General features: G+C 40.7%; 3 long non-coding RNA genes across 5 annotated transcripts; 2 read left to right on the top strand and 1 right to left on the bottom strand.

Annotated features, from left to right (window-relative positions):
• Window positions 1–2,018: 2,018 nt before the first annotated feature.
• Window positions 2,019–3,567, bottom strand: LOC140610387 (uncharacterized). Its single transcript, XR_012012057.1, has 3 exons — window positions 3,391–3,567; window positions 2,978–3,148; window positions 2,019–2,561 (listed from the first exon to the last, which is right to left on the bottom strand). It is a non-coding gene; the product is annotated as an uncharacterized lncRNA (long non-coding RNA).
• Window positions 3,568–15,442: 11,875 nt separating this feature from the next.
• Window positions 15,443–32,110, top strand: LOC140610381 (uncharacterized). 3 transcript variants are annotated; one of them, XR_012012054.1, is made up of 3 exons: window positions 15,443–15,518; window positions 30,531–30,644; window positions 31,421–32,110. It is a non-coding gene; the product is annotated as an uncharacterized lncRNA (long non-coding RNA). The 3 variants fall into 3 exon arrangements; XR_012012052.1 differs by having other exon boundaries at window positions 15,453–15,712; XR_012012053.1 differs by lacking the exon at window positions 15,443–15,518 and adding an exon at window positions 26,494–26,906.
• Window positions 32,111–40,779: 8,669 nt separating this feature from the next.
• Window positions 40,780–53,076, top strand: LOC140620519 (uncharacterized). The gene is made up of 3 exons (XR_012020280.1): window positions 40,780–40,979; window positions 42,773–42,926; window positions 51,681–53,076. It is a non-coding gene; the product is annotated as an uncharacterized lncRNA (long non-coding RNA).
• The last annotated feature ends 19,013 nt before the right edge of the window (window positions 53,077–72,089 follow it).

Below are 72,089 nucleotides of genomic sequence, written 5' to 3'. Positions count from 1 at the left end.
ACAGACCATCAGTGAAATAAATCATGTGTTTGAAGACTATTTAGGAACATGATTTTTTTTCTCTTTTTTAACTTTTTATTACACAAACAATGCATATTCATTTAAGAAAAATCATCAACTATAGGTAATTTAAAATACTTTTTTTAAATGGCACCTACAATATCACAACCTAAAATTAAATATTGTTAAAACAGATATTTATATGAGTATATACTGTAGTAATGTATATATATATACTCTATAAAATACATACACATATGCACATACACGCATAGGTACATCTACACTACACAAAGATGGTCTCATAGTGCATTTACTGCTCTGTAACCTACTTTTATCATTTAACAGCATATTGTAAACAACTTTCCATGTCAATAATTATGTTTATGCAGCATCAAAACAGACTGCAAGAGCAGAACCGCAAGCCCCCCCAAGCCCTCCAGACCACCATATTATATTCCTGTTTCTATCCCTTCTTGAGGCCAAGTGGTTTGGAGCCTATCCTTTGCTTTCTTGTCCCCTCTGCCTAGATGCCCCATCCCCTGCCCTTTTGTCTTCATCCCTTAGGCTGGTGGAATGCCTCTTCTTTGCTTTGCCATAGAACTGGGGACTTAGGGACACCTGGGTGGCTCAGGGGTTGAGCATCTGCCTTTGCTTCAGGGCGTGATCTTGGGGTCCAGGGATCGAGTCCCACATAAGGCTCTCTGCAGGGAGGCCTACTTTTCCCTCTGCCTGTGTCTCTGCCTTTCTCTGTGTTGCTCATGAATAAATAAATAAAATCTTTAAAAAAAATAAAAATAATTTAAAAAGGACTGTTTTGTGTATTTTCAAGACAAGTGTTAATTCTATGTTGTAAGTGAAGATGGCTGAACCTCAAAAGGTTTAGGATCTCTGAACTGCCTACATTCTTAAATTTGGGGAAGTTTTATTCTAGAAAAATCAAGGCTTTTAACTTTAAGCTTTAACCACCTCTCTTGTGGACTTGAAGCATATCTAAATCCCGCCCACTAGCTTCTCTGTTTAACATGATTGTGTGCTGTTGAGAGAAACAGTCTTTTCCAAATCCTCCCACTCCTTCCTCCTAGTGTTTATCTTGATCCTGACTTTCCCTCGCCACGCCCCAAATAGCCACATGCAAGGGATCATTCTAGAATACGCGTGAGGAGTGCAGACCGCACTAAAGTATGGCAAGGACATGGGAAGTTCCTTCTTTTATTTTTTTTTTTTAAGATTTTATTTATTTATTTATGAGAGGCACACAGAGAGAGAGAGAGAGAGAGAGAGAGAGAGAGAGGCAGAGGGAGAAGCAGGCTCCATGCAGGGAACCCGATGTGGGACTCGATCCTGTGACTCCAGGATCACGCCCTGAGCCAAAGGCAGGCACTAAACCACTGAGCCACCCAGGGATCCTCAGAAAGTTCCTTCTTAGACATATCTGTCCTTCCAGGACCCTAAAAATTCACAGGAATGGAAAAATAGCTGGGGATTCAAACCAGGTCTAGCTGGGTACATGCTATAGTATGAGGGGAAAAAAACAACAGAAATGAACATGCACAATGGCAAAAACACTTTCAAAAAAGAACTTCCATTTTATTAAATCAGTTTGCTGCTCTCTTAAAATCATAAATTCTAGGAAGAAGCCAGTAAGTTGTTTCTGGATGAGATTTTGATTCTTTTAAGGGTGAATGTGAGCATAATAAAATAGAGAAAAGAATAAATTAAGCTTTCCAAATCTAGTAAAGCTGGGGAAAGCAAAAAACACAGCAAAAATGCAGAATGATTTGACCCCAGTCAATAATGTAGAAAATTTAGATGGTATTAAAAAGTATATACAAGATAAAAAGTACCAAACATCACTAATGTCACAAATTTCCAAGTGACCAAGATCCTATTTTATGTATAATTTTTTTAAATTTATTTGTTATTGGTGTTCAATTTACTAACATACAGAATAACCCCCAGTGCCCGTCACCCATTCACTCCCACCCCCCGCCCTCCTCCCCTTCTACCACCCCTAGTTCGTTTCCCAGAGTTATTATGTATAATTTTTAAAAGTCCACAACTGTCATGTATATGGACAATGAGAGAAGCCCAGCCGTGGGCTTTATTTCAGCCATGGCTAAAAAGAGGTGCGGGGTTTCATGGAGAAACTGAACAGAGACCAATCATAAGGTCCAGATGGCATAAACCCTTAGGTCTTAAAAAAATTAGATAATAAACCTATTGAACTGTTGCCATTTTCTTTATAAGTCAAATAGCAGTACAATCCCTAAATGCCTTTCATATGAAAGATTTTTGTTTTGTTTTTCTTTTCCAGTCTTTTAATACAGGTTGAAGAAAATTTTTCCCGAATGAGATACAGTACTTGCCAATAACCAGCATCCATCCGAGATCCAAATCCAGAAAAATTATACAACTTAACATGCAGTCAGGGTAAAGCTTCGAAAAGTGATAATGAGATTCCTCCAAGTTGGACCCGTTTCCAGGTTCTCAGGGAAGGCTGCTTTACCATGCGGTGCATCGTTGGCTCACACGGAGGAGTGTACACAGGACAACATTGGCTGGAAAGAACCGGGCTTGGTGTCAGGAGATCTGGGGTCAGTCCACTCTCCCCATCCACGAGCAGGGCGAGATTAACCTCTCTGTATTTGTCATCCTGAACTAGCCCGGAAAATGAGGCCTATTGCGCCACTCACATGGAATCTGAAAGTTATAAAATGCCATCAAAACATAAGCTAATGTTATCATTTTTTGTCTGTTACTATTCTGAGAAAAATCCTAAGATTCTGGGAGTAATGAAAATGATTTTTCCCCATGCCAGGCAATCTAAAACTTATGCTGGAAAAAAAATGTTTTGAAAGTATAAAAGATAATACCGATTACATTAATGATAAGTTTAAGACATCATAGTGGAGAAAACTATCATTGATTATTTGCTGGGTGCCTGACCCTATGCTTAGAGCTTTATGTACATTACCTGAGTTTTCATCCAATGAAGTGGAGTGATATCCCAGCCCCATCCTTGCAAAGGGAGTCTCTCTGAGACTGAGTTGCATATCTAAGATCTCATCAGTGGGTGGGTGGAACAGGTAGGCCCCTCCCCAGGGTGTCTGCATCCAGAAACTGCCCATTTCAGTGACTCCAGGCCCTGGCACAAAAGACAGAAAGATAAACAATGCCAACAGAAGGCAGTGACAACAGGAGAAGCCCTTATACTGATCATGGAAGTGGAAAGTCAGTTAAAACAGAGAATCAGAAAAATGATCCCATGTAAACTTTAAATACTTTAATTTAAAATGCATAAATATGAATTCGTTTAATAAAGTCAGTGTTTGAAAGTTGCTTAGAAAAAGAAACACAGCTTTTGGAACATATCTTTGAAGCACTTACATTTTTTACACGTCATATTGTAGTTGACTACGGATTCAGTTCAACAAAGTCCTCCCAGGGGCCCTTTGCCTTCTGAAGGATGAGATCAGGCCTCTAGATTTGATATCACACATCCTTTTCCATCTTCTTCGTTCATTTTTTGATTTGTCTGTGTTTGTCATAGCCTGAAGGCCTTCTTCCCTGATGCTAAGTTTCAACTGCAATAAATAGGAATCATTAGTTCATTGTTACATATCATCTCTCTGTAAATCATTGGAACCGCCAATTTGTCTGGGATCGGTTACTAAACCATGTTCTTAATTATTCTCTTGTAGTTCAGAATTTTTCCAATATTGTCAACCTCAGGCAACATTTTTCTCTTCTCTGAGATTTAGTAAATGTTGAACTGGGAATTTCACTCCCCACTAAATGCAACATTGAAAAAAAAAAAAGAAAAAATCTCCTTTAATGTAAGCAATTTTTAATGATTATATGTAACCTCCAGTCTTGTCTCTTATTTCTTCTAAAATGAAACTCCAATATTATTTTTTAAAATATTTTATAGCCCCTTGATCCCTAACTTGGAACAAAGAAATGTATTCTGTTATAATAACCTGGCATTTATTTAAATCTCTTTCTTTACTGTATTCATAACCAAAACATTAAGAAGCAGTATTTTATACCATAGACCTCCAAAGTTTTTGCCAGTAATACAAGGCAAGAGAAATTTTACCATAGTTAGAAAATTTATATTCCATATACGCACATGCCACACTCACACATACACACAGAGAGGAAAACAAATGTTCATGAAATACCTTTACAACATATAATGCACACTGATATTTTCTATTCTACTTTATTCTATTTTATTTTATTTTTCTAAATACTTTTTCCAGTAAATTTTATGACCCCTCCCCCAAGAATCAAGACCTACAATTTAGAAAACATTGATAAAGAATTGACTTTCCAGATGTCTGTTTTCTTCAAGTGTTTCCTCACAGAATGTATAAATTTATGGGGAAAAAATCAATTTATAGAATAATTCTGGGTCTGTCTACACTGATTTTTGTGAAGAGTATCTATCTCAAAAAGCAAATAATTTATATGTCTTGAATCTTGGAGATTTTTACTTTTTGACAACAATAAAAAAATCAGAATTTGGAATTTCAGCAGTATTGCCACAGGCAGCTGCTGAGAATCTTTACTTGGATTTTGTATATACTGGTAGCACTTGCTTCACCTTTTCCACCATGGTTTCTCGAAAATGTCTTATCAGTTAGAACTGTTTCAATTCTATTGGACAATTATTCCCTAAGAAAACTTTCCCCATTGATAAGTGACTTTAGCTCCTCTCTAAATTTTCAAGCAGCAGATTGATCCGTAGGTAATTTGTGTCCCCCAGGGCTCAATGCTGGGTAGCATGGCTTTTTCCTATGTATAAGTCATCCATCAATTGCTGTAAAGCTTTCAGTGCAGCCAATCTTTTGGTATGGGTCCAAGGCCTTTTCTGTAACTATTGGTCCATGAATTGGCATTCTGTGTATTCTTTCTTGCATATATCAACTCTGATTGGTTTTGTTTTTTTTCAAAGTAGAACAAAAATTTAAACACACTTGGAGAGCCTTATGATTACAGAACATTTCTAAATGCTACAGTGCTCCCTTGAACATTTTTTTAAGATTTAAAAAAACTTCTTAGTAATCTCCACACCCAACATGGGACTCAAATCCACAATCCCAAGATCAAGAGTCACATGCTCTACTGACTGAGCCAGCGAGGCACCACTGCTCCCCCCTAAACTTTTTTTTTCCCCCCTAAACTTTAACAGTTAATTTACCACATCTCATTTGACTCTAGTTCCTTTTTTTTTTTTAAGATTTTATTTATTTATTCATGAGAGACACACAGAGAGAGAGACAGACAGAGGCAGAGACACAGGCAGAGGGAGAAGCAGGCTCCATTCAGGGAGCCTGACGTGGGACTCGATCCCGGGTCTCCAGGATCAGGCCCTGGGCTAAAGGCGGCGCTAAACCTCTGGGCCACCAGGGCTGCCCATAACCAATTCTTGATAAGCATACAATTCATGTAGAAGCATTAGTGCACATAGACTACAGCAAGAGGTCTACTGGCAATGAGCATTCAGAGTGCAGTTTACAGAAGAAATGGAAAGCATTGAGCAATCCAAGAGTAGGTAAAGGGGATGTGGGTTAAGAGGGCTCCTCTGTCCCACAGTAGAGATAGGAACAAAGCCCTATGGGAAGAGGTCACAAAGGTCCCAAGACAAAAATTAAAGTGTTGCAACTTAACTTAGGAGGTGCAAGCCCAGGGTGGTAAGGGCTCAGGGAGAAGGGGGGATGAAATAAGGAAAGATACTGAGCAGCACAATGCAATAGAGCAGCTACCACTAAGCAATATGCCAGAGACATAGCTGGCAACTCAAGAGGCATGTTTACTCACCAAGCAAGACTTCTCGGGAAATTTTGCAGAGAAACTACACCTCTGAACAACCCAAGAAAGGGCAAAAGGAGCTGAAATTTATTGACCCTGCTCCTTTCTCTAATTGTTGGCTTTCTTTACTGTAAGTCACCCCACAGTGAGTTGTTTCCTCTGTACATCAGGTGCATCTCCCAGGCCCTCAGCATCTAATCAAGCACCTGGATCCCATACCCAAACGGTAGGACTTTATAGTCTCAGTCGCAAAAGTCTGAAAGGGGAGGGGTACAGCATGTGATGCATGAAGGTGACGCAAGTTCAGAGCTTCAGCTCAGACTCCAACCACTCAGGGATCTCAAGGATATCAGGGAAGGAGGAGATGACATTACCCAGAAAGTGTGCAGCTGCATGAGAAAGATGGAGGTGCTTGAGAGAATTTGAGAAGGCATACAAGGTTCATGAGCAACACAGAAAGCTTGAGAGAAAACTTTACATTTTAAAGGACAGAGAATCAGAGTCAGGACATTCCTGGAAGAAGGAATGGTACATTTTAAAGGATCCAATGAGAGGAAATAGTGTGACTTTTTTAATGGAGTGCAAAGAGTAACATGTGGCTGGCATATGGGGGCATACCAGAGTATGAGAGCAGAGAACACTCAGCATGTTGGATGATGGCAGCCCCACCACACTACTGATTTATAGACAATTTACAGTCAACTGAAACCCCCTACATCGTTATCTTTTTCCCACATCCGGGCCCAACGAGCACCCAGGCATCCTGATTCCTAGTTCTCATCCACTACACTACATGCCCACTAGCGAATATCCTCCCCATGAGAGCGGCGCTCAGAGAGAAGATGGAATACAGATAAGGCTTAGAGAAAATAAAACTGTTCATTTCTCCCAAATAATGCAGCCTACATATTTCACAGAATTAATGTTGACAGAATCCACAGAGTTTAGGGAAAAGCAAGAGCCAGAGCTCACATGATTTCTTCCAGCCATTTCAGAGCTCGCAATTTCTCTGCCATTGGTAACCTACCGTGGAGAATTCATTTCATGCCTGTCTACTCTGGTAAAACTTTGGAATGAATTGAATTGTTACAAAAAGGTGAAAATTAGGAATGCCAAGAGTCATTTGATGCAGCTAATTAGCAGTCATCATCTCTACAGTTTTGCATGTGCTCTTGACTTTCTTTACCTGTAAACTTAGTTTCTGAAGTTGTGTCTGATCAAAGAATTGTGAGAAACCCCTTTGCCTGCTGTCAAGGAAAAGGTCTTGTCTCTCTACACTGGAGCATTAGAGAAAAATATTCACTTTCAAGTGAGCTTTCTATTATTAGAATTATTTTGATCAAAATAAAAACCTGTAAGCTAGATTTTAGTTCAACTACGTGCTGGGTGTGAGGGATGGAGAAATGAAAGAAATGGACCTGCTCTTCGAGGTCCAGGTCCAGGTCTTCCAAACTCAGCCAATTGTGCAGAGTTTCCACTGCATTAATGTTCCTCTATTTTACTACAATAAAAAAAGTTGAGGGGAAAAAAGTCCAAGTTCCTCGTGTGAGTTGGCAATGCCCTACCTCTCTGACCTTGTCTCTACATATATTGCTATCACTCAACACACCACCTTAGTGGTCAGCTCTCATTTCTTTGAACCCATCATGCTTGGTCCCACCTCTGGACTTCTGCATTTGCGGTCCCCACTGCCTAGAATGCTCTTTTCCCTGCCCCTCTCTCCACCCCCCAGCTCTTTCCAAAACTTGGCTCCTTCATGACAGTCATATATTAGCTTGAAAGTCACCTTCTCAACAAGTCTTCCTCTGACTCACATATATCAGTTGGGATATTTTCAGTAACAAAGAAGACCTAGGAGAAATAGTGAAAACAAAGCTTTGGTAACTCACACACACAATATATATAGCACGAAGGAAGGACTGTTCTGAGGTTGGATAAATCAGTGGTGTTGAGACTCCATCAAAGACCTAGGTCCCTTCCAACTTTCCACTCTGAACCTTCAGCAGGCCAGCAATGTTTCCTTTGGGGTCACAGATTCCATATATCACGAAGACAGGATGGTGTTTAGTGAACAAGATACAATTTCTTTCCATGCAGTTCTTATCAGCAAGAAAAACCTCTATCAGGGTCCCCCCAACAGCCACCTCTCTGACCCCACTGGCCAAGGCCTAGCTTTACTCACACTAATCACCGGCAGGAAGGAAGAAACAACCACAATTGACATTGGAAGGGGTCATACTGCTATGATGACCAGAGGTTAAGCGCCCAGAAAAAAATCAAAGTTGTGCCAGCAAGTACAAGGAGGGAGGCAGGTTGGAGCAGAAATAGCTTCAATTAAAAGACAACCAGCAAAAAAATAAAAAATAAAAACAAATAAAAGACAATCAGCAGTGACTACAATATCCAATCTCACATGGTCCCAGGCACACATTCTCTAACACAACTGACCTTTTCATCTCGTATAGAACTGAGTTTAACCTCATATTACTCTTGTTCACTTGTTTGTTTATTGTCTGATGCACCCATGCAAATGTAAGCTCCAGGAGGGCAAGAGCCTTGACCATTGATTGCCTCACCAGTCTACTCCTGGCACCAGAACAGTGCCTGACAGGTAGTGTCACACAGAGAATATTTTTGAATTAATGTATGCATGAATGTCCACATACATGTCCATTTGCCTTTGTACCCTTTGTGGTAGTTTGATATTCTATTTCACAAGCAGAAACATCCACCAAGACTAAAGCACTTCAATACCTATAACTTCAGAAGACAGACACTGAACTCATATAAATTGTATTTCCTGTTTTCAACAAACTTTCACAGAACTCAAAACAGAACGCAATACTTTTCTCTTAAATTTTGCACCTTCTCCAGGATTCTCTGATTCCATGATACCACATCCCATCCAGAAGCCCAAGGAAGAATCTAGGTGTCTTATGCATTCCTCATTCTCCCTTACTCACCCTTACATCCAACAGTCAAGTCCTGAGGAACTTGAAAATCCATCCCCTCCTCTCAATTCTCACTGTCACTGTTTTAGTTAGGTCATGTTAAATAAACTCTAATATCCTTGCCAACTTAACTTTCTATGATACTTTGACTCTTATTTCCTTATTTTCCAAGGCTCAGCATTAAATAAACACAACTATCAGAAAAGGATTGAGTTCATTATTATTTTGAATTACCATAATATCAAGAACATACATTTCTGTTTTTTCCATCTTCACTAAGATTACATTTGAGAGGACAGGGAGGAAGAAAAGACAATTTAAGCTATTATTTTAAATGGCCATTTCTTAGCAGTGGAAGAAAAACTAGAACATAACTCAGAGGTTTTAGCTTGATACTCAGCCAATTGTGCAGAGTCCAATCCTGTAAAAAATCCATCAATATATAAAATAAATGAAACAAAGATAGTCCAACATCTTTTATGATTTTGGGATGTTAGCCATGGAGAACTTTTTGCTTTCAAACACATATCATAATTATTGAGCTGATGTTAAAGAAAATTTATGGACAACATGTGATACCTCCTTTGGTCTTCCAATCAGAAAATTCCATCTATCCTCTGAATTCCCAGAACACTTGATATGGTACATTCATTCTCATCCTCTCTAGTATATGTTAAATTATTTCTGACTTTATTATATCGCCTTTACTCACCTGTGAGCTCATTGAAAGCAAAGCCTAAGTGTATTAGGGAGTCTTAACTCATTGGGGTCACATACATGAAATAATCAGTCTCTTTTCCAATCACTGCTTTCAGCCATACTCTGTTGAAACCCTCTCTTCCATCCCTTGATGACACTTGGGTATAATACATAACTTCGTGGTTACTTTTAGTAATTAAAAGTCCTCTCTATTTTAAAACTTCAATTTCATCTTAGATACAAAGTTACTCTCCTCTGTCTTGTGGGCTGGACATGTGGTTTGAGAGAATTTGAAGGTGAGGGTATTCCATCTAATTTTTCACTTCCTTCCTTTTCTCCCTCAAGACAGACTTTTAGCTCTTCCATTATTGAAAATAGGGAAGAAATGGGGGGAACAGGGAAAGAGCAAATTATTCCTTACTTAACTAAATTTGTTGAATTATCTCATTATATTTGTTGCTTTCAACCATAGATGCCCATTATATGGTGGGCATCTATGTGCTGACTCTCCTGAGTGCCTCCCTCCAGGGCCCCATGAAGTCTTCCCTTTTGCAAAGCACAGATCTCTTCTGTGGGAAACCTGGATTGCCTCTCGAGTCTCCCACTCAGCTTCCACTGTTGCTGCAGTCTCCCTACTGGTAAATGGCCTGCGTTGATCAATCCCAGCTTATTGTGCAGCATTCTCTCAACCTCCAGGAAAATCACAACTTGGGGCACGCCAAATGATGAGAGCACTGATTACCTGGTTGCCAGCCTCTCTTGAACTTTGCCAACTCATTCCCATTCCTTTTTCTTCTGCTCAAGAGTCAAACCCATAACCCAAGAATAGGTATAACTAAGGACCAAGATTACCATCACCACTTCTTGTGGCTGGCCCCAATCTTACAAGCCTATCACTTGACTTTGAGGGGCGAGGGGTGGAGCAGTCACTTCTCACTTGAACACTCTCCATCAGCAAAACTTATAGGCTCTCTCCCTTCTTCCTCCCCATCCTTTCCTCTGTAATCTGAGTGAGGAACCAAGGAGTGGTTTTGGCAAGATCTGTCTTGCCGACTATGAGGAATGCTAGCAGCTCTCTTTAGGTAAAGAGAACCACTGTATCTTTGCCTTCTATTCTGGACTCTAGGTGGTTCTTCTGTAGCCACAGGAAGAAGTCCTGCTCAACATCCTCTCCCACGTATAATTCTTTTACTGCTGCATAACAGATTGCCATAAACTCTGCAGCTTAAAACAGCATACATCCACCATTTCACGGTTTCCATGTGTCAGAAGTCCAGGCATTTTATCTTGGACCTCCACTTAGATTCTCAGAAGGGTATAATCAAGGCATCAGCTGAGATCCATTTGTATCTGGAGGCTTGACTGGTGAAGAATCTCTTTACAAACCTACTCGAGTTGTTACCAAAATTCATTTCCTTGCAAGTGTATGCCTCGGGTTCATGTTTTCTCACTTTCTATCATCCAGAGGCCAGTCTCAGCTTTTGGAGGCCACCCTCAGTTCCTTGCTACACAAACCCTCTGTAGATCCTCCCACAAACTGCAGATTACTTCTTCAAAACTAGCAGAAGTATCTTCCACTCCAGTCTGCTCAAACAGAGTCTTACATAACATAACACAATGATGGGAGAGACTACAACATCACCTTTACCATATTCTGTTGTCTGATGAAGTCACAGGTGCCACCGACGCTCTAGGGGAGGGGATATACAAGGGTATAACTCACTGAGGGCCACCTTAAGGCATATCCACTGCACACAGATTTCCCTCCTTCCTTCAGTATGTAGACAGCCTGATATGTGCAAATCACACCATGATGAGTGAGACGAAAATGATTAAGGCAAACTTCTGTCCTCAAGAAGGTCATATACAAGTGGAAGACAGTTCCATGAATGGCTAAATTGTAGCTTGTAATAAGTGCCTGCATATAGTTATGTATAAAGCACCTGCTGGAGCCAGGAGCCCTACTTTTACAGCATGAAGAAGGGAAAAGTTCATGGAGGAGGTACTGTTTGCATAGGCTTTTGAAAGAGGAGGGGGAGGAGGTGGAGGAGGACCCACAACATTTAGCACAGTACTTTACCTGTATTGGGCATTCATCAAATATGTGTTGAATAAAAAGCTAACAAATGTGAACAAAGAACTAATTTTCCAAATGAACAGAGTAAAGACTTAGGGAAACACCTGACATCACAGCAATTCCAACATAAAAATTTGTGTGAGGTTGATGTCGAAGGTCCAACTGGCCACATACTGCACGGGCCTTAAGAACTTGAAAGCCTTCAAAAGTCATTCTCCTCATTCTGTGCCTGTGAAGCAGCCTAGGTGGCCAGAGGGTACAGAGCAGAGGGCCATGGACAGGTGAGTGGAAGGGTAGGGCTCAAGGCAAGGGGCCAGCAGAACACTCATCAGAGAAGGGAAGAGGACAGAGCTATCCAGGACTGCACCTAGACAGGTGGTTAGAGACCAGTGAAATGTAGATAGTCATCCACTTTCAAAAGTTGTGTTTTCAGACAACCTGTATGTTCATATAGCACATGCCGATACCCAAGATACTTGATTCATCCAAAAAAGACTTTCCTCCATAAGCTGACAAATGAACACTTTGAACTATTTAATAGTAGTATTTGCCAAACTCCTTTCTGACAATGTCACCACCTTGGGCTATACAGTAGTGTTTAATGCATAAATATGAATACAATATTGCAAAGATCTTTAAACAGGTTCTGGGGAGCCCACAAAGGAGCTTCTGAGATCCTGTGTACCTCTCCCATTTTCAGTTGGGATTGTTCCATTTCTGTATGCTTTATAGACTGAGATCCTGGGAAGACTTTATTTGAAGAGAATAAAGTTTAATAATGAGAGAATAAAGTTTAAATAAATGTTTGTTTGCTTGTTTTTTCCCAAAACCACTGTTTTGTTATACTTTGTCCTGTTTTTTTTTTAATAAAAATGGGCAATTGGAAAAATGTCTTGAGCCAAGTGATAGAAAACATAAGCCTCATAAACACATTACAATCAAAATTAAGATGGAAAAAAAAAAATTAAGATGGAAATCTTTAAGCATATCCAAAGCAGCAGAGCTTCATTTCAATTCAATGTTTAATGAACGTAGCATTGGCCAACCAGACATGTGATTAATTGTGAAGGGAAAGAAGTGAAAGATTAACGTACAAAATATCATTAATAATGTATTGTTGAAGATTGTGACTAAAACTGAAGATATAATTAGGGATTTTATGGTATTTCAAGCTCTCTGGAATGAGGCTCTCACTATGACATGAGTGTCTGTATCTTTCGCACATTTGAGGTTAGCACGTACATGTTTTTAACAATGTGTATGTGTGTACAAACCAGAAGACTATCTGCAAAACCAAAAGTGTTTTCATTAAATAAACTCAGGAGTTAATGGCTGCCTCCAAGCAATCCATCTTGAATATATTATTCTCAGCATCTACAACATACAACATATTCTTTCCTTTGGTTTTAGGTTTACTTTCAATATCCATCTCATAAGTTTAAGTTTCAATCCAAATCTGCTTTCTTTTATTCTTAATTCTGGCCTTTGCTTTCACTAAGAATTCTAATCATTTTAACAAACCAAGAAAAAAGCTTGAAAAAATTATGGCAAATATTTCTAACATTCGTCTTTCTTTCCTTTCCTTCCTGCTTCATTTCAAATTATTCAAAGTTTAGAGAACTTCTGATCACCACTATAAGAAGCCAGTAACAATGCAGGTTCTTGTTATAAGGAAATAAATCTAATGGACATCCACTCTGCCTTGGCAGTGACAAAAACAAATATTGAGACAAATGGAATCACAGTACAAAGGAATGATTTCCCCCTTCAAATATTACATGAAGGAAAAATTTAAGAAACCTTAATGGGCAAATATTTTGATGGGCAGCATCTTAAAACCTACTTTTCCAGATTTCCACTGTCTTCCTAGTTACTGTCTTGCATTTCTTTGTTTTTTGAGTCCTTTCAACAAATAGCCTGTCTCTCTGCAAATACTCAATACAAGAAACAAATATAAAATACCTATTATGGGCATTACATCATCCTAGGTGCTATGGAAGATCCAGAGTTGAGCCTACCTGAGAGTTTATATTGTAGCAGGGGAGCTAATTCATGGAATCTAAAAAAATATAAAAATACACAAATGCTTAACAGAGAAAAAGATGAGGTTTTTTGGAGAAGGTAGCATTTGAGCTGGTTTTGAAATATTGGTAAGATTTAGACTTGCAAAGATGAAGGCATCCCTAGAAAGGGAACTCATGAATAAACATGCCAAAATGATAAAGCACAAAATAGTTCAGAAAATGAAACCCAGAACTTGGGCTTTGCAAACTAAAAGACTCAGTTTCAAATCCTAGCTGATTAAGCCAGTTCAAACATCTTCTTGGAAGGCACAAAGGACCCTTTTCTCTGGGATGTGGAAACTTGATGTTGAGATGTAGACATTACTTGGGTACATTGAGGTACATTATCTCCCACGCTGCCCCATTCTTTCCTTCCTATCTTGTGCTATGTTTATACTTTGTTACTCAGACACATAAAGCCACCTGCCCAAAGGCATCCATGTTTCAGAGCCTGGGTTAAAATTTAAATCTCTATCATTTCAAAGCCTCTGCTCAGCTAAGATCAAGCTGCCCACATCCCCTTGCCTCCCCCACTAGAATCTGTCTCCTCTAGTTTTAACCATCCTGGGAGCCCAGCATACACGCATCCCACCCACACCTTGCTAGGCAACCAGCAGCACTGGGGAAAAAAAAGAGAAGCACAAGCTTGATTCCACCAATTGACCTTTGTTCTTATTACTTCTTGGCACCATTTTCAGCTACAAACAAATAAGTAGCCGCCACATGCATTGCCTGAGTCTAAACTTGTCACATGCGTCAATTTATAATAACATGGAAAATGCCAACTGAACAGATCATTCAACATCCTGGTCCCAGTAAAATAAGAAAAGGAAAAAAAATTAAATATCATGATAACCCACTTTACTATGATACATCAAGATATAGTCAATGTCCAATTGGGAAATATCTTCCCAGGCATGATGGGGAAGAGAACGTGAACACTCCCTTGCCAGGGAGTAAGGAGCTACTCCATAGTGAGAGAAGTCACCTTCTAAGAATATGTGTGAAGCCACAAAGGCAACCTTTCCTAGGCATCATTAACATGGCATCTTAGCTCGGGCTGCTGTAACAAATTACCAGACTGTCTGGCTTAAACAACAAACATTTATTTCTCACAGCTGTTGAGATGGAGAAGTCCAAGATCAGGCTGTTGGCAGATCCAGTGTCTGATGACAGGCCACTCCCTGGTTTGCAGATGGCCAATTTCTCAAGTAGCCTCACACAGCAGAGACAGTGAGACCATGAAGACGCCACTCTCATGATCTAGTACCTTCCAAAGACCTCACCTCTTAATACTTCTCATTGAGAGTTAGGATTTGAACATGTGAATTTGGAGGGGACGCACACATTTAGTCTATAACACGTGGTCTTTACAATCACTCTATAAAGAAGGCTATTTTTATCTTGCTTACTTGTGAGGACTCTCAGCTCAAAGATGTTAAGTAATGTGTCTAAAGTGGTATCACAAATTAGTCACCAAACAAGAAGCAGAAATTCAAACTTGGCTCTGTTGGCTCTAACTCCTAACCTCTTGTCCCTGTATGGACATATGTCCCAGTGCCAAGTCCTTCAGAATGCATCCCACAGTTTCTCCCCATCTGACTTCTCCTTTCCAAACTCTGCTCTTGTTCTACCCTAAACTCTCTAACTCACCAAGATTTGAGTGCTCACAACGTGCTAAGTACCATTCCAAATGACTTACAAGTACAGTGCTACTTAAATTTCACAACAGCCTGATCTGAAGTGGGTAGAGGCAGTCCTCATAATGGCCATTCTGACTGGTTATAAGTTGCATCCATCCTGACTGGTCAGTGCCATGCCAACCAGTGGCTAAATGCTTATAACACTCCTGGAATACACACTATAATTATGCCCACCTATGAGATAGGAAAAGTGAAGCTGAGAGAGGTAAGTTGACACAGCCAAGTTCACATGGTTGGGAAGGGGTATCAGTAAGATTCAAATCCAGGACATTTTGGTGGCAAAGCCTATACCCACACCTCGCTCCACACTTCTCTGAGGCCTCTGCCTATTCCAAAGGGGCGTGGATTCAATAGCTCATCTACCTGTCATTTACCAACCCTGTGACCTCAGATGAACAGGTAAGCTTATATTTCCTTAATCTACAAAATGGGGCTACAACATCACACTCAAATATTTGTCATGAGGTCTACATCTAAACAACTATGGTCGTGAGCATGGCTGGCTTGTGGCAGTCACTGAATTATTATTAATATTGTTGTTCTTATTACTTGTTAATGTTATTTTTAAGAAGACCCCTTCAAAATGAATTAAAGATTCTTTACAACATATTTACATCACTGTTCCTCTAAATTTCTCATCCTGGGCCCCCATCAACAATCACATAAATAGGAAATGTGTTTCCATTCTCCATGCTCCTGATCATGCTAGTCTCAGTCTGCCTTTCCCATTTCTCCATCTATTTAAAAAATTTCTGATAAATGTCCAGCTCAGCATCAATGCCACCTTTCAAAAGAAGCCTTCTCTAATTCCTCCACCAGAATTAATCATCTTAAATCACCAGTGCACATTGCTTTTACCTCTAATGAACAATTTCTTCTGTCTTTTTTTTTCTCATTTACTGTTCATTCATTCATCTCCCTAAGGGTCAGAACCTCTTTCATTCAATGTCTGCATCTCCCATAGTATCTAATTAAATATGTAGAGAGCGGAAAGGAAGAGAAGTGGTGAGCAGAGATGGTCCAGAGATGAGCCCCATGGAGGATAAGATGGGACAGACACTGGGTGGAGCCCAGGGAGGATCTCTGGTTGCCCAGAGTAATTGTGTCACCAACATCTTGGGTGTCATACATCAGAAAAAACCTTCTGGGCTCTAGTCGGACCCTTATTAGGTAGGTGATTTTAATCAAGTCAGTTTATCTCTCTGGGCCTCTGTATCCTTGTTTGTAAAATGGACTAAGTCTCAAGGGGCTCTTCCAGCACTGAATTCCATGCATCCGTGCCTCACCTCCAGATACCCTGCCATTACCCCTAAGCTTGTGATGATCACACTGTGGGGCCACTGCCTGACTCCTCGTGCAACTCTGAGCTCCTGCAAGAGATGTACCATGCAATGGATCTTGTTAGCTACTGTTTCCCTTGCACTCAGTGCTGGACCCAGCATTATTTTGCTGAATGAATGAATGAATGAATGACCTAAAAGACTGAAGATTTCCAACAACCCCAGAGCAGAATTGTGTAGCAATGACTTTATGGCTTCTGGTGACAGAGTTGGGTGTGAACAGGCTGCCCCATGTGTCCCAGTTTGCTGGAACAGTCCAGTGTTTGCCTATTGTCCCAGTGAAATGATTATAGCATCCCCTTTCTCCTTACAAGAGTCCCCATTGGATGGTAAATGCAATGGTCACCCAGGAATGAGGGAACCCAGTGCTCTCTGTACTGACCATGCACCAGATGCCTTAATCAATCATTCTCCATGTATGTTCTTTGTTATTCTATCTCAGAATGCTTAATATGGATGTAATTTAAAAAATTGAGGCTTAGTAAGTCAATATAAATGGCTAAAAACTTCAACACCGCTAATAAATAGAAGCTGGATTCACATCCTAGACTGTCTGGATCCAAAGTCTTGCACTTTCTACACCACCATATGGTTGAATCATGGGGAAGAGCAGAAAATGGGAAAGGTCATGGTTCTCTAGACTCAGGATGAGGTTTCTCCCACTCTTGCCTCTTTTGTTACATTCCCTCTATTCTTTTCTTTAATATTTTTATTTATTTATTCATGAGAGACACCAAGAGGGAGGCAGAGACCTAGGCAGAGGGGGAAGCTGGCTTCCTGCGGAGAGCCTGATGCGGGACTCAATCCCAGGACCCCAGGATCACACCCTGAGCCAAAGGCAGACGCTCAACTCTTGAGCCACCCAGGCACCCCATTCCCTCTATTCTTAATTTTTTTTGCTGGATCCTGTCCACTCCCAAATCCCAGGATGGCTGCAGGTTTCAATTTTGGTGGAGTGGGCACATCTCTTACCTTTCCATCACTCTTTTCCTGCTGCCTCCTGAGACTAAAGCTGTAAAAGAGAACTGTGCTCTGTAACTCAGAGAGAAGAAACCACAAAGTTTTTGAGCACAGCACATGGCAAGAGTCGATCTTCACAGTGCAAGGGAGGAGGTGTGTAAAGCAAGCAGACTTGCTTGCTGCCTGTCTGGGTTTGAGTCCTGATCAGCCACTTCTGTCTTTTTTTTTTTTTTTTCTACTTCTGCCTTTTTGATGTTGGGCTAAATAGGTAGTCCCTTGCAGCCTTGATTTCTTCATCTGTAACGACCCATTGCTGGTGGTTGTCAGGAGAAGACCTCTTCTTACCAGCCACTGGTAGAGAGGGACCATATAGTTAGAGCTCAGAGTCTTAGGGTATTCCCTTTCTATAGATTCCCCAGGCAAATAAGTCCTCTGTGCTCTCCCTAGCCTCCAATGCATCCCCTGGCTGGAACCCAAGGAATCTTGAATCTCTCTCCCTCCAATGTCTCTACCACCTCTCCCAGCCATCCTCTCACTCAGAGTTCATGGCAACGGCCTTCTGCTTTGCCCTTCTCCCTTTCCCTCCACCAATTTATTCTCCACTCTGATTCCAGATGGATTTCTTTTAAAGTGCAAATCTATTCATATCACTTGCCTACTTAAAATTCTCCAGTCGTTTCCTCTTGCCCTCAGAAGCAGTTCAAACTCCTTGGAGAGAATTACACAGCCGGGGTGCCCTCACCCCATCATTTCCTGCTCTCTAGCCAGAGTGAATGTCTCTTGGTTCCATTAAGGGGCCACACTCGCTCTTGCCTCGGGGTTCTCATGATGCTTTTCTCTGTTCCTGGAATGTTCTTCTCTCCCCTGCCCATCCTCCACCCCACTCACTCACTCACTCACTCCTCATCTGATTAACTCTTTCAGACCATTTAAATCTTAGCCTGAAACTCATTTGGAAGATGAACCTTTCCTCACCTGACATGCCAACCAAGGTCACCCAGTTACAGGTGTCAAAGCAACCTCGTAAAATTCAGGCCACTTGGAAGAACTCATTCAGGGGCTCTTTTCACCTCCACACTGGACCCCCATGGGAGAGGGAATCGCATCTGACTGGCATCCTGCTGCATCCCTGCACAACGGGGAATCAGAAGCAAGGTAGAAATCCCATTTATTCATCTACTCACTCACTCATTCACTCACTCATTCATCAGTTCTTTCCATTGTGGTAGAGTGGGCATTTCTCTCCTCTTTCTATCACCTTCTCTCTGCTACTATCTGTAAGAAAGGACTGTGCTTTGTAATGCAGAGAGAATAAAGGCTCACAGATTCTTTAAGAGTATCAGTCAGCAGGAATACGCTTTCTCACAGTACAAGAGGTTAAATGTCCTTGAGGCCCTCAAGCCAGACCTTGGTGAGGACCTCTTTTTCTTTCCCCTTCTCTAATGGCAGCATATGAAACCCTTGCTCTGCCCCATGCCCTTTCCCAGCAGTGGGACCATGTGAAGCAGGGAATGACACAAATATAAGGCAAGATACTGGGAGAAAGCAGAAGCTTTAAGAAAGGAGCATTGGATGAAGATGGCCAAAGGCTCATGTAAAGAAAGAGGGGGAAAGGAAGAAGTTCTGGGTAGGTCCTAAGAGATCCCAGCTAAATCCTCCAGCTAGAAGTGGACTAGAGAAGCCACCAGAACCTCTACCACCTTGTGGATTCTGGATGGTTTGGTACCTATGTATTGTTTAGGCCTGCAATGAAAGACTGATTAAATGTTTGCTAAAATTCCCTATATATGCTTGTAAATGGCTGATCAGGTTGTATGTAGTCTTCCTTTGGCAAACAGTAATGGTTATCCATGAGAATCCACATATCCCTTCTTCCATAGGAATGGAATTAAAGATGGGGAAATGTAGGTTATGCTTACATTTCCCAGGCTCCCTTACAGCTTAGTTACACATGCTAAGTGTACAACTATTGGATATGAATGGCTTGTGGAACTTCTGCAACACTGTCAAGCCACTGGCCCTGAAGAGCTTCTATTTCCTTTCCTATGATCAGTATCACAGAGCGATCACACAATGAGGACAAAGCCTTAAGAAATGCACAGCAATAACATGAAAAAGGGAACCTGGGTCCATGAATGGCTCCATGAAGCAGAGCAGCCCACCAGCCTCAGTTGCTCACCTCAGGGATGTTTCATTAGAGTACAATAAACTAATCTTCCTTAAATCATAGTATTTAGGGTATCTTTGTTACAGCAGGTTAGCCATTATCCTAATTAACAGAGTTTGGGTTTGTTGGTTTGGCTTTTTTTCCCCATGTTAATATGTACAGTTGGGTTTTCAATGATTGGATATATGAAACAACAAGGAACTTCCTTTGTGTGTTTTCTCTTAATACCATATAGCAATTCTAATACCCTCTTTGGACTCATTTAACCAGGCAAAGCCACGCATGTTGAATATTACACACATTGAATTTAAATGAGTTTTGTGACTTGTATGAAAATATATGCAATCATTCTATCTATATATATATTTGTTATAGCACAGTTGATACGCAAATGGCATTCAAGGTGTAGCCCAAAATCTTCCTCCTCCAAGAAGTCTTCCCTGAACTCTCCCTATAGCATTAAGCAGTCTGTCTGTCTTTGCTCAGCCCTCCCATGCCATCAGTCTCCATAACTGTCACCCACTCGCCTGGAGTGGCATCTGTATACAACTTCTCTTCTCTGCCAGTTTGTAAACTGTTACATCTTTACTTTGTCTCTTTACTTATTGACTTATTGAGGACTTATTATGTGCCAGGGACTGTGCTAGGTGCTAAGGTCAAAACAATAGATGACACACGTGCCTATCCTCAGAGTCTGGTGGAGAGAGAGAAAGATATGGGTAAGAAATGACAATATAGAGGAAAGTGCTACCACAGTGACATGAACATAGTTTGAAGACAGAGAAGACAAGGAACAACTAACCACGGGGAAGATTTGGAAGTCTTCATGGAAAAGAGGATTATTTGAATAGTTTGTAGTATCTCATCCAAACATCTACCACATTTTTTTTTGTATATCAACCAGTAATAATCACAAAATAACACCAACACATTACTTTTATATATATTATTCCATTTGATTTTAGTATATGTGCTGCCGAAGCGAGCACTTATTATTCCATTTGATCCACACAACGAGCTCAGGAAGATATGGGTGTTAACATTGTTCTATTTTTATAGATGGGAAAAATTGAGCTTTCTAAAGTTTGGCCCTCTCAGGTCACTAAGTGAGTAAATGGATCCAAGTGAAAGTCTTTGAATTCAAAAGCATATGAATTTTCCACTCTTAGCTTAGCTTCTTGGGGATTGGCCATTCATGCCAATGGTTTATCTGGCTTTGATTTGTCATCTCTCTGAAATGCTGCCTTCTACCTCTACCCCTAACCTCCATACAGTACAGTTTCAGAAGAGAGATGCCTTATATCCCCCCAATGACTGACCTAAGTTCCCACAACATCAGAGCACTAGAGCCTACTTATCTGAGAGAGAGAATCAGACAATGTATTTTAAAAACTAATGACTCCACCATTAAACTGTTAGGGATTTAAATTTCCTGCTATAATTCTCCCAAAGTGTATCCTATTAGAACAATGAAGATATGACTAGAAGTAGTGTTAAATAGGCAAGAACCAAAAATACATATGAATCAAAAATGGATGGATCCAAAGGAAGCCAAATACATTCCAAGGGCAGCATATTTACCTACTTTCAAAAAGCAAATAAAAGTTAGCTACAATTTAGAACAAATAAGCAATGGTATAATCCTTAACCTTGTTAACAGGGCGAGGGTAGGGGGAGGCAAGCTCAAACTAAGATGACATAGGATATTTCACTAGTTTAAAAAAAATGGATGAAGTATGTTACAAATTTGAGATTAACCATTTAATTACAAATGCATTCAAAAATAAAATTTTGTGCATAAAAATAAATATTTCTCAGAGTTTACCAAGATGTTAAGAGTAGATATAGTTAGGTATAGTTAGGTCATTTTTCTCTATTCCCTGAAGCTTCAATGTGCACACACCAAGAGGGAGAGGTTGGGGGAGATCAAGAAAGAGAAGGAGGTATTTAAGTATCCTAAGCAACATTAAGGAGGAAAAGATAGAACAAAAAACATACAAGCTATTTATTTTTTTTTTTAATTTTTATTTATTTGTGATAGTCACAGAGAGAGAGAGAGAATGAGGCAGAGACACAGGCAGAGGGAGAAGCAGGCTCCATGCACCGGGAGCCCGACGTGGGATTCGATCCCGGGTCTCCAGGATCGCACCCTGGGCCAAAGGCAGGCGCCAAACCGCTGCGCCACCCAGGGATCCCATACAAGCTATTTAAAGACCAGAGAATATCATTGGAAAACAAGTCCTTAATCTTTGTGCTGAGATTAAGGCTGTCTGGTGAATCTTATGGAGCCCTTCTCAGAATAATGTTCTTTAATATATATAAAAAAATGCATAAACTTATAAAAGAAGCACCTTATATTGAAATATAGTTAACAAAATATTTAAAAACATAAATTTGAGATTAAGTAACATATGTGCTTCTTTATTGATGCCTGAAATAAATGGTGGGCCTAATAAGAACTAATAGTAAATAAGTATAATGAATAATAAGTATAAATGATATTTCAGGATATCTGCCACAATTACAACAGAATATCAAAGTATTTCTAAAGACAATGTCACAAGTGTTGCTTGATAGTAATCTGGTATGTTATTCCCACTCATCACTGAAAGACATCCTAAAAATCAGTTAGCAATAAATGAAAATAATGGTGCAGTCCTTTTCCATCCATGCTCATGAACTAAGATTAGAACCTCTGTTTCAGAAACACTATAGAAAGACCATATTTCAGGATAATGCCATTTTATCTAGAGAGGAGAACTAACATAGTTAAGTGCCTACTATGTAGCATAGTCTACAACATAAAACATCATGTTCACTATAAACCACTTTTCCCTTTACCCTCCCCAGAGGACATTGAAAGTGATGATAGGATAAGGTTGGGAAAAGAGGCTCCTCTGTTAAATTGGGGCAATATTTAATAACATTAAATAACAGCCCAAACAGTCATCCTCTGTCAAGGTTAAATTCTACTAAGTAACTCACTTCTAAATTGCTGTGGTCCACCACCATGAGAGCCCAAAAGTTCTGAACAAGAATTCCAAGCTTATGATCTTTCTTCTAACTCTAAATGTTTATGTTTTAAAAGGCAATACATGGAACAGATGCCTAGCACACAAACAGAGGGTGGAGACAAGGGCAGCTGCTCCCTCCAAACCCACAGTGGGAAGGGCAACAAGGCTGCTGTATAGAACGGGGAGGGAGGGAGGAAGGTGGTGCCCTTAGATCTGAGAAGTGGGTGAGGAACATCTGACCTCTCACTGTTATATTCTCCAGGAGATGCTCTAGGTAGAAAAGAAAGATCCCAAATTCAGCAGATGTTACTGAGCATTGACCTTCTGCCCAGCAACGATCCACCAGAGAGTACAGGATCTCATCTCTATCCCCAGGGATATCCCCTGCACTGCAGAAAGTCATACGTACAACCGGCTTTTACAATGGACTTGGGCTGAGGCTCTGTGGCTAGATTCTGGTTTCTGTTATTTGGGCCTCTTCCTTAGGTCATATTAAGATATTTAAATAAGAGACCATCTTGTGAAATGTCTTCAGTCTAAAAGCAAATGTTTAAATTGTTAGATCAGAGTAAACCGAAGGCCCAAGAAACTAAATCAAATATGCAAATTCAATTTAAATATAGCAAAGAAAGCAACTGGTTCTGGAGGGTCATGTGGACAAATGGAGTCCAGTTGTCTATCTAATTGCTTTACTTATTTACTTATTTACTTATTTACAGGGCCATCTTGATGTATGACAGGCCTTACTGAAGAATCTGTGTATCTGTAGGTGAACTTAGCACAGGAAATGGCATATAGTAGGGAGCTCAACAAATATTTGCTGAATCCAAATTGATTTTCCTAAGAGCCAGACTCCTCTCCTTCTTCCCCAGCTGTAATATATCTTGCGGGTTTTTTAAGCTCCCTGTGCAGGCAGGCTTAGCCTGAGGCTACAGAGAGAACAAGGTCAAGGTTAATTAGGAACAGCCAAAATTCCCAAAATGACAGGATTCAGGACTTCTAAGGACAAGTCCTCAGAGTTCATGTACTCCAAAGTTCCTATTCCAATAAAGAGGGAACAGGAGCCTCCCAGGACACCCAAGGAGTTGTCCACTGGCTTGGAGTGGGGGTGGAGGATTTAATCAGTGAAGACATCCAGGGTTTTTTTTTTGGATATTTGAGTTTCATTTTAAAGTGTGGCATATTTACCTGAATTTTCACATAAGAGCAAATTGGGAAACAACCCTGCAACTGCAGTTTCTTTGAATACAAGGTGAGTTCTTTCTCTTAGCTCCGCAAGCCCTTCTCCCACTGGTTTGGCAGCAAAAGAGCACACAGACAGTGACAGTAATAATCACTTGGGCAATTGGCAGTAAGTTTCCCCCTAAAATGGCTGGGACACCAGCTGCAGAGACTAGAGATGCAGATCCTATCCAGCCAAGATTCCTAGTGGATCAATAGCACTGTTAGTAGGAATCCCCTGAAGGAAGCTGCCCACTGCAATACTGGAATTTCATGTCTCACATGATCCCATGCACTTCTAAAGAAGTTAGATCCAGAGGGCAAAAGGCCAGGGAAAAAGAGGGGCCAGCCCCGTCTGGGCAGGAAGGAGAGTGAGACCAAAGAGCAAGCTCTGTCTGTGGGAGTGACTAGCAGCAGCCAGGCCGTGCACAGACTCTCAGGGATTAACCTACAGAGAAGTCAGACCCTGCCACCAACAGGACCTCTGCAGACATTAGCTCTGACCCTACAATAACAATAGCTCCCACATACAGCAGTCACCCCTTATGTGAAGAGGATGCATTCCAGGATCCCTAGGGATGCCTGAAATTATGGATAGTATCAAACCCTATGTATAAACTATGATTTTTCCTTCACATACTGATTTATGTTAATGTTTAATTTATAATAAGGAACAATAAGAGATTAACAATAACTAATAATAAAATAGAATAATTATAACAACATATTGTAATAAAATTTATATGAATGCAGTCTCTTTCAAAATACCATATTGCATCTAACCCTTTTTGTCTTCTCATGATGATGTGAGATGACAAAATGCCCACATGATGAGATGAAGTGAAGTGAATGACGTAGGCATGTGATGTGGCATTAGGCAAGTTCCCAGGCCATGCTCCAGGCCCAGTAAGTGGGAATCTGGGCAGGGGTGCAGCAGTCTGTGTTGTAACCCGTGTGGGTTAGATGCTGCCCTAGTTGGTGGAGATGCCCCTTAGGCTACTGCTACTGGGGCCCCAGAGAGTGCTGAAGGGACCCAAAAGTGGCACTCGTAGTCCTTGTTACAGGAGGATGTGAGAAGCATGAAGAGGCCAGAGGAGCAAGTCATGCTGACACAGAAAGCGAGGACACAGGAAGCACAAGAAAACTCATAGCCTCCTGGGTGCCTACACTAGTTGGAATGAAGTGCTGCTAGCTGAGAGAGAAAACACAGGAGGTAGGGGAGGAGGAAAAGCAGGCTTGTGTGAGGGACCTCCCCATTCCTTCTTCTCCCCCCTGCCCCCACTGCCCCAGCTCCCCAGGCCTTTTTGCAGTGTCATCCTTGGACAGTTCTACATGACCATGGGGAGCATAGAGACAGGACCAAGTGTCCGGGTCTCTAGTCATCCCAGGAAGGCTGCACTTAGAGGACCCTCAGGAGATAAGTGGGTCCTAGAGACAAACATTTGGGAATCACCAGGAGTGCAGTGATTACAAGACCCAAGCTCTGGAGCCACCTACTTGGACTCACGATTTCCGTGTGCTGCGTTTACTAGCCATGTGACCACGGCCCAACTTCTCAGCTTCCATTGCCTCACCTGTAAAATGGGGATGGCAAGAACAGAATGCATGTTTTAGGATTGCTCTGAGGACAAAAGGAGTGAGAAAATGCAAAGCTTTTAGAACAGTTCCTGCATGGTAGTATTAGCATCAATTATTAGCTGCTATTAACATTTTTATTATCCCTGAACGTGGAGAAATTTGAAAGGATCAATCCGGTCCTCTGAGATGGAAGGACTAATGGGCTCCTTTACTCTTTCTACTTTAGCAGCGTTAACTCCAGTCCTGCCCTCTGGGGCCCTATGCTGCCCTCCTTCTTCCAGCCTACACCTCTTCCTTCCCCGGCCCCCATCACCCACCCCATGGTTGTCCTCTCAGGTGGAATCAGTTGCAACCACATTGGATGTCAGGACATTTTTGGTGGGTGGCTGGGCTTGAAGACCAATCTCGCGGAGGAGAAAAAGATCTTGAATCCACATACGTGTTGATCACTTACTGGGCACAAGAGCCTGGGAGGCAGAGTCCCTGGGCTCTAGGAGCCCCCTGGCTGGGGTGAAAGGCCGTGGTGTACAGACACCATATCAGCACCAAGTGATGAGAGCCAGGAGCAGGGTACAGGGAGCCCCAAGAGACTCAAAGGAGAAAGCGTTATCTCTGACTAGAACCCTCCCCCTCAACCCACTTAACAATTTGTGTTCTCACTCTGGAATTATCAAAGCATAAGAAATCTGCTATTGGAAAAGGAAATGCCGAGATAGCACAGTCTCCTTTTTCTGAAACGTCCCATCTTTTCTAATCTCAGTTTCCTAAGCGGGGCCCGCTGGCAGGAGGACAAAAAGCACAATCCCAACACTGACAGGCAGTTCTCCTAGAGCATGACGGGAAACAGAAAATAGCCCACAAACAAAGCAACATGGGGCAGAACCAGAGCCGATGCCTCCGGCGGCTTGGACTGATTGCACTCCTGGTTTCAACCGTGATCAGTTGGATAGATGGATGGACGAAAATAGAATCCCAGAATGGGTTCTGGGAGCTAAATAGAAAGAAGAAGGCCCAGAGGCACAGACAGAAGTCCCCCAGAGATACAGAGGTTGTGGGGGAGAGGAGGAGAAACAGTGAGAGGAAGAGAAAAAAGACCCCAAATGGGAAAACTGCCAAGGAGGAAGGGCCTAGGAGAGTGACGAATGATGGAGAGAGCTCATAACCTCCTTTTCAGCTGGTCTGAGGGAGCAGAGAAATTGGATCACGAAAACTGGTAGGAGAAGCTAGGAGAAGGGCCGGGAGAAGACAGTGTGTCTGATGACCCAGCCTGAGGCTTGGAATTAGATGATGATTCTTCCCAACACAGCGCCGAGGTGAGTGACCCTCTGATTAGGAAAGACTGTGTTCTATCATCCCTGCAGGGCAAAGGCTCTATATTTTTTCTTTTTTCCAACCCAGAAAAAAAAAGGATCCTCTCCCCACACAGGTCCCATTCGCAGAGACCTGTCTGGGCAGACCAGAGTCTTCAGTAGCATCTCATACCAGCACAGCCCCTTTGCAGAGGAGGAATATTGAAACACCTTATTGGTGAAACAAATACCAAAGCCCAAAAGAACTGCCAGCCAGAAAAATGGAGGGAAATCGCTTCCTTCTACACCCAACCTACATGCAAAGTCTTTTCCAAATTGGGAGTTCTTTTGACATTGGGTTTTTTTGGTCTTTTTGTTTGTTTGTTTCTGTTTAGAGTTTAATGTATAAGTTGGTTGTTTCATTTTAGGGGAAACATATGCTCCTATTTTAATATAGAGTAGCTAGTGATTATGTCCTCAGACCATCAGAAGGGACTCCCTTCCTCATTCTATTCATCTTAAAGGATAAAGTTTATTTTTTTTATTTAAAAAGTAACAAATACACACTGTAGGAAAAAAAAGAAAAGAAAAAAGGAACTAACCCAAATCCCACAACTCACAGAAAATTACTTATATCTTATTATAATTCTTCCCGGTTCTTTTGTCCCTATATATGTACTCTTCCATTTTTAAATGTCTTTTCTGAAAAATTACTCATAGTACAGCTACTTGGAATTCTTTTTAAAAGGATGTAGTGGATCTTTGCTATTCTTGGCTGCCCAACATCTGTGTTGCCTTCCTCTGATAATTGTGTCCATATCATCTTTTGGGTATTACTTTTCCATTGACTATACCTGGTGGGAATGTCACTTGGAGTGTCCTGCAATCCCCTAACCATGGGGAGGGAATCTGACCCAAGTTAGGCCAATTAGATGCTGTCTTGTTGAAATTTGAACTTTGAATAAAGTGACCCCTGAAATGCAAATGGTTGAAATGCAGTATCCCAGTGCAATTTCCAAATACCACTATTTTGTTATTCTTGCCACTTCTACACCCCAACTCCCTCCAGAAATGCTTTCATTCCTGATCCTGCTTCTCCAAACCTCTAGTCAATTCCATATATCCCCTCATGTCCTTGAAGTAAATTTTCTTTTTGCTTCAGGCAAGAAGAGTTCATTTCTATTGTCTGTAACCAAAGAGTCCTCTATGAAAATGGGCCCAAAAGGAGCATAGGGACCAAGATACCACAAGAAAAAAATCTGCCAACTGTTTTGCTATCACTTAACAAGCATTGTCATCCTCCCAGATTACCACATTGCTGTTACCCGAGTTCCTTTGATTTAGTAGTCACAGAGCCAATCACTTCTGCCAGGATGCTGATGTAGTAGACTGGGTTGCCCTAAAGACCTTGATTTTTCACACCTACATGTAAACATGCTCCTGGCAATGTGACATTTTAGCACTTTGTCTAAGGAGGTAGACTTTGCTTCCCTATGCTTGAATCTAGGCTGGCCTTGAGACTTACTTTGGCCAATGAAATGCTGCAGAAATGAAGATGAGCCCATTCTGGGCCCCAAGGCCTTGGGTGCTTCTACTCACTCTCTTAAATTCCAGCCTGCTTTACAAGAATAAGGCTGGATTTGTCTGCTCGACTGGAAAGCTACATGAACCAGACAAGACATATCCTGATGCCATGCTAAACCAAACAATGCCTAACTAAGCTTCCTGTGACTACAGACGCAAGAAGTGAGTCCAACCAAGATCAGCTAAGCCCCTCCCAGAGCCATAGAAATGCAGGTGGCCTGTAGACTTGTGAGCAAAATAAAATGCAAGATAACTGTGTTTAAAAAAAGAGAAAGAAAAGAAAATAGTGAGAGTTGTTATATTATCTGAACAAAATAATAAGGGAATATGTCATGAAAAATATCATTTAGTTACTTGTGGGACAAAATACCATCAGTTGAAACTCTCCCAGAAATGCCATAAAAAAAAAAAAAGGATTGTCCTTTAACTAACATCTCAATTGATTTAACAACGTTGATAAGAACACAAGTCCAAAGAGCCTGATTTAAATCCTCATTCTGGGGATACCTGGGTGGCTCAGTTGGTTAAACATCTGACTCTTGGTTTTGGCTCAGGTCATGATCTCAGGGTCTTGAGATCAAGCCCCATGTTAGGCTTTCATTCAGCACGGAGTCTGCTTCAGATTCTCTCCCTCTCCCTCTCCCCTCTGCCTCTGCCCTTCCCCTGCTCTCTCTCTCTCTCTTCCTAAAGTAAATAAATATATACAAATCTTTGTAAAAAATGAAGTAAAATAAATCTTCATTCTGTCACATACTAACCATGTGACACTGAGCAAGTGTGTTTTTTCTACTATAAAGAGATGAAAGTAATAGGACCAACCTTGAAGGTTAGATGACATGTAAAGGGTTTAAACAGAAATCAGTCAGTATAACGTTAGCCATTATAAATATTATTCTTCTGTGGCAGTTTGCTGTTCAGAGTCAGGAAGCTTGAAAAAAAATCACAGTTCTTTTATTTCTTTTACTCACTTTGATTATCTTTGCATTCTAGTGGGAATAGTAGATTTCACTTAATGTATTACTGATATACTTGGGCTTGATTCTACATATTATTTCTTTTCTATTTTTTTGAGTTCTGGTTACTTTTCTGGATATATTAAATACTCAATTTCCTTCTTTATTAAATATATTTTACATATACAATTTATAACATATTCTTTAAGTATATATAATTTGCATACATAATTTATAATATATATCTTATGCATATAATTTATACTATACCTAGCACCATTCTTTCAGCGGTTACTCTAAAGACTACCACACACATCCTTAACTAATTAAAGTCTAGTTAAATGAACATTTCACCATTGGACAATACCAGGACGTAGACCCCCCCTTTTTTTTTAAAGATTATATTTATTTATTCATGAGAGATACAGAGAGAGAGAGAGAGAGAGAGAGAGGCAGAGACACAGGCAGAGGGAGAAGCAGAGGGAGAAGCAGGCTCCATGCAGGAACCTCGATGTGGGACTTGATCCCAGGACTCCAGGATCATGCCCTGGGCTGAAGGCAGGTGTTAAACCGCTGAGCCACCCAGGGATTCCCAACGTAGACCCCTTGACTTTGGTTTCTGTCCCTTGCCCTTCCTCCCCACCTTACATTCAGTTGCTGGTGTATATTTGAGACTCTTGGTAGTATTATCCTCCTCCAGAAGATTCATGTTGGCTTCTGTCAGGAACCTAGGCTAAAAATCCAACCAGAGATTTCAGAGATTCAGCTGGCCTTCAGTCTTTATGAAGGATGGTTTTTTCCAGTTCTTCTCCACTCCTAGTAAGGGTTTCTTACTGGGACTTCCCAACCTCAGCATTATTGACATTTTAGACCAGATCATTCTTTGTTGTGGGAGCTGACCATGCAGTCTACTCACTAGAAGCTAGTAGTATTCTCACAGTTGTGACAACCAGCAATGTTTCCAGACATCTGGTGTCCCCTGAAGAAGAAAAGTTACCCCCATTGAGAACCATTTCCTAGAACGTAGCCCTTTAGGATCTCCACCAAAAGCCCCCAGTCCCTGAGACTGCCAAAGCCCACTCACTTCTCTGCCGCTTTGTTGTTCCTTCAGGATGAGGGAGAAAGCTGTTCTCAACAGGGAGCTCACCTCTCCTGGCCCTCCTATCACAGAGCTTGGACCCACAGGTTCTCCCTCCCTATGAACTTCTCCAGGACCTTCTTATAGGTATTTGTTTGCTTTTCTAGTTCTCAGTCCAAACATCAATCTGAAATGACCTAGTTCATCATTGTAGAACTGAAGAATTACAATTGCTTGGAAGCAAAATCTTAAATAACTTCAGTTGAATATAGGTACATAGAACTGAATGTTTTCTGCAAAGTTCTTTAATACAGGATACAAAGAGGGAACACAATACAAATGATAATAGACCTGTTCTTACAGGAGTTTGAGGCTGGATAATTCTTTGCTGCAGAGCACAGTTCTGTGCATTATGGGATGGTCAGCAGCACCCCTGGCCTCTGGTACAAATAATAGAAGTATCTGTCCTTAGAAGAGTTTAGTTTCTGTTTGGAATAACAGTACATGCACATTTCAGAAGCTAACATAAAAAGACCGCAGTTCAGCTACAGAGTACATTCACATCTTCTACCCCCAAAAAGCATGTAGAAGAAAACTGGGGGAGGATATGTTTATTACAAATTCAATTCAATTCCCTACATTTTACCAGCCATATGACCTTAGCCAAGTAGAAGTTCAGGGCCTTCTACAAAATGAGGCTGTGGGATTAGATGATCCATCACTGCAGTCACGTCCAGCCCTGACAGAGGAGAAGTCTATTAGATATCAGGTTTGCGACCATTCAGAACATCAAAAACAGCCAAAGGGATGTAGCGTGTTTATGATAAATCAGTCATATCTGATCGATCTATTCCTATTTCAAATGTGGTTCCTAATTGAGAAAGTATAGAAAACTCATCAGACCTGGACTTTCTGGTTTCCAGATACATAGGAAAAGATATATCAAAATGTCCTTCTGGAGAAGTGTGGCCTGGTGAAGACACAGAGTGGATAGTTTGTAACTAGGAGACCCAAGGATTCCAATTGGCACATGGCTGTAGGTCTCCAAAGGTGGCTTCTGATACTGCAACCCCAAGAAACAGCAGCCTCTTCAGGTCTGTCGCTGCTCTGTATCAATGATTTGGATGACAATCAAGAAAGCATTTCATCAAGCGTATGGATGTTTGAAAGATGGAATTCACAGACAAGGTAAAGTCAAAATCAGGTTCTTCTTACTCCTTCAATGGCCACCTTCCTCCTACAGATGAAGCAGCCCTGCAGATTTCTTCTTCCTTCCTTCCTGTCTGCTTCTGAGTCAGTTCACCCCAATGCCTGTGTCATTATTGCCCATACCACCTGAACCCTCTGACTTACAGAATTCCAGTCTGCATTTACTCCTCAGAGTGCCCCTAACACAAGACAATTGTGTGGAGCAGATTTTTACTGACATTTTGGGGAGTAGCAGAAGATATTTGGAGCATAGAGCAGAAAACAACTTCAAATTAGAAGTCAGATACCAAACCCTAGAAATATACAGTTTGTGGCTCCTCCCTGTGTGTCAGCAGCCGGCAGCATCTCTTGGTTTCCTCCACTGGCCCTACTTGAGGTTCCTGGGCCCCTGACAACTTCTTGTCTTGTCTGCAATTTGATACTAAAAAATCTGTCGTGTTTTACCACATAAGTGTATTCCAGTGTCTACTGATCTCATCCTTACCCATCCAATGGCAACTCCTAGGGTGGGTGGGAGATGGTAGGAGGGGGCTTGCTTTCTTCAACTGAAAGGCCTACCAAAGCATTTTCCTTTCTACCCAAGAGATAAATTTTGCCTTTAACATATGGTAGAATTTAAAAGTTCTCTGACACCAGGATTCTATGATCCTGGGGTTTTGCTTGATTTTTCTTCAAATGGCTAAATGCTTAGGGAACAATGCGCACTCACCACCCCCACAGTCAAGGATGGGAGGGTTAAGGTTCATAGGTTGTGTGGATCAAAGTTTCCTAGAATATAATGACGACTGTCACGCATTTGCAAATCTCCTTTCTTTGTGCATTTGTACAAACCCGAATGTGTGCTCATCCCCATTCAATAAACAGAAGCTTAAAATCCAGTAGAAGCATGAAGCAGTGACAGAGGATGAAAGAGAGTAAAAATGATTTGGAGGAAAAAAAAAATACAAGCACTGATCTACAGCCCAAGGAAATGAAATGTCCACGCCAGAAAAAAGAGTGGACTAAATGAGATTCAGGATCGGAGTCCCAAAATACCACCCTCTCTTTTCCCTCCCTGTTTGGTGCTGGTGGGGAGCAGCGCGCTGCCAGCAGATATTTGCATGCTCTAAGTGTTCCGCTGGGGAAGTGGGAGATATCAAGACAGATGGCTCTAGTAAGTGTGGGCGAGTCTGACGTCAAGTTTATGAGCCAAATGGCGTTTTCCGAGTTCCCCTCTCCAAATCCCATCCATAACCGACCCACTAACTCAAGCCATGCCCCGCCTTTGAAGCCTCCCCTGTGCCCCCCATCAGAGTCAGTTTTCTTTCCTCTAATAGTAATAAATGACTCTTGGAGGTTAAGCATGAGCTGCCAGAGGAGACACTGGGACTTCAACAAATGTAACTCTGTGAAGGCCACTAGGGGGTCTTCTCTCTGTAGCCCACCAGCCCGGCATTCCTCCACTTACTCAGTGAACACGTATCAATACCTACTATGTTCCAGGCACTGTGTTTTGTACTAGAGAAACCAGCATCATTCCAGAGAAGAAAGATAATAAATGCATAAATAACATTGAAGAGTCTGGCTCCTGGTTTAAAAAGTATGTGTGATTTTTCAGGACCAGCCACAGGCAACTCCAAAGGCCCTACCTGGCAGGCCTCACGGCGGACAGCTGCCCTCCTCACACCTGCCTGGGGACAGCCAGTGCAGTGCAGCCTCTGAAGGAGATGTAGTCAAGGACTCTGGCCCCTCTGGTCACACTCCATGTATTTGCTTTCCTAGCCAAGCACTTTCATTCCTAGGTCTCTTTATCCAAGATCCTCAGGTACCTCTGCCAAACCAACCTCATGGGAAAGGAAAGGGAAAACCTTGAAGACAATTTTTTTCACTCTGGGTACCCAGTAGTTTACCACTCCCTCCCCCCCTCCCCTCCCCCTTTCCTCTCCCTGTCCCTACAGTCCCTCCTCCTCCCTCCACCAGCATCCATAAAATTGCAGGAACCTTTTGTTAAGGGCTCCCTTTAGGACCAGACAACCCCCATGCCAATGGTAACCCACATGACCTCCACCAGGATGCCATTCCATGGGGGGGAAATGGGATATAGGGAGGCAGCATTTGCTCTGGCTTAGCCTCTTGTGGACCCCATCACCATCTCTAAGGCTTCCCTTTTGCTTAAACTTTGGTTCTTTATCCTTTAATTAGCTACTCCTATACCTGGTAGCTCAGCACTCTCTCCTTAGGCTGAGCTCCTGATAAAAATAAATAATTACATAAACGTAATAAAATATCAGGTGGAATTTGGGATGTTTTCTCAAAGCCTCAAACTGAGAATAAGTGATAAAGAAAACCCACTCAACTCCCCCAGAAAATTCTAATGAAGGTATAAAGGTATAGACTTATCATTCAGGATTGTCTAAGAGGCAGCTAAAACCAGTCTTTGGTCCTATGACCCATAGTCCACCTGTTTCTCCCAAATTACACAGATGAGGGAAACCTAGAGGTTAAGGAGTAAAGCTGCAGGTAGGTGGTAAGAAGGCTCTCCGGTCCCCAGTGCTGCCATGGCACGAGAGTAGAACATGATGACAGTAGGGGAGCTCTCATGAATCCTGGTGCACAAAGATCAGAGAAAAAGTGCAAAAGGAGAAGCCGGCTGCCTTGGGAGTGACCTGGCCCTCTGGAGTGTCACAGGACAAGGTGCCTAATGCTTCTGGTGGGCAAAGTGGGCTGAACAGTCTTAAAAGGACTTCCCAGTGGAGTGCCACCACCCTAGCAGATAGAGGCGGTGTGAGGTAAAGCTCTGAGAAGGAACGGAAGGAACAGTGATTCCCAGGAGGGAAGCCAGAGGGTACCCCCACCCTGGGGTGAGAATGACAGAAAGGAGACCACCAGTGGGGGCTTGTGTCAAGGAAGAAACAGCAATTGCTTATCTACATTGACAGTGGACACTTGACCATCAAAGAACTGCAAACCACACCAGCTACCTAAAAAGACTTTATTGTGCCTCTTATTCCACTCTCAGTCTGGCTGAAATGCCAGTGGAAGTCCAGCAGGCAGTAGATAGAAGAAGGTGGAAAATAGATCAGACCACAAACCTCTATTTCCTCTGGTCCCTGGGCAATGGGATACTGGTCAACAGAACCTTATGTCAAGCTTGAACCTAAAAGCATGGAAAATACCTTAAACTGACGAGGAACTGAAGTTTTCACATTACATTGGACCGGACTAACTCATCTAAAAACAAGATGATCTTAATACTCAAATTTTACCACAAAAGCCACAGGATTTGCTTGTAATATCATCCTTGGCAAATCCTTCCCAAGCAGGTTTGAAGCTGTGGTAGGTGAAAAATAAAGTTATTTCCTCATCTTATCTTACCAAATATAGCTTGTTCCAATGCCAGTTAGAGAAGCAAAAAAAGAAGCTGAGAGAGAGAGATAAACAGGGATGAAATCTGCTTTAGAAATTGCCACCTGTGAAGGCTGAGAAGGCAACGGGTGGCAAGAGGAGACATCTCAGTGAAAATGGGGAGAGAGCATCCCAGGCCAAGGGAAGGTCAGGTGCAAAAGGGAGAAGAGAGGAAGCAGTGAAACAGAGCAGGAGCAGGGCAGAGCCTAGAGCTGACGTTGGAGTCACACCATGCAAGGTGACATGGTCCACCATAGAGTTTGGTTCAACTTCCAAGGCATGGTCCAATGTACATGTTAAGACGACTTTTGCTGCTGTTTGAAGATCGAGAGAAGTGAAAGTGCAGGCCCATTAGAAAGACATAACACACTTCTTAGAAAAGGCCCAATAAATTCTTAGTGGTTGATTTTCTCAAGTTTACAGACTCTGGAAAATCAGAAAAGACTGGTGGCCACGGATACTTCATGTGTGACCAAAGCAATCCATTGGAATTTAACAACAAAAACAATAGAACAGAGAAGACAACATTCTCATGAAGAACTGGCCTGCGTGCTGAGGGCTATGTAACATGTTCCATCCACATATTTCCTCACTTACCGACCAGGAAGCTCAGAGCTAAATTTCATGTTCCAGTAATAATAATTCTCTCACCTCTTCTCCCTTTCTATATATACAGTTTCTCATCTCTTCTTTGAGATGATTTCAGCGTGAGAAGGCACCTTTTGGTTCTTCTTGAGCCACCTCAGATTCGACTTAAGGATTTTTTATACAACCTGTCACAAAGAAAAGAATGAGATTTTTTCTTTTAACAGTTTAGAAAACAGGCCAAAAAAAATATAACGTCAATTATTAAAAAGTGTTTTGATTCTTTTTCTCACCGACAGTTACACTGAGCAATCCACCTCCGGCCTGACCCTTTAGTACAGCCAACCCATACAGACCTACTGCCAGGCCATGAAGATAAGCAGCAACCAGCTCCCAGTGTTTGAGGCCATTTCTCTGGAAGCCCCATCTGCTCTCCCACATTCCCACCTAACTGAAATAGCGACTCTGCATCTAGTACTTATTCTGTGCCAGGCACCATGCTAAGCACTTTACACCTATCATAATAACCCATCATCCAGCAATCTCTTTAAGATAAGAATTATTATTATATATCCCTATTTTATAGCTGAAGAAACTGAAGCATGGAGATATTCAGTAACAAATCTAAGGTCAATCAGATGTCAGTGGTGTCATCAATGTTTCCACTCTAAATCTATCTGCCTTTGTGCTAAACTTTTAGGTTTTAGACCTTCACCTTGACTCCCTCTACACCCCCACCCCCTGCCCACCAGATGGGATGTCTGCCTATGTCCTCTCTAGCCCATGGGCCTTGTCTGTCTGCCTCAAGCACTAGCTTGACCCTTTGCCTCATGACCCACCATTATCTCCCATGGGAGATCTCAGGCCTGGCTCAGGCCCTAAATGACCACTGTTTCCAAGTAGGAGTTAATGGGATCAAAACAGACAGCAATGTGCTTATAATAGTTTATGGGAACAGGTTGTGTGCAGTACCTCTCTATTATGCATTTAATGACATCACGTTGCTAGTTTGAAATAGCCATAATGGGAGTATTTACACCACAGAAATTGGCAAACACCACAAATCAGGGCTTTGCTGAAGGGAAAGCCACATTTACCAGTACACCACTTGGGACAGACAATAGGGATAATAACAAAACCATCTCTTAGTCTTTTTTTCATAGCTCTTGATATACAAATCATTCTTAATTCCAGGACCCCATCAAAAGAAGTTCAGCTGAAATTATACATGTAGGAGCCAGTTCTCCTTGCCCAGAATGCAAATATCCTTCCTCAACCTGTGCTGATTTCCTTGCTACATTAAGAGAAACAGGCTAGGAAACCTTTTCATGCTTTTCTACATTCTGTTGAGCTTGCAGTCTTGCTTAAAAGAGGGAGCCAATCTCAGGTGCCGAACCTCAAATTGCTTATTGGAACAGCTGCTGCTTTCAGCTGAGTAAGCAGGACATTCAAGGGTGGTGTTTTCTGGCTATGATGCTTCAGCCAGTTAAAAATTAGTGTTAGAGATAGAAAATAAGAAACAAAAGAACCATCCAGTGGTTTGATAGGACTTAAAGCCAGAAGCCTCGTTCTACTTTTAAACACAGTGTAGGGTGAAGGAAAGGATGTGAACACTAACATAAGAAACACCTGCATCTGTGCCTTGGCTCCTCCACCTACTACATGTCCCGATGAGACAAATCAGTAGAAGAGAAAGAAAAGGTGTAATGACTATAAGGGAGCAATCTCAGGTCTGAAGAAGAAAAGACTCCACTAAGACAAGAAACTAAGTGATGATTTTAGTACAACACTCACTCACTTGCATATTCAATATTCACTGGGCACCTACTATGTGCCCTGAGATACACTAGATATAGTTGTGACCAACAGAGACACAGCTCCTGCCCTCATGGAGCTTACAATCAAGTGGTGAATAGAAACACTGAACGTGTAGAACAAAATGGGGTGATGTGTCTTTGTTATGATAAAGAAAGTAAATGAGCCATGGGGACATAACAGGAAGGAATTGTGACTGACCTTGGCCAGGCACCAGAATATAAAGTCCTGCTTATAGGGTGAAAAAGCAAACTAGAGAGAACCCAGAACAGAGAGGTTGACAGCATGCCTAGAACTCATCACTCTTGCAAGGGTCTTGTGAGTGAATTGGAATGAGCTAGGTACTATAGGTTTGGAAGTCAGAGACCCAGGTTCAAATCTGATTCGATTACTGACAAGCAAGTTACTTAAAGTCTGTGAGCTCAGTACCTTCATCATGTATAGGGACAGTAATGCTTACCTTCTAGGCTTACTATTTGAATTAAATTAGCGCGGGGAATAGAACTCAGCATGGTGCATGGCCTATGGCAGGTGCTCAAGAAATGATAGCTATATATAAAGATTAATCAATGAGAATTGTATTTTAAAAAATAAGGATCTCTTAAACTGCACACACAGGCCACTTGGTGAGTAAGTGCCAAAATATCTATCAGCAAAAGGATTTAATGAGGCTTAGCAGTCCTGTCCTGTGCAGTAACTTGAGAGTTTGCACAGCAAGAGGCTTCAAAAGTGCTTGCATTAAACACACCCAGAGTAGTCAGCATCTGTTTTCAGTAGCAGCAGGAACATGTACTATCCTTTGCAACCTACCTTGTCTTGTTTTACCCAAAATGTAGTTTCTACCTGCAGTGACTCTATTCCCAAATTTTCCCAGGTGAGTTTCCATTTCACTTTTTCCAATAAATAGCAATCAGACAAATGGGATTTCATTTGTGTACCTTTGCAAATCTTTCTCTTAAGCAAATTCATGAATCGGAAAAAAAATTCTTTGTCTAATAATATGTGCCAACTTGATATTAGGGGAAAATATGGTCATTATAGAGACTTTTATAAATCTGAAAATTTGAGTTGCAACAGATCAAATTGATTGCTACCAATTGCTTCCTTGACATACACTACCTTGTTTTTCATTTCTCTTGTGATGTATGTACATTTTTAAAGTCTGTAATACTTTTATTTGCTGTATATGTAGTGGGGATGACAGGCTGCAATGTGTTGTCTCCTTTGAACCTTTGCTCACCTTTAACATAAATTATCAAAGAAGGCAACAAAATGCAAGTTGACTGGTCTCCCCATTTTAATTTAGTAAGACAGGTCATAATGGCTTTGTTCTTTGGCCAGACATGCCAGGAGGCTGTTTTCACATATTAATGTGACATAACTTGGAGGGTCATAATAACTATGACAAGATAAAGGGAATTGGTTAAAACTTAATTAAAACCACATGGATAACAAGTAGAACACTGTATGTTTAGTGACATGAATTCTTTGTTCCTTGATTGGCAAAAAAAAAAAAAAAGAAGATGCTTTGCAGCAAACACAAGGGCTCCCAGTCAATAAAGAGCATTTCACTCTGGTCTGAAATGATCAGATCAAAATCAGAATCAAGAGGAAATGAAATTGGTGATTCTGATACCTGTCATCACCCTTCCAGCCACCCAGGACAGAGTAAGAGGACAGGAGTTGAGTTCCTATCAATTCGGAGATTGGAAGCACTAAGTCAGTGGTTATGACATTTAATCGTGCTTATTAAAAAGCTGATTCTTGGGATCTAATCCCAGGCATTCTGATTTGATGAGTGTGGCGTGGCAAGCCTGAAATGTTCATTTTTAGCTAGCACATTTTAATGTGCTAATAAAAACATATTTGGTTACAAAAGACAACGTGGGGAGATACTTAGAGAGTGTGTAAGTACATGACCTTCATTAAACTTTGACCCCGTGGTTTACCTCCATGTGGATGAGCCTTGACTGAAATAGTGATCACTATCATGGTTGCAAAATGATGATTTTCTATTTTTTTATCGGTTGGCATATATTGCTTCTTTCTTCTATATCTATGAGTTGGGATATATTATTTCTTCCTTGTCCTTTCTACATTTATTTATTGGGATTTTACTGTAAGGAAGAATTTTCCCATTGATTATTGATACTGACTTTACTCAATAGGTAACCAATTCATTACAATCATTGGCTTTTAATATTTCATCCCATATTTGACTGGAGGTAGCCCTCCAAGCTGGCTCCTGAAACCTTTTAAGCATGTCCTTACTTTCTAGGCAACAATGTGTTTCAGGCTTGTCGGGATCTTCCCGGTCCAGCCCTAGAATCAGACACTTCTCTAAGGAGCCTTCATTCTTCTAGGTGAGGGACGGTAGCTGAAAATAAACTGCTGCATTAAGAGGGACACAGCATCATTGCTGTGGCATTCCTGCCAAAAATGCGTATCCTAAATCAAATCACAAGGAAACATCAGACAAACTAAAATTGGTGTGAATTCCACCAAACAAGGCCACATGAAGAATTTTCAGTAGAATTAAGACCTTAGATTTAATAACAAATAATATTGTACTAAGTTTCCTAATTTTGAGAGAGACAATGATAAAATAAATGTTGTAATGCTGTGTATGGTGAAGGATATATAGAAATTTCTGTACTATTCTGGCAACTTTTCTGTTTAATTTATTTCTAAATATAAGGTCTAAAAAAATGTCCATGTGGCATTAGGACAAGTTTCCTAAGGTGTGCTACTGTCCAGGTATATGAATGATGATTTACTCATGCAAACTAAGTCAACTATATACTTTTTTAAATATGTTTTTTAAATATATGTAATAAGCATATCCACAGATATTAGTACTTAGTTGAGGCTAAGCTTAAAGGAGTTGATTTAAAGAAAAATATTCAGTAAGTAACATACTGTGCAGCTATGGCAAAAATTGTGAATATTGAATACAAATGTTTGAAGTTAGTGAAACATGAGTCTATTGAAACAAGCACCTAAATCAGGATCCCAATGTTCATCTAGACATGGCTTCATATGTCTCAAGCAAATCTTGTCTTTGTCTACAAAATGGGGATAAGAGTATTTGTCCACACTGTTGCCTGTGATGGTTACAAAAGAACTAGCTAGCACAGGGGATTTACTCAAGGAAAATCACTGAATGCCCACAGAGCTAACCTGAGAATGCCCTTCCCTCCTCTATTAAAACACTCCCAGTACACTCACCAGCCAGCCAGCCAACAAGGGAATGTCCCTCTTCCTGGCCTCCTCCTTCTTCCCATATGGGCCTTTCCATCCTCCGTATCACTTCCCACAATTGCAGGGGCAGAACATAAATTCAAACCTCTAAGCATAGCTTGTTTTGACAATCACAGTCATAACTAGGTCTTGTCCACTTGACTGACATTCTTCATCTCCATTACTGGAATAATGGAAATCTCCATTTCTGGAATAATCCTGAGCCCTCTGGACCCTTCAGCACATGAGGTATGGTGTTTTGAGGCAATAATCATGATACAAGCGCTTACTTTTACTATTTGATTTTTTAATTTTTATAAGCTCTCTTTCATGTTTAGGTGTGTACAAAACATATAAAAAGGTAAAAATAGTATTTCATTTGCTGTTTATCGACATTTGAGAACACAGAAAAATCAGTGTAGAAAGGTATAACGTAGATCAGAAAAACCTAGAAAATGAATCCTGCCTCCTCTACTTTTCAACCTTGTATGTTAAACAAGTTGCTTAAGCTTTCCAAGCATCTGTTTCTTCACAGTCCAAAACTGGAGTAGCAAAACCTTCTTCATCAGTCAGCTGTTTAAATTAAACATGATATTGATGTAGGGTTGTGATTTTCAAACTTAAATGTGTATGCATATTACTTTGAGATTCTTGTTAAAATGCAGCTTCTGATTCTGTAGGTCCTGAGATGCAGCATTTCTAAAAAGCTCCCTAGTGATGGTGCTGCTGCTGGTCCATGGACCACACTCAAGAGTAACAAGGACTTAGGACACTGAAGAGAATGGCTAACTCAAAGCACATTCCATGCAAGTTTCTCTTTCTTATACCTTACCACTTACTCATTTTTTAAAGAAGTTGTTAAAAAAAGCCAATCAAAAGAGGACCAAAAAATAGTCTAAGAAATTCACAGCTCTCCACTAGAGGTTGATTAGGGTCACAAGAAGATATATTTAAACCTAATTAAGATAAAGGATTCCTCATTAGGCTGAGAGAAACTCTAAGAGTAAAAGCTCTGAGGACACATTGACTTCTGTCAGATTCCTGTCAGAAAATATTCCTTCAAGGAAGCACACTGACAGCCTTCAAGATTGATAGTCCTGACTATAAGTCTGAAGGCATTTTTTTAATATGATAAAACTCAGGAAATCATAATAATGCCTTTATACTGATCAATTGTTTTAAACTTCACAAACCCCTTTGGATGTATTAATGCATCCCAGTCATCACTTCTTAAAACTTTTACCAAATTTGAAGTTGTGCAGTTCTTCAGCATAGGAGCCATGCCTTCTTCATGTTTATATCCCCAATAATTGGCAAAGGTTTGGCATCTAGCAGGCATTTGACAAATATTTATTAGAAAAGAGCTTTTCCCTTGGTCCTCAAATACATAATATTGTGTTTCATAATATTGTGAATCTAAATGTCCATCAATTATGATAGACTACTATTTTATGTATCTCTAAGAAAAAAAATGCCACTGTTTAAAGCTTATGTGCTTTTAATTGGAAGATTCCTCGCAATTTCAGAGATGTTAAAATATGGGGGGAGCAGCCACCTCAGAATCAAGAAACTGCAGTAGCTTTGCACTCCTATGGAGCCGCCCACACAGTGCAGACAGAAAATGGTTAATAGCAAAACATTAGGGCTGCTGAAGATAACCTGAGGGAAGAGGGGAGACAAATAGGGACAGTGAGATGTTTCTCTATAACAGAGAATGTATCACAGATTCTGTAACTTGGGGGCAGGCAGGAATCTTTTCAGAGAGTAATCAAGTTGGCACCATCTTTCCTCAAGAAAAGTGTTGGTGGACTTCTGGCTTTACCAGAAAAAGCATGGACCAAGTGAATGGTAGAACCCACAAGACAATGCTCAAAGGCTGCCATGTTGTGGTTTATAAGAAAAATATACATTGCCATTCAGATGGCCAAAATATATTTCTCATATATATTTAGCCTTTGTCCACAGTTCCACAGCTTCACAGCTCCCAAAGCCCTAGGAATTTCCTAAGGCTTCCTAAAAATGTCTCTTGTTGTATTAATAAGGTGACTTTTGGACCTCACCATGGTTTCCAGGGGAGCCAACCCTGTGATTAGAGGGTTGGAACTTCAGTGTTGCCCCCCACCACTCACCCCTGACCTCTACTGGAGATGGCCCAGAGGTTGAATCAATTGCCAATGGCCACTGATTTAATCATTGGTAAGTATGTAACAAAGCCACCAATAAAACCCCAAGAGGTCCATAGAGCTTCCATGTTGGGAAGACATGGAGATGTGAGGAGAATAGTATATTCAGAGAAGACATAGAAGCTTCACAGCCTTTCCCCATATCCTGCCTTATGCATCCCTTTCATCTATTTACTGCATTATATCCTTCTATAATAAACCAGTGATTTATTTATTTTTAAGATTTTACTTTATTCATGAGAGACAGAGAGAGAGAGGCAGAGACACAGGCAGAGGAAGAAGAAGGCTCCATGCAGGGAGCTTGATACGGGACTTGATCTCAGGACTCCAGGTTCACACCTTGGTCTGAAGGCAGGTGTTAAACTGCTGAGCCACACAGGAATCCCCTAAACCAGTGATTTAGTAAGTAAAATGTTTCAGTGAGTCCTGTGAGCTTCTCTAGCAAATTAATTGAACCTGAGTAATGGGTCATAGGAACTTCTGATTTATAGACAGTCAACAGAAGGAGAGTTAACAACCTGGGCTTGCAACAAGTGTTTGAATCCAAAAAGGAAGTCACGGGAAGCTCTAATCTGTAGCACGTTGGTCAGAAGCAGAAGTAAGAACCTGGACTTACAATTGGCATCTGAAATTGGTAAAGGGCTGGAGGCAGTCTTAGAGGACTGAACCCTTAACATGTGGAATCTGATGCTATCTCTGGGTGGATAATATCAGAATTGAGTTGAGTTGTAGGACACTCTGCCAGTGTTGAAGAAGTGCTTGATATTGTGTGGGAAGGCCCCCTATGCACATTCACATGTGGAAATTGGGTCCAGGAACCTAATTCCGAGGTGATTGGCCCTTTAACAGAAAGTATCCTGAAAAACAAGAAGAAAGGAGAGGAAGAGGCCAAGGAGGAGAAGGAGAGGGGGAAAGGGGAAGGGAAGGGATGTCATTATTGTCTCATCACAAAAATCTGTAGAGTAACTATCAGAGGAACCCAGAACTATAGAATCCCAGTGAGTGAGGATGTTTGGAGCCACTGCAGAGAAAGAGATGAAGACTTCTCAACCACTGGTATCAAAACTTTGATTCAGAGTAGACTCCTTTCTGCTATTGATCAAAGGAACCATTTCTTGTGTGGTCAAAAGAGACTCTCTCAACAGGTGAGCATGTTGAATGCCAGGCTCTAGGGTCCAGGAGAATAAGTGAAGCAATCCAAATGACCCCTGAATGAGGTTATCCCTACCTGGGTGAGTGCCATGTTGCCATAACTCGGAGTAATGGCAACACCCGTGCCATTCTGCAGATATGTTTATTGAAGTTGAAAGGACATTTGTTGAGGTTCCCTCTCAAGTAATGACCTTGGGCAAGTTATTCTATGCTTCAGTTTCCTCATTTATACTTTACCATGAGGATGAAATAAGTTAATTCATGAGAAGCTTTGGAACAGTGTCTGGCATAAGACAATCACTCAATGAATGTCAGTTTTTTTTTTACTATTATTATCTGACATATAATTGCTCATAGACTGACACATGACATGACTTAATGTTGGATTAGTGACCATGCAACAGGTTTCACGGGCCTCCAGGGTTCCCAAAAACAACAAAAATGTTAGACTTGCCCAAGTGACAGAAGAATGAAAAAAGCCATAACTGTTAGAAAGAGTCCAACTGCAGAAAATAAGGAGCATGGCCTTCCAAGAATCATGACCATGCCACTTCTCATGAAGGAATCTTGCAGCTACAATAGCTCAGAGACCAAGCTGATGGTGGCCCAACCTACCCCTCCGTAGCTCCATGTCTCCTTTTGGGATGCAGATCATGTGCTGTGTAATCTGTCTTGTGCACAAAAACATTAACCTCTGGAATCAAATGTGTCTGTTAATAAACCAACATGCCGCTCACACCCATCAGCCCCCTTGCAGCGTGCCCCCTCTGGAGCCACACTGTAGGCACATCTCATTTGTCAGCTGGTTCAACTGCTTAGGCATGACATAATTTGGAAATGTGAAAGATCCCAAATTATCTTATCCTGAGGTGACAAATCAAGTACAATGCCCACAAGCCCAGACAGTTTACATGCCAAATAAACAAAACGCCACAGAAGTGAGAGTATCAATCTCCTAACAGTTTAGGAAAAACAAGTTTATTTCTTATCTGAAAGATTAATGAACCAGACTGGAACCTCACCTCTAATTGTGGCTGAACAGAAATTAGGTGCTGTTTTTAATCTATTTTGCAATAACATAACAATGTCATGTCACAAAAGTTCATAAAGAAAGCGTCTACACTTATCTTTGGAATTAAAGTATCCAGTGACTAGCCATTAATGTAAAATTTTTACATTTCATCAGATACACTGCTGGGTTTTTTTTTTTAATTCAGTGTAGACAAACTAATAAAATATCTTCTTACTAAATAAGAATTTGTTTTCCTGCTACAGACACAACTGTAAAGAATATATATTTATATAGCATATTACTGGTATATTTTAAAAAGCTATTGATACTGTATCTCTTTCTGACACTTTGATGAACATATTTGTCTCTACATTTATTTCTTCTACTTGATCAAACCCTGCTTCTGGGTCTGAGCTGGGACACAAATGCTTGAAAAGCTGGACAAGGGAGAGCAGGTGATGGCAGAAGGGGAAAGAGGACAGAGGACTGGCTACCTTTAGGACAGATAACTACCAGAGCAGACAGTGTGCTTTTGGAGACTCAATCACAAAGTGCAGCACCTTTTCTATCTTAAAATTTGATTAAAAAAAATAGTTGTATACTTAATGAAACTCCACATGGTTAAAAATAATCATACTCAGTGCACTTTTTTCCACATGGAATGTATAGTGTTTTTCCTTATAACTCCATGTTTCATCAACAAGATTCTGCGTAACTACAAGGAAGAGATTCATCCTGAGGAAAAATCAATTTTATTAGAGAAGCAAGGGACTGTAATGTATATAGGAGAGGCAAAGGCAACATTTCCCACTAAATCTCCGACTGGGGAGTTCGGCTAGAACATTGAGCCACAACTACACTACAGATTTGGGCAATGGAATTTGGATAAAAGTTCAAATTGGATAGTTCATATTATATTCATGTGTAAACTGATTTGAAAGGAAAATTATAATGAAACAATGCTGAAGTTCAGCCAACAGTCTAGGTGATGAATTGTTCTCACTTAACAGCCCAAGAAATTCTAAACTAGGCACATCCAGATGAAATAACCTTTTAGCCTGTGTGTGTTTGCATGTGTGTGTGTGTGTTTGTGTGTGTTTTTCAACTGAGATACTGTCTAATGTCTAAATTATCCAGCCATGCATAGTCAATGCTCGGCAAATATTGAGATACGTTATATGTAAAATGGGCTTTTTACTAAGAATTATATGATCAAATAACTACAGGAAATCCTCATTTAAGAGAGAAGTAAAAAACTAGGGAGGCAGGAAGAGCCCAAACACATTATTTCCTCTTTGTGACCATCTTACTTCTTATACCAAAGAAAGTTACAAGTGCATGGAAACCGCACACAAAGATTTCTGATTGCTGCCTGAAACCCCTGTCATGTTAGGGGGTGTAGCTAGCTGGACCACTCCAGTCAAGCCTTTCTTAAGTCTTACGCTTGTTGAGGGGGGGACACAAGTCTGATTCTGCATCTGAGAGCAAAGGAGAGACCTGAAATATGCCCAGTGACTAAAAAGACCTAGGGAAATCCACAGAGTGAGCATCTTTCTTTCTTCTCACCAATAAGATCAAACCAAGAGTGTCTTAATCCCTCACCAATAAGGAATTGTATTTAAGATCTACATAAAGGCACTGGGATAAGTGCTTTCTTAAAAGAATAAGAAGACATCATGCAGCTTAATGGGGAAGGAAGATCTGGAAACAAGTAATTAAGTATACTGAGTGCTATAATCAGATAAATGGAAAGTGCTATGTGACATGAAAAAGGGATCCAAACCCCGATACAGAAGTCATGGAAGGCTCCATGAAAAGGTATCATTAGACTTGGGTTATGAATGACTAGAAGGAAGTGGAGAGGCAGGGCAAGGGCTTTCTGGCATAAAGAAACAACATCATGAAGCATTGAGACATTGCAGTGCAGAATGGGCATTCCATGTCTCTGAACAGCTGTATGTGAGTGCAAATAAAAGATGAAACCAGAAAAGTAGAAGAGGACAGGCTCCTGAGGTCTTATTTACCATGCTAAGAAGTATAGAGTTATTGTGGGATGAAGTGGAAAGCCTATGGAAATTTTACATAAGGGGAACAATAAAATGAGACTGGATTGCTGAGGACCTAGGCAGAGGATGAGAGAAAGGGAAAAACATTTACTGAAACTTTTGTAATTTTCCAAGTAGGGGATGATGCTGGCCTGATTTGAAATATTAACAGCATGAAGAAACAGGAATAAATCAGAAGTGTCTTTCTGATTTTGTGGGACATATTGCCCAATTAAATAGGAAAAATAAAGAAGAAGAGAAGAAAGGGATGATGTCAAGATTTTGATCTTGAACAGTTAGGTGGAAATTGACATCATTAATCAAGAAGAATCAGATTTGGACAGATTGAGTTTGAGATGCCAAAGGGAAGTCAAATACTGACACCCAGTAGAGAGTGGGAAATATCAATCTGTTAGAAAATTTTATTTGCAGCCTTTATAACTTAATTCCTGAAATGTTTAGAAAGCTTGACAAGTATTCAGAGAGTGAAAAACATAATCTATGTCCTCTTGGAGCTTCTAGTTCTAGAACAAGTGCAGCAAAAAGAAAATAGTGTCAAACATGGTAGATATCAATCCACCTATATCAATATTCACTTTAAACATGAATGGTCTAAATATATCAATTAAAAGGCAGGGATTATAAGATTGGTTTAAAAAACCCAACTTTATGTTGTCTACAAGAAATCCATTTTAAATATAAAGACACAGGTTAAAAGTAAAAGGGCGCAGAAAGACATATCATGCTAACATTAATTAAAAGAAAATTATCACAGTTAATTTCACACAAAAATGTCCCCATACACTGCAAAATGTATCCTAAGGGGTAAAATCACCTTTGGCTTAAACCACCATCATCTCCTGCCAAACCAACTTCAATAACTCTTTAATGGGTTCCATTATATTTACTCTTGGCCTCTAAGAGTCCATTCTACACTGCAACCAGAATGATCTTTTCAGATCCAAGTCTCATGTCACCCTGCTGCTTAAAATGTTCAAGGACTTCCCCTTATTTTTAGGGCAAAATTCCAAAGTCCAAATTTGCCTTAAACTACCAATACAAATATCAAATCATTATGTTGTATGCCTAAAACGAATATAATGTTGAATGGCAATTATACTTCAATAAAAATAAATACATTTTTTAAAGTTTGGGGTACACTGAAATTCTAGGAAGTATATATGGCAACAAGTCCCCAAAACTTCAAAGAAAGGAAATTAACTGCTCTTATGAAACAGGGAAATGAATTTTGTCATTGCTCTAGAGAGAACAATGTGAGTGAATGGAGGAGCAATGATTTAATGGTAAGCACTGACCAGGGACAGTCCATGAGAGAGACCCTGATCACAGGTGTCCAAACAAACCCTAGAGAACAGAACATAGTTTGCAGTCTACCTGTCCCCAGGAATCTTGGCTTTTAGATAATGTATTTTTGAGAACTTTCCCCCAGAACTAACAAAAGACTTGGATTTCATGTCTGGATTGACATGTAATAAAAGAAGTTATGTGAAAAGAAGCAGGAAGGAGGCGGCAGACAGTCAGAATATCTCCCATTTAACCCTGGTTTCCAAGGGACAAGGTCAAAGAAAAGCCTGTTCACATCTGGGTTGAAAACAAAACAAAACAAAACAAAACAAAAATGCCTGAAAACAAACCTTTAGCTTTCTCTCTCTGTCTCTCTCTCTCTCTGTCTCTCTCTCTCTCTACACACACACACACACACACACACGATTGTCTCTTTTAGAATAAATTTCCAAAACTGAAATTACTGGATAAAAGGTTAAACACATATTTAAGGTGAAATTATTTCTAGCAATCTATACTCCCACTTTTTCAATAGAAAATTCTAAAGAATAAAGCAGCAACATCCTTAGAAATGACTGTCTTGGCTTACAGATTCCAGTTCCTTCCAATTAAAAATCATCTCTCTTATATTCTTTGAAACTACATACACCATGGGTCCTTAATAAATGACTGTGGAATTAAATTCCTAGCACTCTAGTGCTTAAAACTAGCTATTTTTATATGGACTTCCCCCTCTGTATTTCTAAGAAGGCTGCAATATGTCTTGATTTTTTAGATCATAAGTCCCCATCCCCTGACTTATAAATATCTCAAGCCTTCAAAATCATGTGTGTATTTTACAAGAATCTTGATTGTGTGAAATTTCCAATTCTGTTAAAATCTTGTTTTTTAAAGGATCTTAATATACCTACTCCTAACTAGCATAATAAATTCACTAATGATTAACTAAATTCTTTCAAAACTAAACTTTCTAAAATTCAAGTAAGATTTTGCTTATGTTTAGTTTTTTAAATGCACAATTGTTTTAAGCCTATATTTCTTTTTTTAACCTACTTTGATCTCCCTTTTTACTATATGTTATTAAAAATCTAGCCAATATCAAAATTAACCATATGGTTAACAAAAGCAAAAAAAAAAAAGGCAAAAAAGAAAGAAGAGAAAAAAAGATTAGAACAATAATTTCAGAATTTGTCAAGGACCCATTTTTTTTTACTCTGTTGACCCAAGTTAGAAAAAGAAATCGGCAACTCTAAAACAAACAAACAAAAAAGTAACCTGAAATAGCTCACTAAATAGCCTTCTAGTTATACTTTATTAATACTAGAATGTTTTTTTAACCAAAATTATTCTTTTATTGCAATTGATCACTTGGCCTAATACATTTGTGGTTGGGTTAGAGTCTGACCATATAATATTTTCAAGGGCATAACAATGCCATCTTTATAATATCCTACAGTTATGTCCTCACAAAGATTTTGTGTATAAGAAGGTTTATTGTGGTATTGTTTATAATACCAAAAGACAGGAAGCCACATAAATCTTCTATGTTAGGGGGGTAGTTAAATAAATTGCAGCCAATAAAAAAAAGAATGAGATATAACTATATGTGCCAATACACAATTAATTCTAAGATATATTTTAAGTGAATAAGGCAAACTGCAGAACATTATATATACTATGTGTTTTGTATGTTTAGAATATTTCTATTGGATTATTCATAATAATAAGGAACTCATAATAATTGCTGCTTCTGGGGAAGGCAGGTGGGATGTGGTTTTGAGATGGAAAAAACTTTTTCACTGAAATGTTTTCATTTTTTACCATGAACATATATTAGTTTTTAGTGAAATGTAGACAATAAAATGGAGGGGAGGAGGAACTTCGGGGCTATATTTCATGAAAACAATCAAAATCCTATGAATTTTGACTAATGGTAATCAATTCAAATTGCCAATTAGCTGCTAATTTATCTCTAACTCTCTCAGCAGGATTTCGACCTCTCACCAGAGATTACTAAGAGTTTCAATCACATGCCAAGCAATCATTTACTCAGTCATTCACTCACTGAATCATTCCATCCTTCTAACTAGGCCTGTGCCCTGCCAGGCCATCCCAGGGTATTGGTAGGAAACCAGCAGTAAGCAAGGGCAAAGACAGATCCTGACCTCGCTGAATTCATGGTCTAGCAGAAAAGACCAATGTTTAATCAAAATAACTGGAGAAATGTGGATGAGCTCTGGGGGAACACTTAGAGGGGCTTATACCAATCTAAGGATCAGGGAAGACCCCTAAGGAAGGCACATTTAAGCTGATACCTTTAAAATATGCAGAAGTTAAACAGGTGACCAGGGAGAGAAAGGCTGTTCTAAGAAGAGATAGGCAGATGGTCGTTAGGAAGACACAGCTTGGGGATGAGCGAAAGCTCTGCTTGGAGAGATTGAAAGACGTCTAGAGCAGATGAAATGTCAAAGGAAAGGGCCAGGAGGGGTGCAGCTGCAGAGACCATCGGGGAGCAGGTCTTGGGGACTTAAGCCTTACTCTGATGACAAGGAAAAGCACAGCAAGATTTTAAGTGACTGCATTAGTTTCCCAGGACCGCCCTAACCAATTACCACAAATTGAGTGGCTTAAGAAAACAGAAATGTATTCTCTCGTAGTTCTGGAGACCAGAAGTCTGAAATCCAGGCGTCCACAGGGCCATGCTCCCTCTGAATGCTCCAGGGGAGGTTCCATCTGGGCCTCTTCCTAACTTCCAGTGGTTGCCAGCAACCTTTGGTGTTTCTTGGCTGGTAGACAGGTCACTCCAATCTCTGCTTCTATTATCACATGGCATTCTCCTCTTTGTGTCTCTTTGTGTCTGCATCCCTGTGTTCAAATGCCCACGTCCCTCTTATTATAAGGACATTGGTCATGTTGGATTTAGAGTCCATCCTGATTCAGAATGACTTTATCTTAACTTGATCACATCTGCAAAGACTCTATTTCCAAATAAGGTCACATTCACAGATTCCATATGGACATGAATTTGGGGAGGATCCTATTCAACCCAGAGCAGCAAGAAAATGATAAAATTCGGATTTACATTTTAGAACTATCCTGAAGGTGTTTGGGGAAAGAATAGGGAGTGAGCAAGACTGGGAAGACAGAGATTAATGTCATATACATCTTTATTATTTTTGAAACATGAGGTTTATTTGGGGGTCCTACTGCATGTCAAACATTGAGCTAAGAGCTGTTTCCATATCTCATTCAGTCTTCACAGAGCCCTGTGAAGGAAGTCAGAGAGGGGACTTTACCTGTCCATGGTCACACAGCAGAGCTTCAGATCCAGATTCTGCAGACTCTGGAAGCCATAAGCTTTTCATCACCCCAGGCTCAAACCTGAAGACAAAATGAAGGCAATGAGAATCCTTTGACATGGATTTCTAGGAGGAAGAAACTGTTGGCCCACCAACATGGTTCTGTTTGCAAGCACACTTCATATTCCTTATGCAAAGCCAGGGCAAAAGGTGAACAGCTAACATGTCCTGAAGAGCACTCATGTTGTAACGCAAAGGAATCTGACGGTTCCAATCACGCAGCGCCGTGTCCAGTGATTCAGCACTAGGTCAGAAATGTTCTTTTAGGAAAAGACCTAAGTAAAATTCGTGCTTCACAAACACGAGACCATATTAAAATAAGCCTGCTTTTTATAAGATGAAGAAACTTGAAGCCATTATCTGAAAACTCAGAGGACAGAAATGAATTCAGAGGAAAAAGAGGTTAATTGGTGGGAATTGTTCAGACTGATAGCTGATATTGATCACAAATACTGACGGCTGGATCCTCTCCCTCTTCCTGGCTTTGCTGCCATAGCCCACAATTTTAAAGGTGGATTGAAATTTTAAGAGACAATGAAGACCAAGGTTATTCTGGCTTGAGCTCAGTATTCTTCCGATGGGCAGGTGGGCATTGGGGGCGCAGGGGGGAGCGGTGATGAGTATTCTGGGTGTAGGTTACAGCTTTCATCACCTGTCACAATTTTGTAATCTCAAAATCTGACCAGAGCACCTAACTTTCAATTTTCTCATTTTGTTCCATGTCTTTTCCCTGCAATATTAAAAGGGAAAAGGAGGGAGGGCCGTGGGGAGGGGGGAAAGAAAGGAAAAAAACAGAAAGAAGAAAGTAAATACGAATTCCAAAAAGGAGAGGAAAACAATGGTCCAATGGACTATTCTGAGATTTATTATTGGTTAAAAAAATAATAAAAACAAAAACTTTAAATCAAGCTTATTTTTTAAAAATTGGTTCCTAAAAATAAAGAATAAATGTGTTCACAAGCAATTAATAAGCAATTTTTATCTAGGAAGTGAGCGATTTCTGTGCAGAGGGGGAAAAAAGGCTCCAGGCTTTGCCTCATCTCCTAGAAGCATCCCATATTCTTAGATGTGACGTTGCCTTGGTAACCACAACTTGGTGACCTCGTTATTTCAACCTAATCCTGCTTTGAAATTATAGTTGCTCCACCCTTTTGCCTGGCTAGCCTGATAACATAATCATTGTAAATGAGGATGGGAAAAAAACAGCAGGATACAGTCCCTCCGGTGACACAGGACCAGTCTCACCTTATCATGGAAATAGACGAACAATTAAACGGCATGAATCTAAAACCCTAAAAGTGGATTTTCTTATTTTTTATATGGTCTGTTATGCTTATTTTCAAAACCTACTGGTTGATTCAATGGAGCAGGGTATCTTGATATTACTATATGAAAATGGAAATTTCCTACTTGTGTTAAAAGAAAAAAATTAAGGACAGCTAAACTGTCAAAGGTGAAGTTCTTAATTATGCATTTGTTTTGCCCAACAGCCAAGTAGAAACAGGAATCAGAATGTAATTCTGTAACAAATAGAATGGCAGCACCCAGGTTTGTTCACCCAGCCTAACTTCCAATGGTTAAAGCCCCACAATCAGTTGTCCTCTTGAATTCAGATTCCCTTTAAAACAAAGGGGTCTTAGGAGGCTACATTGCTTAAATTCTGCATGCAGCAAGTGTAAATATAGTTTAAAGGAAATGTAATTAACTCATTTGTTTCAGTTTGGCGCTTTGAGATCTCTGTTCTGCTGGAAAGGAGCTGCAAATTCCATTCTCTTTCTCATTCATTAACTCCCTGTTTTATTCTTTGCATTCCAAAATGGCTAGAGTACAGAAGCACTGGGTTCAGATCTCAATAAAGGATTCATGCTGCATGCAGTTCATATATTGAGGGGAGCTGTGTGACCTTATGTCTTAGGCTCCTAAGTCTCCCTAAACTTCCCTCCAGGAGAATCTCCCTGAGTGCCCCCAGCTTGACTGCTGTCTTTCCAAAGAGATCCTCATTATGGTACTTGGGGGAGTGAGGAGAGTTGTGTGACTTGGATATTGCATTCCCCCACAATTCTCTTGGTGGCAATGATCCCACTTTCTCTGTCTCTCCACTTTGTGTTTCCCAAAGAAGAACACTTTAATACCAGTGGATGTGCTGTCGGTCTCACTGCTGGGTGTCAGTGGCTCACAGGTGAAGGGCACATTGCCGGTCAGGGCCATTATCCAGAAGCCTGGGCTACATCTGGGTATGCCCAGGGCATAACGCTTTCCACGTTGGTGTCCCCCCTTTCTGCAAAAAGATAGCCACTACCACCACTTATTTCTTACAACTATCACCATTATTGTGATATTTTAACAGCATAAGGAAAGTTGTAGTTTCTTAAAGAAACTATGCCATATAAATTAAAGTTTTACTGTCAGAATGATATTATCAAATTTCTTTAGAGAAGTAAGTTGGAAGAGTCTGCATATGACTTAAAACTATCTTTTCTTTTTCTGAGACATGAATCGGAAGTGGCATTTTTATAAAGTGTGAGTTCAAACTATACTTTGTTGGGGCCACTGGACGCCCACTCTCCTTTTGCTAACTCTAGCCACAAGGATTAAAAATAGTAACAATTAATATTTAGGAAGTTCTCACACTATCAGCCCCATTTTACAGAGAAGAAACAGAGACACCGACAGCTAGGGGACTTGCACAGTATCCCAGAGCCAGCAGTGTAAGTGGCAGAGCCAAGTTCAGGTGTTCTCAGCTACTCTGCTATTCTGCCTCAATGGAACCTAACTGTAGAACCAGAACCAAGGAATGCACTCCATGGGTAGACACATCAAAACTCCCTAAGAAGAAATTTCTAAATAGTTCAAGCTGTCCAAAAACAAAACAGGCGGTCTCAACAACAAAGGAAACACAAAATTTAAAATCTACAACCAAATATCCTTGGCCTCTCAGAACAGATCCAAGTGTAAATATTACATCCTTCTGCTCTCTAAGTATTCATCATATGGGGTACTTTTGGCCTGCTTGGATGGTGGGAAATTCTTAAATGATAGAGGAAAAGAGAAATTCATTGGCAGATCAAGCATCTGTGCACGAATAAGCAAAGAAGAGGACTAAAATTATGAAAATCAAGGTAAAATGGGGGTAAGGGACTGATAATAGACAAGTTTTAGATCTAGACTGAGAATTGAGAGAAATTAGCCAGTTACCATGATGCTTAAAGATGGTAGGTCCTGAAAAAGTAGAAAGATAGGAGGTGCCTAATGGCTCAGTCAGTTAAGCGTCCAACTCTTGATCTCAGCTCAGGTCTTGACTCTCTGACTCGTGAGTTCAAGCCCCACGTTGCGCTCCATGCTGGGCATGCTGGGTAGCTCAGCAGTTGAGAGTCTGCCTTTGGCTCAGGGAGCGATCCTGGGCCCAGGGATCGAGTCCCATATCAGGCTCCCTGTAGGATCCTGCTTCTCCCTCTATGTTGCTGTCTCTCTCTCTGTGTCTCTCATGAATAAATAAATAAAATCTTAAAAAAAAAAAAAAAGAAAAGGATGACAGCAATGGGTAGAGAAGGCAATCTGTGAAGAGAAGATACAGCGTTGGCAGGGCCTGGAAAATGAGGATCCTGGTTCATTTCTCACAGCTCTTCCTTCCACTCTGTACCTAGTGGACTTGTGAATAACCAAATCATCACACCTGTCCCACATCTCCTTCCCTCTACCTGGAAACCCCTTCATCTCCTCCATCTCTCATCTCTTCCTTCCTCCTTCAGCTTAGCTATCTCTTATTTGTGCTTTGGGTCTCTTCTCAATTGTTACTTCCTGTAGAAACCCTTTTTGGACTCCCCCCATTCCACACACACTGTCTTTATTTTCCTTTTCTTCTCCAAATATCCTGTCCTTTCTCTACCCCTATATTGTCATTGTCCTTGCCCTGTCTTCCCTACCACCACCATCACACCATAAACCTGTAAACCCTGTGAAAGTAAGAACCATGATGTTTATACAGAGCCTGGCACACTTAGTAGACACTCCAAAAATTCATTCATTCATTTATTTACTCAACAAGTATTTAGTGAGTATACATTCAATGGCAGACCATGGAGTAGAACAGTCAACAAAACAGATAAGTTCCTCACCTTCATTCTTGAAGGAGGAAAGCTTTTTTTTCATCAAGTAAATAAAAACAAACAAGATGGTTATAGATAATTATAAACAGTATGAAAAATTAACAGAATGATGACATAAAAGAGGAAAATCTTCTGTTAGACCTACTTCGTTGGATCCTTGGAGAATCTATCACCTGCAACCTGAAGCCATGTTCCTTTTTCCATGGGGCATCCACTGAGGGCTCACTAAGGCATCAGACAGAGGGGCCCTCAGGGAGATTTCAGGTCAATGAAGGGAACTAACAAGTAAACCAGGATCCAGTCACGGTTACTAAGGCAGTGACAAAATATTTACATGGGGCCATGATATAATGGAGATTAAATACATTGAAGATTGGGGGAAAGTACTCTGGGTCTGGAAGGGCTTCTGGTGAAGATGGCATTGAGCCTGGTGATTCGGAGCACTGAGATTCCTGAGACCAAACTGCCTATTTTTTAATCCACCCGTACCACACATCCAAGCTGTGTGACTTGGATGAGTCACTTAGTCTCTCTGTGCCTCAGTTTCCTCATCTGTAAAATGAGGGTAATGGCAATACCTTACAGTATCATTGTGAGAATGAAATCAGTTAGTATATGTAAACTATTTAGAACAGGATAAGCACATGTGTTGACCACTATTACCATTTTCCAGGATGTAAGAGTTAGCTCAACGAAGAAGAAGATGTCAAGAAAGCATTCCAGGAAGAATGAAAGAATGACTCTAGGATGCCAAGTCAGTGATCAACAGCCTCTGCCTCTGTCCCTGAGTGATCATGAGGGAGAATTCACTGGGCCTAGAATATGGGTTAAGGACAGACCCAGGAGAAACAGAGGAAGTGGTTTCTGTCCTTTAAGACATTATATTCAACAACACTAAACACAAAAGCAAAAAATTAAGAAGGAGCCAAGATAACATAACCAGTGATAACTAACAAAAAATGTCAATCATATATCTGTGTGTTTATAATATTCCAGGCACTGGGCTAATAAACACTTCACATGCTATTCTTGCTCAAATTCAGCTTACAAACATAGGTCACATGATGGAAGCTCCAGGAGATTTAAAGAAGGAAGAGATGTACCAAAAGGCCTCGTGAGGACAATAAAGCTTGAGTCAGGCATTGAACAAAGGAAAGAGTATGAATAGAGAGATGGAGGAGTTAGAAACTAGGTCAGGCAGTCTGATGGAAATAAAACAGGTGCCACAAATACAAGCCACATGTATAGTTTTTAATTTTCTAACAGCCACATCTTTTTTAAAAATTTTATTTATTTATTTATTTATTTGTTTGTTTGTTTATTTATTTATTTATTTATTTATTTGAGAGAGAGTGAGGGGGGAGCAGAGGGAAAGAACTTCAGGCAGACTCCCCACTGAGTGCAGAGCCCAACGTGGGACTTGATCTCAGCACCCAGAGATCATGACAGGAGCTGAAACCTAGAGTCTTACACTTATTGGACTGAGCCACCCAGGTGCCCCCAACCACATCTTTTAAAAGTAAGAAGAAACAGGTGAAATTAACTTTAAAAATTATTTATTTAACATTTATTAAATTATTATTTCAACATGTAATCAGTACAAGAAATTACTCACAAACTATTTTAAATTCTCTTTTCTTGGAAGTCTTTTAGGGCAGCCCCGGTGGCGCAGCGGTTTGGGGCTGCCTGCAGCCTGGGGTGTGATCCTGGAGACCTGGGATCGAGTCCCACGTCGGGCCTGCTTCTCCCTCTGCTTGTGTCTCTGCCTCCCTCTCTCTGTGTCTATGAATAAAAGCTTTAAAAAAAAGAAAGAAAGAAAAGTCTTTTAAATCTGATGTGTATTTTACACTTATAGTACTTACCATATGTAAGTAATCATATTTCACATGCTCAGGAGCCACATGTGGCCGATGGCTACCATCTTGGACAGCCCAGTCAGGAGAGAAAAAAGAGCTGCCCTTGACTGAAGTCTCATCAGGCTTCAATCACTTTTTATACATTATTTAACTTTCCCTGCCACCTTCTTGGGAAATGCTATCATTCTCCCCATTTTACAGATGAGGACACTGAGACTCTAAAGAGATTAAGTCAACAGCTCAATAAATGGGATGACCTAGGATTTAAACCCAGCCCCGGGATCCCTGGGTGGCGCAGCGGTTTGGCGCCTGCCTTTGGCCCAGGGCGCGATCCTGGAGACACGGGATCGAATCCCATGTCGGGCTCCCGGTGCATGGAGCCTGCTTCTCCCTCTGCCTATGTCTCTGCCTCTCTCTCTTTCTCTGTGTGTGACTATCATAAATAAATAAAATTAAAAAAAAAAAAAAAAAAAAACCCAGCCCCGACCAATTTCAAGCTTGGGCATATTCCTCACCCTGGAACTGGCTTCAGCAAATGCCACTGGGGGCTTAGTGCTAGGAAACAAGATGATGCTGGAGCAAGGAGAAACCACCAAGTCCGGGGGGGGGGGGGGGCGGGGGGACAGAGAAGTGGATAGACTGGGGGGGGGGGGGAGTCTAATTCTGAGCAGCTTCCTCTCCAACCCCCAAAGCCCACACAGCCCTTCTGTGTGCTCCCGGATTTGGAGGAGGGGAGCAAGCAAGCAAGCAAACAAACCAACCTTCCCCTTTCCTGTTAAGTAGCACTTGAAGCTCTAGCCCAGCTCCAGAGCAGCGAAGCCACAAGACTTGTATGCAGGAGGCAAGGAAGGGCACCTGTGGTACATAAATATTTAACTTTTGTTGCAGGGAAGTGCAGGATGAGGAAACACTTGGCTGCTTCTCAGCCAGGGGAGCCGGGCTCCCTTACACCCTTTGCGGGCTCCACTTTGTCGTCAATTACTTTTCTAAAACTATTAAGAGAGGAAAGGGAAAAGTATAAACAGAATTAACAGTAATTTATGATCTGAAAAAAAAGACAGCAGGAGTTCAAAATCTGTCTCCATTAGGATACTTTCCCGGCGCTCCCCTGGACCCCCAAGCCACGGGATCCTGTAGGAAAAGGATGTTTATACAGCATTCCTGGCAGGAGAGACGCTTTTCCTTGCGCCCAGAGGGCAAGGTTCAGCCAACTTTCCACAGAGGGGTCTGGCTTGTGCTGAGCCTGCTGCCAGGACCCAATCCCGGGTGTGGGCAGACACTGAGCTTTTTAGATTTTTGTTTTATTTTATTTGTTTCTTTTTCAGTGGTCCCTTCTGGATTTCTACAGGGACCTCCAAGCCTGCTCCTCCTCCACCTCAAACATCAGCAAAGCCCACCAGGAGAATTGCCAAAAGAGACAATCGTCAGTTCCTCAGTGAGAATGTTTCCCTGCTTCTGCCTTGGATAACTCCAGAATTTTCGAGACAAAGGTTTATTCCATCATCCAAGACATATTTTATGCCACGCAGTTTCACTTTGTAGGACTAACTTTTCAAGTCAAGGAATTGCAAAGCCTCAATATGTAGCAGCTTGGATTATGGTCCAAAAAGGGAGCCAGTAGAGCTCCAAAATTACTATTTCTTCCTTTTCTTTGTCTTTTCTTTTGGGGTGGGCATCGGGATGCTGTGACCCAACTGGGAATACTGTCTCTGGCACATGCCTGTGGTCCACTCAATATTAATGATGCAATCAAGTCTTCAGGTGAATTTTGGAGCTAAAGCAAAAGACAAAAAGAAAATTTCGTAAACCACCCTCAGAATCTGTTAGCTGAAGCTCCACACACTTTAGGCCTTAACCAGCTAGTCCCTTAGATCGCTGGCGACCCCAAGTGGCCAATTTATAACAGTTTTTTGGATTTTGTTGGGTTTTGGTATTTTTCCCCCTGTGGAAAAGAAACATACTTCAAGGTTTTTTATTCCCAAATCCTTGTAGAATTTAAAAACTGCAGAGCTGGAAGGACAATTAGTGTTACCTGGCCTAACCATCTCATTTTACAGAAAGCACAGATCCAGAGAGGTAAAGAGAGATTCCAAAAGTCACACAGCATGTTAGGGTCAAGGAAGGAAGCATTTAAAAGTGATGACTTTAAGAGAGTCTATGCAACCAGATTTTAGCTCCTTAATGGAAAAAGAGAATTTTTCCCCAAGCCATAGAAGAAATATTGTTATTACAGAAGAATCACCGTAATGAGGCTGCATTGTTAACAGATCTGAAGTTTCCTTAGGCACACACTTCTTTTTTCTTCTTCTATTCCTAGACTGACCAGGGTGTATTAAATTAAATCACACAGCAAGTGTGAGGCCAGCATGGGGGAGAGGAGAGATGTCAGCATTTGGCAGATGTGGGTTAGATGCTTATTCCCAAAGCCTGGGCCATGAGTTTGGTTCCCACCTACATGAGCACTGTAGAGGAGGCATTATCATTCTCATTTCAGAAATGAGAAAACCAAAGCTCAGGGAAATTAATTGCCCAAGATCCGTCAGCTACAAAATTGCAAAAGCAACTTTCTCCATCACTTTAATCTATGTGTGCCTCCGTCCACCAAATGGGATGATAAAATTTGCCTATAGAATCAGAAAATGCTGATATTAGAGACTCCATAGAAGAGCCTGCTTTTGAACAAAATGAACCCTCTCTAGAGAAAACTAACAAAAATATCTATGAGAAAGTCAATCAAAGAGAACATGGGTGCTTTTGTAAAGAACACCAGGAAATCCCATTCTCCTTAAAACAAAAAACTAGGATCTTCAAGGTTTTGCTCCAGGTCAAATTTCTGTTCTTCCCCACCACGTGACGCCTTTCCCTTGAGGTGCCTCACTTAGTCTCCTCCTGTCATCAGGCAGCTGAACCCCTGGCAGGACACTGCCCTTTTGGCAGCTCTGTCCCAGCCATGGACAGAATTCCCTTTGCTATCAGCTCTGAGCACCATGGAGATGATCTGGAATTTCCCCAGTGCTGTTCCTAAAATTACTGCGAAGGAATAGAAGATAAAGTAACACAGAGAGTGGGAGAAGCCTAAAATCAGTATGATTTGCAGAACATGAAATTCGGACCCAAATCTTACAGACGGGGTTCTCTCTAGAGTTAGCAAATCCTGCTCTGTTCCAGTCAGGATCTCAGTTTTAAAACACTCAGTGTAAATTATTCTAGCCCTCCACAAAAGCAATGTGGCAACATGCTGCAAGGCCTGGGAAAGATTCCTACTCTTTGGTCCAGGAATTCCTCTTCTAGCAATCCACCTGAATGAAATAATGAAACTGTGCAGGAAGGAATATATACACAAAGATGATCATCACTAACTTATGTTCAATTACCAAAAAAAAAAAAGGAAGCAAATTATACAATAGGATTTATGATGTAACCAGAAGATGGAAAATTATGTAACCATTAAAAAATGATGTTTTCAAAGCATTTTTAATGACACTAAATGTAAAAAGCATTTGAAATAGCATTAAGTGAAAAAAAAGCAGAATGCAAAAGAAGTGCACGTTTTATGATCAAATACTTAAAACCAAAAAAAGAGAAATGTGAGTGTATAAAGACAAAAAAGAAGAAATCTTCACCCATCAGGATGTTCACAGTAGTTATGACTAAGTGGTGAGATTAATGTGATTTCTTTACTACTTACATTTTGCTTTAGTTTTACAGTGAGGCCGTATTAATGTATAATCTGAAAATTATATATATATATATATATATATATATATATATATATATATATATATATATATTTAAGATATTGACTCTGTAGCCCAAAAAAGCTGATGGATTTTCTCAGGTCACACCCTCCTGACTTCCACTCTGTACCCACCTTGTTCCTCCATCTTGGTGCCTTCTCTTCCACCTGCCTCACTTCTGCCCTCCTTTTATTTTTAATTCTTTATTGAAATTCAATTTAGTTAACATATTTTTTTTTATTAGTTACAGGAGTAGAATTTAGTGATTCATCAGTTGCATATAACACCCAGTGCTCACTACATCAAGTGACAACATGCTTCAAGGTCTGGGAAAGATTCCTACTCTTTGGCCCAAGAATTCCTTTTGCTATCAGCTCTGAGCACCATGGAGACAGTAGTCTCCTTAATCCTTAATGCCCATCACTCAATTACCCCATCCCCCACCGACCTCACTTCCAGCAACGTTCAGTTTGTTTCCTAGAGTTGAGTGTTTCTTATGGTTTGTCTTCCTCTCTATTTTCATCTTATTTTATTTTTCCATTTCTTCCCCTGTATTCATGTTTTGTTTCTTAAGTTCCACATATGCATGAAATCATATTGTATTTGTCTTCCTCTAACTTATTTCACTTAGCATAATACCTTTTAGTTCCATCCATGTCATTGCAAATGGCAAGATTTCACTCTTTTTGATGGCTGAGTGATATTCCATTGTATACATCATACACAAAAGTAAACTCAAAGTGGATGAAAGACCTAAATGTGAGACAGGAATTCATCAAAATCCTAGAGGAGAAGATAGGCAGCAACCTCTTTGACCTTGGCTGTAGCAACTTCTTGCTAGGCAAGTCTCCAAAGGCAAGAGAAACCTCTGCCCTCCTTTCTGCTTATACATCCAAGATCCACATTCATGACCTAGCCAATGATTAACTCATCAAGAGGTCCCTCAGAGTCACATTTGTCAAGGTGCTAGTGATCCTTTTCAATTCCTTCCTATTAAATAGGGCAGTGAAACCCATATTCCCTGCTCATCTTAGAGTGCTTTATTTCCTTCCTCCTAGTTGAAAGGCAGGATCTATGTAAATTTGGAATTTATTCAACTGATATTTATTGAGCGTCTACTTACTGTTCTAGTAAGATACAAGAGATAAGGTCTTACTCTCAAGGGGCTAGACAGATAATAAATAATCCTACATATGAGAAGACTGTCAGCTCTGATAATGCCATGCTACAAGCATGTGGGCAGCCTCCTGAAATCATTATTCTTCAAACCTGTGATGGCAAAGGCATGGAACAAAATCCAGGATGCATTTTGATGCCAAGATGTTTGGAAAAAAACAACTTCTCCAGGGCTCGTGCATTGCCAGTGAATGTTAGAATTGGCCAAGAATTCTCAGAAAGAGAGATGCAGGAGACTTCGAAAGGCAGATGTGTGCACCCTGGGCAGTGCCAGCTGACTTCCACTTCCCAGTAATATTCCCTCCTTCCCTGGCAAGTGATATGGATTAGGAGAGAGAGAGCTCAAAAGAGAATTGTGAAGGGATTTTTGAGACTTCAATGTCCCTGCCAAAAAAAGGAGACTCCTACTGATGGGCTGTAGGCAGCATGTTGCTTACTTCTCATGTGCATCGTTGTTGCTTACCAAAAGAATAATAAAATCTTTAAAATCACTAGTAGCCATAATGGTTTATCTTTCTTGAGTTTTATCAGTCAATATCTCGGAGTCTAAGGCCCTGGGAACACATCACATGTACAACAGATTTAAGAAAACTGAAAGAGGGTACAATGAGAATCCAAAGAGGAGATGGAACCTCAAATTCATTTCTGCTTTCCCAACATCTCACTGCAACACACACACACACACACACACACACACACACACACTCACATTCACACCCATCCCCCTTCCCAGATCATCTATGATCATCTAATGATGCTCTGTGAGCATCCATTCAGAACATTTTCTAACCTTTCTGCAACTTACATAACACCTTTTTCTGGACATAAATAGGGATTTCAACTGGGATGAAAGCTGTCACTCAATCTCCAAAAAACTCATCAATCACCAAACAAGAGTGGAAATGGTTTGAACCTGATTGTAACAGAGTTAGGCAGGACGTTCTGTTCTGAGGAATCGCTGTTTGAACAGAGAATCAGATGAGCTGAGGTTGTTGTTGGAGGAAGCAAGAGAGCAGATACAAATCAAGGACACAACACACACCCCGTGGCTCTCATGCCCACAGAAAAGTTTGAGAGAAAATTCAAGAAATTGAAAATGGAACTAGACCCAAATATATCCCAGATGTCCACTTCCAACTCCTAAGAAACAGGAAGGCAAAATAGAACAAAGCATCTTCCAACTTTCCTAAAAATATTTAAAGTGAAAATGAACCCTTGCAATATGTCGCCCACTAATCTGGCCTCCAGAATTTACTCTCTCTCATTTTTAAAACCAAATAGCAAATAGCATATGCTATTTTATGCATATGCTTGTTCTTTAAATGTGTGAGCATGTGCCTTGTTTCTCCGACCATATTAATGGGTCTCAGGGGCAAAAGCCATAGCTGGTACTTGCACTGAGTCGATGGCTGCTAACAAGTATTCAATACATATTAATTGATTGGTTGAAATATAAACCTCATTTATTGATTGACTGCAATATATGATCCACAGATACATATCAGTTGTTAATAAAATGCATACAAGCCACCAGATTATATAGAGAAAGGGTTTATGTAGCTATTGCCATCATAATAATGGTAGATAAACATCAAATAAATACCTCTTTACAGTTTACAAAGCACTTTCATAAACTTTATCTCTTAACTCCCATAACAGCCATGTGAAATAAGTATTGAGGTTAATTCTCCAGTCCCAGCACCTTTCTGAGAGTATAACCAGATGGACTAATTACTCAGTTCATAAAGGAATATGCCCACTCTAACCCCAGGAATCCCGGATCGAGCTGTGTTAGCAGAAACAAACAGCAGCGCACTCTCCTTGCATGTCCTCAAAAAGATACACAGAGTCTGAACAATAGCAGCTATAAACAGCAAAGTGAATTCATCTGGGAAGAGAAACTACAGACTTTATTTTTCACATTCCTACAGCTATTAATTCACCTTTTGTTCTTGGGATGTTTGGGTTTTATTTTGTGTTTTTAATGTAATTTTTGAATAGCTTAGCCCCCTGTCCCACAAATATCTGACACTAAAAACAAAACAAAGCCTAAAATGAGCTAGGGAAAGAAAAACTAGAAAAAATAGTTCATGTATCAACCTATTCCAGCTCAACTTATTTTATTTTGACAACAAATCCAGTTTGAACCAAGGAACTCATTAATAAACCTGTTTTTGTGATGTTTCTAGACCAATTTTTCAATTTTAAAGGCTTTGAAAAGTGAGTTCAGGACTGTACAATCCTCCAAATTTTTCAGACTTTTCATGTTATGAAGTCTGTAATTTAAAGTACATCAGTATAGGAAGTATAATGGGTGTGTGTGTGTGTGTGTGTGTGTGTCTAAATTAGTTTCAATCTACCCCACAGGGTAGGTTAGTTAACATTTGAAGAACCCTTATCAGAAATATACACCCCAGGAGTGTTAATTAACATTTGAAAGATCCTAATTAGAAGTCCCAACTCCAGAAACTCCATGACAATCACTTCAAATATCAAATTCTTAATCTAAAATACAGAGGTCATTCATTTAACACTAAGGAATATTTGAGAAATAATTTCTCACTGTTGAAATAAACAGTGTTAAAACATGCAGATTGGCTCAAAATACTACACAGGTATCTCCACTACAGTGTTAATGGAGAATAAAAATGTGAGGAGCCCAACAGTCTACTTCAGTGAGATACTCTGGCTTGGTTTCATTATAATACTATATTGCACTACTTGACAACTGGAAAGCTGGCTAATCCTACCTCTGGTTGGAATATTGCTCCACCTGCCTGCAGTAAGCCTTTCTTGCAAGGTGCTTTTTAGACTGTCAAAGAGTGGAGGGCTAGAGCTTCACCAAGATTACAAGATCAGACCTATGACTGCAGTGCTCTTGCTTCTCATAAGTCTTCATACAGGCAGCAGGACTCAGTGAAACTTCATGGAAACATATCACCCTGTAGGTAGCAAGGTCATGGGGCAGGGGACCATGGCTCTCACCTACCTACGATCTTTGGAGGCAACCAGTAGCCAATAATCACCAAAACATGACAACACTGATCAGCCAACACCTCAGCTTGAACTAAACACTATCTGGAATTGTTGGGAGCATAATAATGTTATGCTTCTCTACTGCATCATAGAACATGGGGGAAGGTACTTCATCCTCTCTTTCTGTAAGGGGAAGTTTTGAGGAAGTCATTTGCCATTCTCTCTCTCTCTCTCTCACTCTCATACACATACACACACACACACACATATTTACACACGTATACACACATACACCATGCAGATCTCAAGATTCAGACTCAGGTCTAAGCTATGTTCTCCAACCCATCTTTCACTGGGTGATGAAAGATGGGTGCTTGGGAGCTTCCATGAGCACCCCTTAATAAAACAGTTCTGTTTGTCATTGGTTATTGATCCCAATGTGTATATTCCACTGGTCAGAAGCTCGGAGAAGAGGGGACATGTGTGGCACCCTGAACCCCTACCAGGATACTCTGCACCTACCAAAATCATTTTTTCTAACAATATCTGATAATATGGTAAAATACTTACAACATAATTATAAGTGAAAAAAGCTTGGTTCTCGAGAAGATATGTAGTATGGTTTCAGTTTTGTTTTATATATAGAAAGAAAACATCCCCCAAATGCGTTATCTGCTTATCTCAGAGATGACACCACTGAAGATTTCTATTTTTAATCTTTATGCTTTCAAACTGCTTTACAATGAACAAAAACATTTATATCCTGTTAAAAAAAAATGTCACTGTAACAATTTAAATATTTGCTTCTACCAGGGCAGGCTCAGCACCAGTGATGTTCAATAGGAATATAATGCAAGCCACATATGTAATTTTAAATTTTCTAGCAGCCATTTTTTAGAAATACAAAGAAACAGGTAAAATTAATTTTACTAATACATTTTATTTAACCCAATGTACCAAAATATTATCATTGGAATGTGAACTCAATAGAAAATAGTATTCACGAGGTATTTTATATTCTCTCCTTTATTCTAAGTCTTCAAACAAAATGTAGGGTGTATTTTACACTTAGAGTACTAGCCTTATTTCAGACTGGCCACATTTCAAAGCCTTAATAGCCATACATGACTAGTGGCTCCTGAAATGGATAGCACGGCTCTGTAGGCTAGCAACAGAAAAAATAATATCAAAAACACAATGCCAAGATAGTACAGGTCTCCCTAGTGTGCTTTAGACCTTGACATTCTCATGTAGTATAGTTTAAAGTTGGGTTGTAAAGGCCTCTGTTTACAAAGTGAATATTCACCCTTTATTCATCTATTGCTCACTGAGCCATCATCCTTGGTCAGGCACCTGGCCAGAGATGATAAGGTAAAGGAAAGGGAGTCTGGCCCTTTGGCAGCCCACTGTCCAGTGGGAGAGAGTAGCCATAAATAGACTGTTACAATAGCACACTGTAGGTGTGATGATTATACATCCCATGTGGTGACTAGCACACAGATGATGACAATGGCATTGACAGAGCACAGCTTCCTGCAGGAGGGGACAGTTGAGCTGGTCCTAAAGATGAATGGAGATCATTGGCAGAGGTAGTAGAATGAGCAAAAGCATATACGTGCAAAGGGGAAGGCCTCTCTCCCAGGGTAGGGTGAGTCAGGGGTGCCTGGATTACAGGCTGTATCAGAAGAGGCATTGGGCATTGGGAGTAGAAAGAAGGCAGAGGTCATGGAGTGGAGCACAAACACAAGAGATAGAATTAGGTTCATGACTAGAAAGACCACTTTGGATGCTATATGGAGGGGGTACTGAAACCAAAGCAGGTGGTATGTGAGGGATAGTTAGGAGGAGAGAACCACGCCCATGGGAGAGCTGGACCACCTTAGCCATAGGGAGTGGAGACAAGTGAACAGAGATAAAAATCAACAAAACTTAGCAAGTGACGAGAGATGGGATAGATGGGAGAAGGTTCGAGTGAAGATTTACTCCTACTGTCCAAGTTTGGCTCAGTGGCTCATGACTGTAAACAATGGCAGCCATGCTGTTTGTATATGGAAGATTCCATCATCACTGGCACCCCAGCCTCCATGCTGATCCAACCTGAGTATTACCCTTGAGCTTGAATCTCTTCTCCATAACCATCCCAGCTGCCACCAGGGGCCAGTGCCCCCAGGACTGGGGTCACCCTGACCCCTTGCTTTGACTTGGAGAGCTTCTGGGGCCTCAACCACCTCGCCAGCCCCTGCGCTGGTACTCTGTCCTGTCCAGACAGAACCACAACTGCCCATCTGCCTTCTTAAAGCTTCTCTCCTACCAGGAAAGGGGGTGTCATCCCTAGTCATTCCTCTTAAATATGTTTTTTGGTTTTTTTTGTTTTTTTTTTTTTCAAAATTAAAGTCAGGTTGACTAGAAGAAGTAACTTTAGCAAACCAAACATTCCTATTTTCCTTCTAATGCCAAAAACATATTTCTAGCAAATATAATCTCTTATACTAAGTATAAATGTCCACCATATGTCAAAAAATATTAGGAATATTATCCACATTTTTAGAGTACTCTGTAGTTTCCAAGGCACTTTATAGGGAAACATAAAGTTTCCCATTTGCTCTCAAAGCAATGTCCCTGCCCCTGCTAGTGACATGCCAGGCTCTTCTGACCCAACCCTGTCCCTCCCTCGTTGCCCCCTCTCACCACCCCCATCTCAGGCCCTGTTTTACAATCAGACCCACAGCTCCTGGACTGTGTCATGCTCTTTCTCTCATCTCTATTTGCACCTCTGAATATGCTAGACCTTCTACCTGGAAAGCTTTCTCCCTCCTCTTTCACCTTGCTCATCTCTTTTTCTGCCTGCACTTCCTCCAGGAACTTTTAAGCCCAGCCCAGCCCCACCCTACACTGAGATAGGTGCCCTTTCTCTTGGGCTCCCTTAGCAACTTGTACACACTTCCCTTAGGCCCTTCCACACTAGATTCAAGGGGCTTGCCTGCATCCCTGCCTGATGTCTACCCATTAAATTGTGAGTGATGCATGGGCCCCTCTTGTGCCTTATTTATCTTTTTAAAATCCTCGTCCAGAAAAAAAATAAAAATAAAATAAAAATAAAATCCTCGTCCAGAGTCTGGCACATGTACTGAATGGTTGAACAGTAGCTTATTCTTACTTTTGGTAACCAAGTATAGTAGGTTAAATAGTGGTCCCAAAAAGAGATGTCCAAGTGCTAACCTTTACCTCTGTGAATGTGACTTTATTTGGAAATGGAATCTTTGCAGATATAATTAAGGACCTCTAGATAAGCTCATCCTGGACTTGGGTGAACCCTAAATCCACTGGTGTCTTTATGAGAAGAGGAGAGGACACACAGAGATATGCAGAGAGGAGAGGCCATATGATGACAGAGCAGAGATTGGAGTGATGTGTCTAAAAAACCAAGGAACACCAAAGGTGGCTGGGAACTCCCAAAGGATAGGAAGAGACAAGGAGGGATCCTCCCTCAGACCCTTCAGAGGGAGCAGAGTCAACGCTTTGATTTTGGACTTTCGAGACGTCCAGAATTGTGAGAGAATTAACTTCTGTTGTGTTAAGCTACCACATTTATGGTAATTAGTTACAGCAGCACTAGAAAACTAATAAAGGGATTACTGTGACATGGAATATGAACAAATGTATGATGACTATATGCTTGAGCAAAAAAAAAAAAAAAAATCGCCTGCTTCAATTTTGGAAATTCCCGTAAATGTCTAATCTGTTTCATTTCTCTACACCCCCACCCCGACTGGGTACACCATCCATGAAGCTAAAGCAAACATCCTCCCAGAAATAAACAAGTTTGTTTTCTTGACTTCATTGCTCTGTTTCTCTTACTTTCCTTCTACTCTGTCACACCCCACTCCCAGCCTTGGACTGTGGTGGACTCTGTGTGACCTTGCACAGCCCCTGCACCTGTGACAGCTCTTACCCCTAGTCTTTAGTCACTGGCTCTGCTTCCCAACATCAGATACTGCTGGCTCCTCCTGCTGGCCACACGCCTCTCTCAGGGCGAGTTCCTGAAAGCCTCGAGATCACTCCGCCCAACCCTGACTTTCCCACTCTATCCGGGATGTGTTCCACACAGCAAGGATTCCAGAGCACAGGATCTGTGCATGTGTAATAAGCAAACATATTTCCCACATCTTCTATGCACAATCAATATAGTGATAATGGCAGTAATTGCTAATTTAGAGCAGCATTAATTAAAGGAAGAGGATCTTTGCTTGTGTACCTATAACACCTTTGCAGGTCCAAAATCTTACATGTTATCTTTAAGGATGTTGTTGGTCTTCGAGGCATTTTCTCATATACTCATTCAACCAAAACTTGAGTTATCTGAATAAATATAAAGGTGTGCTGGCCTCCACAAAGGTATCTTTTGTATACATGATTTGAAAAAGTCAGTATCTAATTCCCCCATACTCCCACTCTTTAACTCAGCCAATCCCCAAGCCCCCCTCTCCCAAAGGGTAGATTTAAACAATGCAGTGAAGTCAAACTAAATGAAGAATTCCATATTCCTGGATCACTGCAGGAGCTTTTTATCACTAGGAACATGTCTATGTGAAAATAAAGTGCATTCCAAGAAGCAATCTTGATAGTTCTCCCCCATGATGTAGGAAAGGCACTGTTGAGAACTCCAGGGTTTATTTTTATAATTTTGACACAATTCAGTAATTTTCCAGAAGGTCAGAGAGCATGAAGCAGATGGTTGGCTTCCTCTGGTTCGCAATAGTAACGTCCTTCCTGGCCAGTTCCGTGCCTGGTTCAGAGTCCTGTTATCTTCCCTCCTGCTATTTCTGAAGCCTCCTGCCTGGCTGTCTCTCCTGCCCCTTCCCACAACCTCCCAATCCATCTCCCCAACTACAAGAGCATCTTCCCAAAGTTTGTATTTAAACATTTCATGACTTGTTAAAAATGTTCCTGTCACCATTGCCTTGAGGATAAAATTTGAACTGCCTGGCAGGGCACCCAGGAGTTCCCCTGACCCCCACCTTCAACCATCCAGGCTCACACTTCCTATGACAGGAGATGCACCTGAGCTCAAACCACATTGAAGTCATTGAATTTCCATATCAACTCTCTCAATGCCAATTTACAGCATTTTATAAATTAAGGTATTACTTTGTTGTCTGTTAGGCATGTTGGGCTCTATTTCATTCACTTTGGAACACTTCAGATTTGATTATAATTTAAAATATTTACTTACCTTAATTTGCTTTATTTTTATTAATTTTTAAATTCTGAAAAGACCAAAAAATAATAAGCTCTCAAAAGTAAGCAAAAGCATTAATAATAACAGCAACAAAAACAGGTGTGTTAATGATATCATATTTGTGTCATAGAATGTCCCTGTTCTCAGGATACCCCTGCCCAAATATTAGGCTTAGCTGTCACAGTGACTGCAACTTTTCCCAAATGATTCAGTGAAAGAAAAAAATGTGAACATAAGAGGGTGAAAAATTTTTTTTAAATAAAAAGTTGGAAAGAATGGGAAAAAAGTGTTGAATTTTAAAGACACTTGTCACTGGACAAACGGATCCTGCAGGAGCTGGCTTTGGGGGAAGCAGTCATTGCCAGTTGGCCCTATCAGGTCCCTGCCCTGTCCTGCACCTAGTCTTTCCTTCTCTGTGGATCCACCATTTACTCAGGGTGCTCCTCAGAGCAGCTCCGCCAAGCCAAGTTCACATGCATGCACGACAAAGAACCAGGCTTCACAGCCAAAAATGTTCACAGCCCTGAAATGAGAGAAGGTGTGGAAATGAAAATCTAGAGTGAAGCCTGAGTGAAGGTATTTTTATAGCCACTTCACCTCAGACCATCCGTCCTTCTACTTTGTTTCACCCCATTTTTACCTGTCACACACCCCCAAATAACATCTTTTCTTAGTTGTCAAACCTCCACACATCATAATTCAAAACACTTTCCATCTGAAATAAGCCTTTCTAAAGCATTTCAAATTCCATGATATCTTTCTTATTGCATAACATTATCAATGTATATACCATCTTCCATGCCTTCAGAAATAATATCTGCCTTCAAATTCTTTTTTTTTTTAAGATTTATTTATTTACTTATGATAGAAAGAGAGAGAGACAGAGAGAGAGAGAGGCAGAGACACAGGAGGAGGGAGAAGCAGGCTCCATGCACCAGGATCCCGATGTGGGACTCGATCCCGGGACTCCGGGATCACGCCCTGGGCCAAAGGCAGTGCTAAACCGCTGAGCCACCCAGGGATCCCCCTGCCTTCAAACTCTTAAACAACTTTTTGTAATGGACATCTTGGAAAACTGGATCATAATCTGGATTCCTACTTAAACCCTTCTTGTTCCCACCTTCCAGTTCATCTTCCAACATTTAGAGAAGGCAGAGAGGAGTGGAAACCACAGTCCTTGCAGGCAGAGCATACTATGTGTCTGTGAGAGAGG

Source organism: Canis lupus, chromosome 2 (genome assembly GCF_048164855.1).
Source record: "Canis lupus baileyi chromosome 2, mCanLup2.hap1, whole genome shotgun sequence".
NCBI classification, from domain to species: domain Eukaryota; kingdom Metazoa; phylum Chordata; class Mammalia; order Carnivora; family Canidae; genus Canis; species Canis lupus.
The sequence above is the reverse complement of the archived record's forward strand: the minus strand, read 5'-3'. Positions and strand labels throughout refer to the sequence as shown.